We start from the raw sequence: 72,089 nt of genomic DNA on the forward strand, positions 1-72,089 counted from the left end.
TATTGATGACCCACTCTTTAGTTTTCCTCATCTGTTTATAGGGGTTAGAGACAAGATATGCATGGGGGCGTGAAGGTGTAGGGAATATGTGCAACCGGTCAACCCATGTTGACTCTGCTAATAGATTCTAAAGATATAATGTTATGAGTAAGTTTATTCTTTTATAATATTTGTTATTGACACAAAACATGGATGAGAATCCTCTCCGGATTCTTTTTGTAGGGATCATAGGAATCCTTACATCTTAACTGTTCATTATACATCGTGCAGTCAGTTTTCGTCAGGTATTATTTGTGTTTAATTTTAAATAAAAAAAAATCAAATAATTTCTAACCACGCGATATACAATGAATGACTAAGATATGAGGATTTTTAAGATTCCCACAATTTGGATTCAGATGAGATCCAAATCCACAAAACACCACTAAGACGGTGTGCATGTGTCATTGATAGAGTTGCTTTCCACGATTAGCTAGTAGTATTCGCCATAAAACCAACATGACGCGACTTAATTAATTGCTATCTCTAATTATATGACATGTCCATGGTTGAACCAATACCAATTATAGTTCAGTTCATTTCAATTGACTATAAGAACCACTTGCTAAACACGAGATTGCATGCAAGTTGATCAGTGGCTGCTACACTATATATCCACATTTGATAAGTAAGTGCATGACAAATAAGGCCACTGAAAAGAGTGGTTGATATAAAACATGGGGTAATGCTAGAGAGACCAAATTTGAAGACTAAATTTGCAAACTAAATGATGCGTCACCAATAGGAATGAGCACGTTTATCAACACTTAAGTAATAAACCAATCATCAACTTCCATGTCCTTTAATTTCCAAAATTTAATCTGCAAATTTAGTCTTCCTAGCATTACCTTAAAACATGACTAATTAGACAACTATCTAACAAGACATGTCAAACGTGGTTTTTAAAGCAGACCATGAAGTCACACACGTTAAAATTTAAAAAAAGAAGATCACAATTTTGACAATTAGAAATTCATTGGTAATAGAACACAATATTCTTCAGTCAAGGAAGACACAAATCTATAGCGAACATGAAGGATAATATTGAAGAGTACTAAACCTTGCAAATTGAAAAACTACCGTAAAGGTACTACGAGGAAAATACCACACCAAGCTCTAATGATTTTGCAATCGTTGATAAAGAAGCCTTGATATGAGTCACTTCTAACGAACATCAAACTTCTTTCTCATAGTCCTTAGTGGTAGGTTTTTTCTTCATTGTAGAAAATAAATTAAATTTGTTGAAATCATTGTGTTTTTTCACAGATGTTATTGTAGTTGGTCAGTAGTGGACCCTACCTCCGCTTCGAATCAGAGTGACCCAGCGAGGAATACCTAGCCCACCCAAGCGGCCACTGCTGAGTTGACAGCCGGCCTAAATACTTCTGATGTATTAGAGCTGGTGACCCGATATGCCAGCGTCTTCACAGCCGGAGACGACATGACCATGTGACAGCCCCAGCCCACCCTGCTTATGTTGTGGAGGCTGATTCGGCAGCCATGCACCCAGTGGGAGACGAACAACTCCCAACCAGAAAGAGAAACAAGAAAGTCTGGAGGATTTGTACTAGCTTGGCCTACAACCGGATCACCCCGATTATCACATGCTCGGATTCTCATCGATTACAGTCCACTTTATCGGCGAGCGAACCCAAATTGTTGACTCACGACATGGCTGCCATCATTTGCACCAAGTGCCCCATGATTGCCGACTCGTGGAGGAAACTTCCTCCCGAGATGCACGTCGGGATGGTGATGTTGGTAAGTATAGACTTTTCTTAATTTATTATTATTTTTACTTGTACTTATTTAATGTTTTTTTTTATAACTAATACATTTGTTTTTGTCTATTTCGGGCCAACTTCGAGATAACATGAACCCAGGGGAATGCCGAGTGCTGAGTACATACATCGGGTGTGGAAGGACTAGGGGTGGGCAAACAGGTACAAGAACCGCGGGTCAGGGCTGGTACGGGCCAGTTCCTAATTTTTAAAAAGAGAAACGAGGCAGGGCGAGGCAAGGCTTTAGAATTTTAGGGGCGGGCCGGGTCCAGAAGTATAAAAAAAGGGGTACCCGATTGACCCGTTTGTGTAACATCCCAATTTAAATATATTACTGTCTCGGTCTCCCAGGCTCCCCGTGAACCTTGTCTCCTTCTCTTATCTAGATGCTTTTGCTTTTCCGAGAACTCACACACAACCCCAATCTCTTGATCCTTCTTCCTCATTCTTCCCCTTGTTTGTTCTTCCCCCATCTCAGCAACTCTCCTTCCCAGAGCAGATAGACCACACCCACACCCATACCTACACCCCACCGCGACCTCCACCGCAGTGTCTCACACCTTCTCGAAGACTCTCATATCCTCAGTCTCCTCTTTCTCTCTCTCTCTCCTCTACAATTTCTCTCTCTCCCGACGCCTCTGTCTCCGATTTCTCATACCTTGGATCTGTCGATTCTCAACCTCCTCCCACTCAATCTCTCTCTCCCCAGTTTCTCGATTTCTCTCTCCCCCAGCCTTCTTATTTTTCTTATTTTTTTTTGTTTGTTTGGTTTGAGAATTGAGGTTTTAAAACAATTGGGTTTTGGTTTTGGGTTTTTGGTTAGGATTTGTAGGTGTTGGAAAAACTTGCTTGCTGTTGCAATTCATGGATAAAAGGTTCAAGCCTGTGCATCATTTTACCATCAGTGTCGAGTTCAAACCTCAAATGGTCAACATCGATGGTCGTCCCTTCTTGTTTTCTGTTTAGCTACTGAGAAAATAGAATTTTCGTGGTGAATTGGGTTTATGGTTTTGTACCATATATGGAAACGGCACAGCAAGCCGATGTGGGTCTTGATGTTGGAGACTGAGTTAAAGATCTGGAGGATGGCGAGTCCAGGAAGCCATCGAAATCAGAATAAAAATTTTTTAAAAAAAAAAAGACTCGTGGACCCGTCTCGAACTGGCCTGTTTCAAACGAGCTGGGTTAAGTCTAGTTCCAGTAATCAAATTTGCAATACCCGGCTCAGCCCGTGCCCACCCCTAGGAAGGACTGGTACAAGGAATGAAATTATGAGTTTCACCGCTACTACAAGACTTGTGAGTTGCTTGATGCAGCTCCTATCAATCCACCCCAAAAGTTTCGGGAGAGAATTGGCTAGTAGCAATGGATGTGCACTCATTTTCAGACTCGACATTTTTTGTAAGTTTTTTAATTTATTTTTAATTAAAATTTTCTTTTTTTATTTAATTTTTTTGTTTAATTATTTTTAATTTACAAAGTAAGTCGGCGGAAAATAAGGGCAACCGGGAAGCAAAGCCGTACCTTCACCACTCTGATTCTCAGCCTTATCTTACTGGGTCAAAGAATGATGAGCGAATGGTTCGCATTTCTTGGAAGTGGAGGCTTGGTAGGATACACATGCCAATTATGGCAACCAAGTCACTGACGACATTTATGTAAGTAGTCCCTTCTACATTTTAAATTCAAATGACGAGTACCTCGCCAACCTTTCCTAGTAGCAACCAAACACGCCAACAGGGGAGTTGACACTTGATCGAGAGGTGTCTCTACTATTGCTAATGGGTGGGGTTAGCCGACATAATAGCAAAGAATTCCGCAACCTAGGAGCTTGTTGAGTTCGTGACCTTAAGGACCGGGGGGCTTCTTCTTCATCTAGCTCTCATCTTCCAACTAGGATGTCTTCCAGACTGCAGTACTTAGAGATGGAGCTAGCACGCTAAAGAGAAGAAGATGAGCACCAAAGAGAAGAAGTTGTTCGCCAAAGAGAAGAAGTTGTGCACGCTAGTACATTGCTGAGATAGCCCAAGCAATGGCAACTTCAACATTCGCATTCCTAAGCCTCTAAGTGACCTTCAGCCACCTTGCCAGGCAATTAAGTAGTTGTATTTCACTAGTTTAGTTTTTGTTAGATAAAATTGTAAGAATATTTTATTGTTAATATAACTATTTTTTTTTAAGTTGTGATTTATTTAGCTTAGACTTTAGAACGGTGGCCAACTGCCTAAAGCTTAGACTTTAGCAGTTTCTTTTTGGGCACCCTTTGTACTCATAGGTTAAACAAATAAGAAACTTGTTAAATTCTGTAAAATTATATTTCATCATTGAGGTAATTAGCAAAACATAGAAAACAAATAAAATAACCCTATGTTTGGATGAAAAAATTTAAGATTACTAAGGAGTTTTAAAATGACAGAAATTGAACGAGAATTTATTTTCTAGAATTTGTGAATTTTCTTGTTTGGCTAACTTAAAAGAACAATGTAATTGAATACGGAATTTGTTATTTTTAAACTCTCAACCATATAAATTAGGAAATGACACCTATTTGCATAGAATTTAAACTTGGGAATTGGAGGTCCCAAATTCCAAATTTTTTTTCCACGTGGAAATTCTAAATTTCTATGTTTATGAATCCAAATAATGAAATTGATGCATGTCAATTTATAAATTCTAAATTTTATCCAAATTCCAAGTTTATTTTTCTTATCAAAACATAGTGTAAAATAAAATTTGATACATGAATCAGGCAAATTACAGTGTACGGTCTGTACATCTTTTGATTATTTCTACTTTAGCAATTTCAAATATTGTTTCTCCAGTGGGTTGGTTTTGTTTACTTTACCAGAATTAATTTTTTTTTCTGACAAAAACAAATAAACAAATAAATGTGCACTGCTCTAGGAAATTGAATTACGACTAAATCTTAATTATCTGTGCTTCCCTGTTTCCCGTATTTCTCAATAATTGTGCTATCATTTTAAAATAAAATCATTGATTTGCATTTAATTAAGATGTAATTTTTGGTTGAAAAATCCATACTTTAATTAGCAAATAATGTCAGCATTTAGATATCATAAAGTGCCAATGGAATCATAGTTTATAACTGCTTTCCCTGCCATTATACCAAATATTGAATGGAATCGGGTACCCTTCTTTGCAGTCTGCACTTTCCTGGAAAAATAAAAAATAACAATCTCCAAACGCTATTAATGCGGCTCCCCAATAAACAAAAAAATATGGAAGATCCTAGATTCGATACTCTGAGTTGGTGAGTCTACTTGATTGTGGTCACGGGCAGGATAAAATTCTCCATATCCTCTCCGGACCCGAACGGGGTGGATAATTGTAATTTACCACCATTTGTCCCCTTTAAAATAATAAAAAAAAGTTATTAATATTGAGTTGAATCGGGTAGCTATCTTTGCAGTTTGCACTTTATTGGAAAAATCTTCAAAAATAACAGTCTCCAAATGTTATTAATATTGAGTTGAGTCGGGTAGCTCTATTTGCAGTTTGCACTTTCCTGGAAAAATCTTCAAAAATAACAAATCTCCAAAAGTTTTTCTTTAAATGTTATTCTAAGGTAATTTTACACTACTCGTTGGACTCATGGTTGATTGACACTTGTTTCTCATGATACAAAGACCACATTCTTGCACTAATAGCACTCCAAATCATAAGTGATGTTAAATTTGAGGAGAGAGAAAGTGACTCATATCATTTAGTATTACGGTATAGTGCTAATCTTGCTTAATTCTAAACTAACGAATTCGATACAAATTATTTACCTTATTCCCTTAGTCTAATATATCGTTGTGTATTTAATAAAAAAATTACACCTTAAGATAACACTTAATGACTCCTATACATTAGAACTTTCCGTTTTAATGATGATTAAGTGATTGCTTCTCTACTTGTAAGTGAGATAACACAAGACATCGATTCTATCTTGTCACCGGATGTGCTTCTACATACGACACTCACTTAAACAACAATTCTGGTTCAATACCGAGTACTAATCCACTTTGTATTCTTTCATCAAAAGTAGATGTCAAGACTTTGAGTTATTTGGGCAAACACTTCATGTGGAATGACAGATTGTACGGTTCTCCTGCTGAAATATGGATGCTCAACTAGAATAAAAAGTTCCATTCCTATTTGTAGGAGTGGATTCGGTTTCATTCGGTTTTTTTTTTTGCCAAAACCAAAATTTCGGTTCTGTTCAATTTTCTTCAGTTTGATTTTTTTTGGTTTGGTTTCGGTTCAGTTTCAATTTTTTTATTTTATAAAACTTGATCTTTTTTTAATATGGACTTTAGAAAAGAGGCTTACATTGGTAGACTAATAATAACAAAATGGGGAAAGTGGGAAGGTAGTTGTACATATACAAGATCATATAAACCAATTCTATTTCATCAACAACCTCAATTGCAAAGAAAAATGATCACTGTATCCATACCAAAAGCAAACAAATAGAGAAGCTCTCACAAGTTCCAAAGCATTTCAAAACTTTCTTCTATAACCAATAGATTATCCTCCCTAATTGAACCAAGTATGCTCCTTGAAAAAGCCGTAGGCTTAATTTCAAACTTGGAAACAAAGTTTCACAAAAGAAACATCATGGACATTCATTCATAAAGTGTAAAGGGATTCGATTTAGTTTGGTTCAGTTTGGTTTCCAAACCTCCAAAATCGAAATTGAACCAATAAAATTTTGTTCAGTTTTGTTTTTTTTTTTTCTCGGTGCGGTTATTTTGCTGTATCGGTTCGGTGTTCGGTTCTCTTTGTTTTCAGTTTTCAAATTTTTGAACCCACCCCTACCTATTTGTTTTGGTTCGGTTTTTGGTTTTTGTATTTTTTAGGTTTATGGTTTTCCAAATAATGGAGATTCACAAAGAAGTGATCAACATCATTTATCAAGTAGAATAGTAGATTTTACAACATATACGCCCTACAAAAATTGTTATTATTATTATTATTTTTTACTTTCTTACATGACTTTCCAACAATGGAGCAACAATCCTTGAATTTTAACTTAATTGTTGAGCTTTGGTCCCTTACTCCATATTTTTATCAATGGCTTAATTACTCTGTTGCACCTTAAGGGTGCGTTTGTTGCACCGGGTTATCTCGGATTGGATTAGCTTTAGTGACTAAGCTGGACTGACTTAGTGAAACGTTTGGTGCAATTTCGGACTAAAAAGTAGGACTCATATATTATATTATTAAATTTATATTTACAATATTTATCATTAATTTAATCTATATATACTAATATTTTATTATTAAATTATCATTTTCCTTTCTAGAATCATCTAGTTCTCTCATTTTTTTTGTCTGCCCACTTCATCCCTCCCCTCTCCTATTTCTCTGCCATTTCATCTTCCTTTCTAGAATCATGTTCCTCTCTCATTTTTTTTGTCTGCCCATTACATCCCTCCCCTCTCCTCTTTCTCTGCCATTTCATCTTCCTCTCTCATTTTTTTGTCCGCCCACTGCATCCCTCCCCTCTCCTCTTTCTCTGCCATTTTATTTGTGCCACTGTCTCTTTCCCCTTTCCCTTTTCTGAGTTCAATTTTTATGGGTTTTCTAGTTGTGGAGCAGGGAAGAAGGAGATGTGAGGGGCAAAGCGAAGCAAAGGTAGTAGTGGAAGAGGTTAAGGAGGACGGAGTGTTACATCCCGGCCCGGGCCCCTACTACATCCCGGCCCGGGCCCCTACTACATCCCGGACTCGACTTTGCTGTATCATGATATTGTTCACTTTGGGCCCCGACCACACCCTCACGGTTTTATTTCTGGGAAGAAAACTTCCCAGTGGGTCACCCTGTTAGAAGTATGCCCACAAAGCCGATCATTTGATGTAATAGCTTTTGGAATACTTATTGTATTAAACTTTTATATGTTTAATGAAGGGCAAAGCTTATTGTTAATCACTATTTATTGTATCATGTGTTTAAGCAATAAGGGAATCCAAGGAATGTATTTGTTCTAAGAGATAAGTGATCTAATGAGTTAGATTATCGAGACCTTTCTCTTATGTTCATTCCTAAAACGTTAAAACGTTCCTAGCCATAGGATTGCCAATTGGGCATTGACAATCCGCTAAGGTTAGTATGTGTTATGTTGACTCAAACGTGAGTATGAACTAGTCTCAAGTCATTTGGTGTTGGACACTGAGACAAACACATAGGTGCTCGAAAAGGTAATCGAGTACACTGAACGTCGATCAAAAGAGAGTTCGAACATACATGTCATGTATGAACTCTAAAGTTGCAATATGCAAAGTAGTCCTTTGACCTGAGGCATCATAGATGTCTAATGATTAGGTCCTTGATCTTTGATCATGTCAACGGCATTCCTTCGGATTGTCCACGGCATTGTTGGGGTCAAGCTATCTAGTCATGTAGGCATATGAATGCACAACAAGGGATCTCTAACCTTCCATGGTGGAAGTAGAATACTCTAAGATATGATTCTAAAGTCTTTGGCCAAAGCATATGAATATGACTTAGGAAGTTTGTTCCAAATCATATTCAAAGGAATCATATAGGAAAGTATCACATTGGATAGTAGACATGAAACAAACTATCACTTAAACAATGTGATTAAGAGTATTGTATTAGAGAAGGACCGTATTGCATTGTAGTTGTAACTGGATAGGTTCTCCAACCAATTCTACTTAGCTTGGGTAACCATGATATGCTGCTAGGTGTCACTCATGGTTTGTGGAAGCCCTGAAGATTAGCAAACACTAATCTTAAGGGAGAATTGAAATGTGGTTTCAATTCACAATCGATCGTTAAGAGTAACATCGCCCACTGCCTCGCTAATTGGAACCTAATGGATCGCACACCACATAAGGATGTTAGTGAAGAAATTATATGAAATGGATAAGCAATTAAATGGTTTAATTGAAGAATGGTCAAGATTAATTAATTAGTTAATTAATTATACGAAAGGTTCGTATTGGGCTTATATGTTGGTTTTGGGTTTCGGGGCCCAAAAGTGTTTTGGTCCACAAGGCCCATTATGTTTAAGTTGTATGACAACTAAAACAAAATGGGAAAATTAGCCCAATAACAAGGAGAGGCCGGCCATTAGGGTGAATGGGCAAGCTTGCTTAATTACAAGTTTGCCACTCACCAATGAAAATGTTATAAAAGCAACTTTATAGCAATTTTCTCATAAGGGTTTTCTAATAGAAATTGGGTGAAACATTTTTCTCTCATTTTCTACATAGAGGCCGGCCACTTAGAGGATTTTTACTAGCATCTAAAATCTCTCTAAGTCATCCATATCATCTTCACAATATACAACCTTGGTGAAGAGACTTAGAGACATCAAGCTTTTGATGTTTTTTGGAGAACAAATCCTTTTTCCTCAAATCATCAAAGGAGCACTAAAGGGAGGAAAACACAAGGAGGATTCAAGGAGCTTGGAGGTGACTTGAAGGCCCTCCACTTGGGTGAATCCCTTGTGTAATCAAGGATGAGCTTCAAGGGTAAAGAATCACTAAATCTTTACTTCTCTTTAATGTTGTTAAAGAGTTTATTTTGGTTCACAATATACTAGGCTTTGAAAGTCATGGGTTTTATGAATTGTTTTTGGATGCATGCCTACTTTAAAGTGTTAATAGCTTGCATGTGTATTCAAATGTTCATACTTGTTCTTAGCTAGGACAAAATTTTTCCTTCACACCCATCATGGGATTGCTTTCGTGGAACTCGCTTAACTTCGGAGTTCCAATGGAACTCGAACTCAGTAAGCTCCCAAAAGGCCTCATGCTAGGTAGAGATAGGAATATACATATAAGGATTATAGGATCCACTCCCTTGGGCGATGTGGGATGTTACAATCACAGCCCGTCCTGAATGTTTTATTATTTCATCCTCGATAGGGTGAAGTGACGGTTATGCCCTTGAGCGTTTAGTGGTTGTGTGTGTGTAAACGGGCTAAGGATTTGGACCATGACATGTTTTTCCCAACTTTTTGGACCCAATTGGAAGTAAGCTTTTGTTTGTTGGTTGGTAGCCTAAAGCTGGACCACATACACACACCCATACCACTCTCCCGTTGACTCTCTCTCTCTCATTCTCTCTCGGCTTTCATCCATTTTCCGTACAATTGTATGGATCATCCCTCAACCAACTTTTTCATGCACGGATAGACATCGAGGAGGTGGTTTTCGTGTTCCTTGTGAGCCCAGGAGTTCATTTATATCCTTGGTTCGACGTGAGCACTCGTAGAACTCAAGTTATACAAAACCCCGATGAGGTGCACAGTGACCCCATCGTGATCGCGGAGGTTTCATCGAGTTTTAAGGTGCTAGGGAGCCTTAGAACATCTTTGCGAAGCTTAGGGAAGAAATTTGAAGTGTTTTGGACGTCAAGAAGCTCGAGTTAATGAGTTACAGAAATGGCCGGACTATCGTGGGTTTTTCTGGCGAGTTTCCGGTGGATTTAAGACCTATAAGTGGTAAGGATGTGTTCCTTTCGTCCTAAGCTTCGTTGGTATAAAATTCGTGAATTTTGGTTAAGAATTGAAGAAGATATGACGATTAGAAGTTTTTCTAGAAATCGGCGAACCAAGGAAGAAGGAGGCGAATATTCTGTCAAAGTTGATGGAATATTCTAACGGCATTAGGTATATTTAATGGTATATTCTAATATTTTAACGGAATATTCCCTAATGCCGTTAGGGAATCCGTCAGCATGCCAGGCACGTGCCTGCGCATGGGCCGCGCCTCTGGCTGTGCCTTGGTCAGCGCGTGACGACGCGTGAGTGGTCGTAAAATTTTTCTAAAAATATAGGGATGTTCCTGAGGTTGAGTAGGTCACTGTGGTATATTCAAATACCCCAGTTGAGCAATGTATGAGAAGTTATTACGTAGTTTTGTTTATGTGCTTAAAAATAACATTTAAATAGTTGTTTCGCATATAGGTGAGACCTATCCGGAGGACGAGCGCAATCAAGCAAGGCTCGGGGGTTACGACCCTTCCACATATCAGTGAGTGGGCTTTTGGTTTTCAGTATATATTTATCTATGTACTTGGTATTTTTCCCAGAAAACTTAATTAAATGGTTTGATACTTTGAAATGCCATGTCAAATGCTCTCTATGTTTAATTGTGCATTAATATGGTTATATATATTGTTGCTCGACATTGTGGACGCTCAAGTCAGCTTTAGGTGAGTACATTGCTGGTAGTGATGGTAATGAGTATATTAGTGTTGAGATGTATTGTGAGCTATTTATCATGCACCCCGGTGTTAGTGCTCCGCCTGAGGACAGGGCCTAGCCTTCATGTGATCGTTCACCTCCCACACCACACGCTCACCTTGGATCCAAGGTAGATGTCAGCCTATCGTACATACCACTTTAGGTGGTTCCAACTCGTAGGTGACTTGTGATACTTCGCACAACCTTCACGTGACCGTAGCACTTGAGCGTATTTATTTACACCTAGCCTGTCGTACAGACCACATTAGGTGGTTCCAACTCGTGTGCAAAATTTGATTGATGAGTTATGGAACCAGCCGTATAGGTCACTGTAGGTGACTCCGGCTGGCATACTATTTCATATTGATGTATTGCACCTGGCTTACTTATTTCTTTATGAGATTTGACATGGTATATTCGGTGGATTGCTATTTTTATTATGATTTTGAGATATAATCGTATATGCTATTTTTTGGGAATTATACAGGTTTTACGGCGATGGGTTACTACTTTTGATAAATGAAATGGTTTTGAAAAGCTTTGTTTTTACTCATTCACACTTTCTGTTTTGCGCCCCTCCAGGTTTTAGGTAGGAGTGCTCGTTGGTGGCTCACTAGGAAGTCACGGCAGCTCTGACAGATTATCATTATTGTATGACCATCTTTGGTATTGTATAATTAGTATTTGTCTTACTGGACTGCACTTAGGCTACTTACACTCTGGTTATGTGTAGTCCCTTTTAGGATCGCACTTTCACCTTATCTCATCTAGTGTTTTAGTCAGTTGGTTTTTATTTATTCGCATTTCTTATATCATTATTGCTTCCGCATTGTGTACATGGCTACGTCACCCTCACGTGACGGCCAACATACTTCGATATTAGGTCGGGGTGTGTCAGTTTGGTATCAGAGCCTAGGTTTGGCAGTCTTGCATATCTTGTGAATGTTCTAATTATCTTGGTGTCTTCTGTCAAAACTATGTCGCCTCGTAGAGGGCCACGTCCTTCAGCTGAGCCTAGTTTCCCTAATATTGCTCAGTTAGGGGAAGCTATAGCTAATGTTATTCAGTCTTCACTTCGTCCTCCCCAAATGACACCTCTGAAGATTGTGTATAATCTAAAGTTGAATCATTTCATGGGTAATGAAGGACATGAAAGAGCAAAGTGATGGCTTAATCATATTGAGAAGACTTTTCGTGTGATGTAGAGTCAAGGGAGTCTTCCTCCTGATAGGTGGGTCGAGACGACTACCTGGTTTTTAGGTCCATAACTTGCATCTTGGTGGAAACATGAGTCTTATCAGTTATCACCAGAGGAAGCTATTAATTGGGAAATTTTTAAGCTGTTATTTCAGAAGAGATTCATTCCTCCAGAGTATATAGATCGCAAGAAGTAAGAATTCAAGCACCTAAAGCAGGGAAAGATGACAGCTAATGAGTACTATATGAGGTTTACTGATTTGTCTCACTATGATCCGGAGGTTCCTGCTAATTCGGTTGAAATGCTTCGTCGTTTCAGGTTGGGTACTCAGAAGAAATGGCATTCTATGGCGACCACGACTCCTTGTGCTATTTACCAGGAATTTTATGAGATTCTGCTGCGGATTGAAGATTAAGAGAATATGCCTAGTGAGAGTGAAGAGGAAGAAAATGATGGAAATCAGAAGAAATATGATAAAGGTAAGGGTCAATCATCTCAGGAACCTTATAAGACCTAAAGTTTTAAGAGGAGTAACGCTAGTTCTAGTTCTTCTAGCAAAGGTATGAGTTCCACTGGTCAGATGAGAGGTGGTAGATTTTCGGGAGGTCCTCGTTTTCAGAAGCAGAGAGATTTTGGTGGTTCTGGTAGTTCTGGTAGTCCGTTTTGTTGTAGATGTAATAGCCGACATTTTGGGGAGTGGAGGCAGGGTAGTAGAGGATGTTTTATCTGTGGTCAATTAGGGCATAGGGTTATGCATTGTCCTCAAAATCAGCAGAGGCCCTAGCAGCCTTCCTTACCACCCCCAAGGCCAACCCAACAAGTTTTAGGACCTAGTGGTTATGCCCAGATAGGTCATGGAGGTGCTTATCATTATGAGGGTGATGTAGCTCCTTATTCTGCATGGCAGTATCAGTATCCATATGACCCATATCAGCAGAGTGGTTACCCTCAATATTCTGGAGGTTATATGCCATATCAATCATATTCAGCTAGTGCATCACAATGGTACCCTGGAGAACAGTCCCAATACGTGAAGGTTACTTCTAGCAGTGCAGGATCATCGAGGCAGCCCAGCCAGCTGGTTCAGGGGCGTAATGTGCAAGGTCGTAGTGGTCAAACTAGCAGAGGTCGTGGAGGCCGACAGCAGGCTCAGGGACGTATTCACCACATGACACTGCAAGATGCTCAGAATAATCCTGATTTGATCATGGGTACGTTGAATATTCTTGGTCATTTTGCTAGAGTATTAATTGATTGTGGTGCTACGCATTCTGTTATTTCTCATACGTTCGCTCAGTTGACTCAACCTCACCCTACACCTCTAGGGTATGATTTAGAGTTTGCTATGCGTAGAGGAGAAAGATGTTATATTAGTTATGTTTATCCAGGATGTCCTATGTTAGTGGGGGATGTAGTTATGGCAGCTAATCTCATTCTGTTAGATATTGTTGATTTTGATGTGATTTTGGGCACAGATTGGTTGCATAATAATCGTGCCAATATAGATTGCTACGGGAAATCAGTTACTTTTCATCGTCCTGGATTGCCTGAGGTTACATTCGTGGGCGAGCATAGTAGGGTGAGGCATGATGTTATTTCTGCAATAAGAGCTAAAAGATTGTTAGAAAAAAGTTGTCAGGGATATTTGGCTCATGTGGTGTTGAATGATAATACTCCTACTTGTGTGGAGAATATTCGAGTGGTCAAGCATTTTCCTAACGTATTCCATGATGATTTGCCTGGATTACCGTCAAACCGAGATGTGGAGTTCACCATTGATTTACTTCCAGGTACAAATCCTATATCTTTGACTCCTTATCGAATAACTCCTGCTGAATTAAAGGAATTGAAGATTCAGTTGCAGGAATTAGTTGATAAAGGTTTTATTCAGCCTAGTACTTCAGCCTGGGGAGCTCCAGTTTGATTTGTGAGGAAGAAAGACGGGACTTTGAGGCTATGTATTGATTATAGGTAATTAAATCAGGTAACGATTAAAAACTGTTATCCATTGCCGCGTATAGATGATTTATTTGATCAGCTTCGAGGCGCTTGTGTGTTTTCTAAGATTGATTTGAGGTTTGGTTATTATCAATTGAAAATCAGAAGTGAGGATGTCCCTAAGACAGCTTTTAGGACTCAATATGGTCATTATGAGTTTCTTGTGATGCCATTTGGGTTGACTAACGCACATGCAGCTTTTATGGATTTGATGAATCGAGTATTCCAACAATATCTAGACAGGTTTGTCATTGTCTTTATTGATGATATTCTGGTGTCGAAATTAGAGCATGTTCGACATCTTACTTTGGTGTTGAAGAAATTGAGGGAACACCAGTTGTATGCTAAGTATAGCAAGTGCCAATTTTGGCTAGATCAAGTGGCATTTTTGGGACATGTTAAATCAGCTCAAGGTATTCAAGTGGATCCTCAAAAGGTAGCAACTGTTGAGAATTGGGAGCAACCACGAACTGTCACTGAGGTACAAAGTTTTCTTGGCCTAGCTGGTTATTATAGATGGTTTGTTAAAGATTTTTCAGTTATTTCTTTACCACTGTCAAGGTTGACCAGGAAAGATGTTAAGTTTGAGTGGGATGATAACTGTGAGCATAATGTTCAGCAGTTGAAATATTGTCTCACTCATGCACCTGTCTTGACGTTTCCTGATGATAGTGGTAATTTCGAGATCTACAATGATGCTTCCTTGAATGGTCTGGGATATGTGTTGATTGAGCATAGTAGGGTGATTGCTTATGCTTCGCGTCAGTTGAAGCCTCATGAGATGAATTATCCTACTCATGATCTTGAGTTAGCAGCTATCGTCTTTGCTTTGAAGATTTGGAGGCATTATCTTTATGGTGAAAAATGTAAGATTTTTACAAATAATAAGAGTCTTAAGTATCTTTTCACTTAGAAGGATCTTAATCTTCGACAATGAAGATGGATATAGTTGCTCAGTGATTATGATTGCACGATTGATTATCACCTGGTCGTGCAAATGTGGTGGCAGATGCACTTAGTAGGAAGCCTCAAGCAAGAATTAATGCTTTGTACGCTTGTCATGTTCATCTTCTTGAAGATTTGAGGTCCACTGGAGTGAAGTTAGAGGTGGAAAATTGAGGGAAAGCTTTACTTGCTAATTTCCAGGTTAGACCAATTTTAATTGATCGAGTGCTCGAGGCTCAGATGGATGATGAGGAAACCCCAAGAATTAATACAAGCAAGAAATGATGGGAAAAAGAAAGATCTAAGGATTAGAGAATCGGATGGTATGCTTATGCAGGAATGAAGAATGTATGTGTCGAATAATGCGGATTTAAAGAAAGAAATTCTTGATGAAGCGCATGTATCGGCATGTGCAATGCATCTTGGAGGTACTAAAATGTATCATACTATTAGACCATTTTATTATTGGCCGGGTATGAAAAGGGAAATTACGGAGTATGTGAGTAGGTGTGCCATTTGTTAACAAGTTAAAGCTGAGAGGAAAAAGACATCTGGATTGATGCAGCCAGTTCCCATGCCACAATTGAAGTGGGAAGATATTACTATGGATTTTGTGTACAAGCTTCCTCGTACACAAAATGGTTATGACGGCATTTGGGTGATAGTTGATCGGTTTACTAAGTCAGCACATTTTATTCCTGTGAGGGAGAAATATTCTTTACGATGATTAGCTAAATTGTTCTTATAAAAAATTGTTAAGTATCATGGAGTTCCGGTTAGTATTATCTCGGATCGGGATCCTAGATTTACTTCTAAGTTCTGGGTAGCATTTCAGGAGACTCTTGGTTCGAGGTTACTTTATAGTACAACATATCATCCTTAGACAGACGGGCAATCTGAGAGGACTATTCAGATATTGGAGGATATGTTGAGGTCTTCGGTATTGCAGTTTGGTGACACTTAACATCAGCGGTTAGATTTGATGGAGTTTACATATAACAATAGTTACCATTTGAGTATTGGTATGTCACCATTTGAGGCACTTTATGGCAAGTGTTGTTGTACTCCTTTGTGCTGGTCAGAGGTTGGTGAAAGAGTTTTAATGGGCCCTAAGATTGTAGAGGAAACTACTCAGAATATTCAGGTAATTAAATCTAACCTGAAAGTGGCCCAGGATCGATAAAAGAATCTAGCAGACAAGCATGCCACTGAACAGGTGTATAAAGTTGGTGATTGGGTGTTTTTAAAGCTATCACCGTGGAGAAGTGTAGTACGGTTTGGGAAAAAGGATAAGCTAAGTCCTAGGTACATCGGACCGTATCAAATCACCGAGCGAGTTGGTGAGGTTGCTTACAGGCTTGAGTTACCTCCAGAGTTATCTAAAGTGCACGATGTTTTTCATGTTTCTATGCTTCGTCATTATATCTCTGATCCATCACATGTGATACCTGCTCAGCCATTGGAAATTAATCCAGATTTAACTTATGATGAGGAGCCAGTGACAATTTTGGATTGGAAAGATAAGGTTCTGAGGAATAAAACCGTGTGCTTGGTGAAAGTTTTGTGCAAGAATCACTCAGTCAAGGAAGCTACTTGGGAGGCAGATGATCGTATGAAAGAAATGTATCCACACTTATTTTATGGTTATTAATGGTTATACATTATTGTATGAAATTTCGAGGACAAAATTTTCTTAAGGGGGTTAGTTTGTCACAGTCCGTCCCAAATGTTCTTATTATTTTATCCTCGATAGCGTGAAGTGATGGTTATGCCCTTGAGCGTTTAGTGGTTGTCGATGTGTAAACGGGCTAAGGATTTGGACCATGACATGTTTTTCCTAACTTTTTGGACCCAATTGGAAGTAAGCTTTTGGTTTTTGGTTGGTAGCCCAAAGCTGGACCACACACACACACACCCATACCACTCTCCTGTCAACTCTCTCCCTCACATTCTTTCTCGGCTTCTATCCATTTTCCATACAATTGTACGGATCATCCCTCAACCAACCTTTTCATGCACGGATCGACATCGACGATGTGGTTTTCGTGTTCCTTATGAGCCCAGAAGTTCATTTATATCCTTGGTTTGACGTGAGAATTCGTAGAACTCGAGTTATACAAAACCCCGATGAGATGCACAGTAACCCTGTCGTGATCACGGAGGTTTCATCGAGTTTTAGGGTGCTAGGGAGCCTTAGAATATCTTTTCAAAGCTTAGGGAAGAAATTTGAAGTGTTTTGGACGTCAGGAAGCTCGAGTTAGTGAGTTGTAGAGGTGGCCGGACTATTGTGGGTTTTTCCGGCAAGTTTCCAGTGGATTTAGGACCTATAAGTGGTAAGGATTGTTCCTTTTGTCCTAAGCTTCATTTTGGTATAAAATTTATGAATTTTGGTTAAGAATTGAAGAAGATATGACGATTAGAAGTTTTTCCAGAAACCGAAGATCGCAGCGACGCCGGCGCCGGACTCCAGCGAACCAAGGAAGAAGGAGGCGAATATTCCGTCAAAGTTGATAGAATATTCTAACGGCGTCAGGTATATTTAACGGTATATTCTAATATTTTAACGGAATATTCTCTAACGCCGTTAGGGAATCCGTCAGCGTGCCAAGCACGTGACGGCACATGAGTAGTCGAGGCAAGTCCAACTTAGTCCCACTAAAGCTAGTCCAGTGAAGTAACAAACATGAGACTGGACTAACTATTAGTCTTGTCTAGTCCAGTGAGGGCTAGTGAAGGGAAACAAACACACCCTAAAAGTTTTCACAAGTCCCCCTGAACGTTGCATTGACCTAAAATGCCCCTAAATCATGTTTTCGTATCCCACTTTACCATATACTGTTTTTTTATTAAGTACTCCATTCAATTATGTTGACGTGTACAAAATAGGTCCCACTTAACAAAATTTCTATTTAATTTTTAGTTTAAGAATATAAACTGTGACAGCCCGTCCCGAAATAAATTTTTTCGAGGGTTTGAATTGTCTAAAATACCTTTAGATGTTGAGATGTGTTGTGTGATATGTATTGGTTGTGGTCCAATTCCTATTTTCCTAGACTTTTGGAACTATTTAGGATCTAGGTTTTATTTTATTTTGTTTTTTGTTGGCTGCAAACTGGACCACACACACACACACACACACACACACACCCATACCCAATCCCGTTGCCCCTCTCTCTCCTCCCTCTTGGTTTTTCTCCATTTTCCGTACAATACGTATGGAAAAACCTCAAACCAAGTAATATCTTCACGAATCAAGGTTTTTGAAGTCACCTTCGTGTTCCTTGTGAGCTCAAGAACACATCTATACCGTTTGTAGAACATGAAAACCTCATGTTCCTGAGAATTCGAGAACCCAGTTTTGGGTTACTATTCATGCACTCGTGATTGTGAAGTTTTTAGGAGATTTTAAGTTGTTAGGAAGCTTTAGGACGTCTTCGTGGAGCTCAGAGAAGGAAAACGAAATGTTTTGAACGTCGGGAAGTTGAGTTTGACAAGTTTCAAGTTTGGCCGGAATATCGAGGTTTCTTCGGCGAAATCCTGTGGATTTCAAGGTGTGAAATTGGTAAGGTTGTGTTCTAATCCCTCTAAGCTTCATTTTGAGATAAATTTCATGAGTTTTGGTTGGGAATCGAAGGGGTGACCGGCGAGTGCAGGGGTGACCGGCGCCGGACTCCGGCGAACCAAGGAAGGAAGAGAAGAATATTCCGTCAACTTTGACGGAATATTCTGGCGCCGTCAGGTAAACATAACGGCAAATTCTGATTTTTGACGGAATATTCCCTAACGCTGTTAGGGAATCCGTTTGGTGTGCCAAGCAATTGCCTGCGCATGAGTCGCGCGACTGGCCGACGCGTGGGGTCATGAAATTTTTTTCTGAAAATATGGGGATGTTCCTAAGGTTGAGTAGGTCATGGTGGTATATTCAAATACCCTATTTGAGCAATGTATGAAAAGTTATTTCCTAGTTTTGTGTATGTGCCTTAAATAACGTTTATTCAGTTATTTCGCATATAGGTGAGTGGGCTTTTGGTTTTCCGTATATACCTATATACTTGATATTTTTTCCAGAAAATGAATTTAAATTATTATACATTTTGAAATGCCATACAAAGTATCTACCTAGTTTATTTATGCATTAGTAGTTGCATATATTTATGATTGGTGCTGCGGACGCACAGGTAAGTGCCAGGTAAATTTATAAATTAAAGATAGGAGATTACTTCAGTTATGTGAGATATGATGTGATGTATTGAGAGCTCATAAACTTGCACCCCGGTGCTAGTGCTCACGCCCAGAGTCAGGGCACAGTCCTTCACGTGATGTTCACCTCCCGCACCATATGCTCACGTTGGATCCAAGCTAGGTGCACAAGCTTGTCGTATAAACCATTATAGGTAGTTCTAACTCGTAGGTGACCCGCGTTCATTCACACAGTCTTCACGTAATCGTAGCACTAGAGCATATTTATTTTACACCTAGTCTTGTCATACAGACCACTTTAGGTGGTTCCGACTCGTGTGCAGGATTTGATATGATTATGATTGATTATGAGCTATATACTCAGCTGTGCAGATTGAGTTAGAGGGATTTGGCTGATGCGATATTTGGCATTGATATATTTTGCCTGGATTACTTATAGCATTGCATTGAGATACTTTGGCATGGTATACTTCTATGGATTTTCATCATGAGTATGATTTCTGATACAACGTATTATTATTATTATTATTTTTTGGGAAATTATACGGGTTTTTCGGCGAGGGGTTAGAACTTTTGAGAAATGAAATGATTTTGAAAAGCTTTGTTTTTGCTCACTCACACTTTCTGTTTTGCACCCCTCCAGGTTTTAGGTAGAAGTGCTTTGGTGGATCATGAGGATTTCAACGGGGGTTCTGACAGAACATCATAAATGTAGGATCCCCCTTGAGTGTTATATAATTAGCACTTGTCCTGCTTGACTGCATCTAGAATATTTATGCTCTGGTTGTGTATTTCACCCTTAATCTCGCACTAGCACTTTATCTTAGATAGTTCTGCTAGTAGTTTGGTTTTTATTCCTTCGAAATTCCCTTATATCTTTATTGATTCCGCACTGTGCACATGGTTACGTCACTCCCAAGTGACGACCAGCATGCCTCGATCTAGGTTGGGATGTGTCATAAATAATTTGAAAGTAATAAGATATAGGATTAAGTACCTAAAACCGCCCAACCTTTTAATATCATTTCAAATTGGTCTCAACTTTTTTCAACATTTCAAACAAGTACCCAATCTATTGAAAATGTCACATCTGTTAAGCCCAATAGTTTTTTGTTAAATTAACTAAGGCTTACTTTATCTTCAATATCAATAGAAGGTCATGGAAGCTCACCAAGTAACGACCACTACCCCTTTCAGACCATCACTTCAAAACAAACTCACAACCACAAACTCCACCCCAAAACCTAAGCCACCAACATCAAGAAGGTCTTGGAAGTTGCTGAAATGGTATGGACTGCTATGATGTTGTCACCACCATCTAAATTGCCCACAAAGAAGAACTAGAAGCTTTACTAACCATAAATCGGCAAATGAGGAAATCACGAGCATAAACAAGCTCCTTGAAATGCTATATGAATTCCTAAACCTATTCTTTGTTAAGAGATTTTCTGATCTTAATTTTTGTTTTCTATTTTATTCATGAATTTGTTTATTTATTATTATTTTTCATCTTCATGTCTTTTTTGAAGTTATTTTTATTATTATTTTAGTGTCCAAGTAAGCAAATAAGTGGAATCTATTGTTGCCACATGTACGTATAACGGAAAAATTAATTGGGACTTAACGAATGTGACATATTCAATAGATTGTGTACTTATTTGGAATGTTTAAAAATAGGAAACTTTAACGAAAAACTTCTGATATTGTTCACTTTAACAAAAAACCACATTTTTATACTAAAAAATCAATACTGATATTATTCATTTTACCCTTTATTTTGTTCTTATTGGGACCAATTTAAAATGACACTAAAAGGTTGAGAGTTTTAGATACTTAGGCATAAGATATATGGTAGAACTCTCGCTCAATCATTATCCATAGCCACCTTCACGGCTTCACCACCCTTCCCATTGAAAATGCCAACCTCCCCCACCCTAGCTGCTATACTACACAAGTCGTTCGATCACCTCTAAAACACCGCATTTGCACTTCGAAAATTTCAAATAATCAAGAATAGTGATTATCAAGAACCTCACCGACAAATAACCGGATTCTACTCACCCAGCGGCAAGGAGGTCAGAAACTTGAACTGTTTTGCAGATCCTGGTTCGGATTGTGGATCTGGGTGAGGGAGTGGAAAATGGAGGTCGGGGGATAGGGGAGCTCGGAGATGATGGGGTTCAGGCTGAGTTGTGTAACTTCGACAAGGAGTGGGGACTGGGTTTTGGGCATCGAGGGGGCAGGCCCGGCCCAGGTGAAGTGTGGGTTGGGCGACCGTCTGGGGTCCAAAAAATTTATTAGGACCATCCTAGGCATCCAAATTATTAGGACGGTATATTCATATATATTTTCATAAAAGTATAAATTTTTAAAAGTTGGTTAAGTAACAAAGAAATTTAAGTAGAGCTAGTGGTTTTTGTTGTTTGAAATTAATGAGGAGGTCTTGGCTTCAAAACACTATGTATGTTTATTTACTTTTCAATTTTTACTAATTTCTTTTAATAAGAATATAAATATATAGAATTTAAACAAATGATAAAAAAGTTGACCATAAGTGGTGGTTTATGTTGTTTAAAATTATCAAGGAGGTCCTGGGTTTGAAACAATATGTGTCTTTTTTTAACTTTCCAACTTTTACAAATTTATTTTCATAAGAGTTTAAATTTATAAAATTTGTCTAAACGATTAAGAAGTTTAATCAGAAGCAATATTTTTGTTATTTAAAATTAACGAGAGATCTTGAGTTTGAAATTCTATGTGCATGTTTATTATTTTCATTTTTACGAATTTCTGTTTGGTTGTTAATTTCTTTTTAATTACTAGCTATTAGTTATGTGCGTTGCAATGTTTAAACATTCATTCCAATATAAGTCTAACCTTCACGAAAAGAAATGTGTAGACAAAATTTGTAAATCATATAACATGTCACCAACAGGTTTAATTTAGTGCTCATTCATTGCTTATACATATCAATTAAAGACTAGAAAACATCATTATTTTTTTAGTCCCATATTGACAAGGTTAATATATAAGAAAAAACACATCATGATTTATATAAAAACACTTTATAAAAGTTCAGATAGATGGAAAACAAAACTCATCGTCTATCTACTTGTAAGCCTGAGTTTTTTTTGTTCATTTTCTCGATACAAAATGAATTAGTCTCTCCGTGTGTTCTAAATTATTGAGTTTGAAGTACTTTTCTAAGTATAATTTTATGAAGTCTTACATGTAAAACAAATAATTTTTTTATATGAAGTTATGGCACATATTTTGGTGTCGCCTCGAGCCTCAAAAATCTCAAGACTAGCCCTGCACGGGGGTGTGGGCTTGGTGGAACCGTGGAAGAGTTGGGGAAATATTTTGAGAAGAATTAACCTTTAGTTATTTTAATCTCAAATATGCTATTTTTACTATCTATTTATACTATCATTTGTATCATCTCTCTAATAGAGATGAGATCCACATGCATTGGCAGACTTCTATTAAAAAGATGGTACAAGTGATGGTATAACTAGATGGTAAATGTAGTAGTTTGTTTAAAGGGAACTTTAATGAAAAGCACCCGGTACTGTTCACTTTAACGAAAAACCACATTTTTACACTAAAAAGTCAATCCTGGTACTATTCACTTTACCCTTTATTTTGTCCTTATCATTAAAATTCAAAGTTTTCAAGCCCTTTTCATTAGTTTTCCTTTGTTTAAAATGTTTCAAAGACAATATCTTTTGCACATGTGGCACCCACCTGGCGTACGAACAAGCAAATAATGGACCCATTTGTGCTACACCTACATAGAAAACTTAGATGAGGATCCTCTCTGGATTTTCACATCTTATTCGTTCATCGTGCGACTAGTTTTTGTTAGGTATTGTTTATGTTTAATTTTAAATAAGAAATTAAAAATGATTTCTAACCGCATAATATATAATGAACGGATAAGATGTGAAAATCCATAAGATCCTCACAAAGATGTTCGAATGGGATCCAAATCCAGAAAACTTAACAACAAAACAGCATATGGCAAAGTGGGACACAAAATATGATATAGGAGGTCGGTCAGGATAGAGAAATTAAATTTATAGATAAAATTTTCAAACTATATGATGTGTCACTAATAAAAATAAATACGTTTAATAATCTAATCATCAACTCCTATGTCATTTAGTTTGCAAAATGAGACTCACAAACATTTTTAGGGGACAATAGGGTAAGCCTTTTATAAAATTCGTGTACCCTTAATTCAATTGAGTTTTAACTCAACTATAGCAATAATCTCTGAACTTTATCTAACGGAGGTAACATGAAATGACCAATACTCTATATTTTATCAAATTCAAGATCACATCTAATAAAGTTCTAGTTCAAGAACAAAAACTATAATTGAGTTACAATTCAAAAACTATTACTCCAATTTCCTCGTAAAAATAGTAGCTATTCATATGTTAATGTCGAGTAGTTTATTTTGATCGATGCCAACATTGGTCCCCCTGTTTATTTGACAAGTAAATGGACTATCCAAATCATTTCTGGGCAACTGAAATCTAATAAGGACAGTATATTTCAACATCTAAGCAAAGTATAATGGACTCTTATCACTTTTCTTTTTCTTGCTTTTGCCAATGGCAATGGCAATTCCCATTTTTTGCGATTTTCATTGTCCTTGCGTCATGTTTAAGAATCGACGAAAAATAATGCTACATTTATTATTTATTTGTACTATCTTTGTAATAGAGGTAGGTTAGACAACTTATGTAGATCTTATCTTTATTAGAGAGACGATATAAATAAGTGATAAAAGTAACATTTTAATGGATGAAAGACCACCCTAGTGCCAAAATACCCAATCTCAAGTTTCCCCAACCCCTAATTTCTAATTTCACCGAGAAACGATAAACATACCATTTTTAACCTCTCAAACATCATTGTTTAATGGAGTAGGATTATCTCCCTTCTTTTTTTCCCTCCCCTTCTATTTGAACAGTCAATGTTAAGTCACGTCAATATCTTATATTAATTTTTTATAACAAGAAAAAGAAAAAATAAGAAAATGTGAACGGAGAAGATGAAAAGAAAAGGGGAGGAAATCCTAATCTTTGTTTAATTTTGTTTGTTATTTTTGTTTGAACGTATTTAATTCGATGGTCAAAATTCCAAATTATCATGTGCTTGCCACGTGCCCAGTGGAGATCACACAAGACTACAATCTACAGCTCACTTCCACACTTTCATCTCCCTCAGTCATCATCCCCTGGTCCTCGTCCCCAACAAATCCCCATTTTTTCTCTCTCTCTACACATTTACACCTTTTCCTGCCTTTTATTATTAACTCCAACAGCACCACCATCCTCTGCTCTCTCTCTCTCTCTCTCTCTCTCTCTCTATACAACACAAGAAAAGTGGAGCAACAGCAGCGCCTACAAGCATTCTCAAACAAAAATCCTATAGCCAGAGCTAGAGCTAGAACTACACTCCCACTCAGTTCACAATGCCACAACCATAACCATTGAATTAAGCAGCTTTTCTGCTTTTGCTGCCCAATTAAGCAACCTTAAATCTTCAATCTTTCACCCATTTTCTCTCACTCCTCTTCTCAAACCACAGAAACCGCCATGGGAGTCTGCACTTCGAAACCTCCAAAGCAGAACCCATATTCCCCAAGGGACGTAAATGACCCAAATCACCCTTCCCAAACCCCCAAATCCCTCCCATCCCACACTCCTCACCACCAGAGAGACGACGTCGCTTCACGCCAGTCCCAGTCCCAGTCCCCCTTCTACTCCTTCTACAGTCCCAGCCCTGCCCATTACCTCAAGAAGTCGTCCCCGTCGCGGAGCAAGAGCGCCACTTCCACCCCCAGCCGGTTTTTCCGCCGACCCTTTCCGCCTCCGTCGCCGGCGAAGCACATTAAGGCCGTGCTCGCCCGGCGGCTGGGCAAAAAGGCATCGGCTTCAGTGGCGATACCGGAGGACGGAGAGGAGGAGGATGGGGTTGAGCTGGACAAGAGGTTTGGGTTCTCCAAGGAGGTAACGAGTCGATTGGAGGTTGGGGACGAACTGGGTCGAGGGCATTTTGGATATACTTGCTCTGCTAGGTACAAAAAGGGGGAGTTTAAGGGTCAGCAGGTCGCTGTGAAGGTCATCCCTAAAACAAAGGTTTGGCGTAATGCTCTTATTTGCATGTATGATTTTTGGTTAATCTATAATTTGTTTGTAAAGATTGGATTTTCTTGCTCTCATTTGCATAATCTTGGTTGAAAAAATCTGGGTTTTATTTCTATTTTTTATGTCTTAGTCATTCTTCAAGGTAAAACCTGAGATTTTAGGGCAATGTTGAATAGTTGTTTTTGGTGTTGTGGGCTTGGGTCTACGCCTAGAGCTGATCGACGGACCGCTTGTGATCCGCTTCCCTCCCGACAATTTCAAGCACTCTTTGACTCTCTTTTCAAAGTCCTTTTCATCTTTACCTCGCGGAAGCAGGGAGTGGTGGTTTACAGTGTGATTGTTCTTTCGTAGCTAAGTAAGGTCGAAGATCCTTCGAGGTTGCATGTGGCACAGGGAAGATCTTGCAAGATCTCGTCATGTGTTCATATCAATTGACCGTTGTTTAGTTCTTCTAGATAGGGAATATTAGGCATTTAACAAAAAAAAAAAAAAAAGATTTAATAAAAATACAACTCTACATCTTGGAACCTTGAGTGAAAGGGGTGTAAAGTGACCAAGTTGTTTGTTTATTGCTTTTCTTTGGTCAATAATAGGTATTGATCTCTTGGCTTACTTGATCCACCTTAATGAAAGTACATTGTTTTCTTTAAAAAAATGTGTTATCTTTGGTGACTGATTGAATTCCATGTAGTGGGTATAGGAATAATACAACTTTTTTTTTTTTTTTTGGTTTAATGGCTTCTCAGCCATATAACACTTCGTCGGTTCCTAAGATGTGACAGTTCATTCTACATGATGAACAAAGAATACAGTCCAATGGTTGTGAGTGGACTGTGGACCTACTTATTGACGAAAGTAATGGTCCAAATTGTGGTCTTGACCTTCCCACAGATATATAATTGAACTAAATCATATAGCACCGCTCGGATAATAGCCAGTAACAACCCAATGCTTACAGACATCCGGAACTGCCGAAAACTTTTGGTGGGTCACATTTCATAATCTTGGCCAGATTGTATGACGCTTATTGTGAGAGGGAAGGAACGTTGTACTTAATCTTGTATTGTTTTGTTTTTGATGATCATGTAGCATGAGGTGGTTCACCAGTAATTGGAGGTATATGATTGACAGTATATTCTTTTGGACAAAGTTACAAAGATGTCTGTCCAACCAATACTAAAGGTTTAAGGGACTCAACCAATATCCATGGAGGTTGACTCAATCTATCCACTCCCTCATCAAAAAATAAAAAGATGATGACTTCTAGCCCTGGACTTTGCCTTCCTTCCCTAGAAGTCCCCTGTAAAAGAAAGAGGGGTAAAAAGTGAAGAAAAAAAAAATTAGGGATAGGAGTTGACAACTTTGTAGTTTTTAATAAACTGCAAGTATGACTCATATGCTGGGAATTATCTTTGTAAAGAATAGTGTGTAGTTTTTAATAAACTGCAAGTATGACTCATATGCTGGGAATTATCTTTGTAAAGAATAGTGTGTGAATTTATTCATGTAAAGTAGATTGGGTTTATGAGCATTGAACAATGTAAATTGGATGAGGTAAATATTCCAGTTGCCTTGAAAATAAGTCCAAGATCATGAGTAGTGATGGAATACTGGTATACAATTGACTTTCCTGTTTCCCGAGTAAGTTTGGAGGGGAAACATAAGATATGATTGCTGTGAGATTTTGTTTTACGAGAGGTGCCTTTGGTAGTTGGTTTTACTTTTAATACATGCATTTTCTGTATTTTATTTTGTTATGGTTTCTTCTAATGGGGGTAAGGCTAGCCGACATTCACCTCTTCCAGACCCTGCGTAAAGCGGGAGCCTTGTGCACTAGGTACGACCAAAAAAATGGTTTCTTCTAATGACAATGTATTGTTTGTTGCTAGATGACAACCGCTATTGCAATCGAGGATGTGAGAAGGGAGGTCAAGATATTGCGAGCCTTGAGTGGACATAGCAATCTAGTTAAGTTCTATGATGCATTTGAAGACAGTGATAATGTCTACCTAGTAATGGAGTAAGTTAAAAATTTAAATTCCTGTTTAAGACTACATCTGGTTATGTTTTTTCACAAGTAATAGTGATTGACTGGGTAAAAATTTATAACACTAAGCTTGTGCCTCTTTCGAGCACAAGCTTATCGTTATAAATTAAACATCTTCAGTTGTTTTTTCTCTTATGTAATTTACAGGAAGATTGTTTACTTCCCTCTTAAAGATGTTTGACGTCTCTATGGCATTCATTTTTTTTTTCCTGACATTTCAGGTTGTGTGAAGGTGGAGAGCTTTTAGATAGAATACTTTCAAGGTATATAAATTAAACATCTTCCATAGGGAATTTCAGATGATGATTTTTTTTCTTTCTACTAACTGGATATTCTGTTTCTTCTGAAGGGGCGGGAAATACTCAGAAGATGATGCGAAGACTGTCATGGTGCAAATACTGAATGTTGTCGCATTTTGTCATCTCCAGGGTGTGGTACACAGGGATCTTAAGCCAGAGGTGGAATAAATCTCTCTAATTTTCTTTTATTTAATTAGCAGATGAGATGTGTGCTTGTAATGAAGATCCAGGTGTAGGCAATGTGGACAAAGGTACCCCTATGAGAGATAGTTGAAGTGACTAAATGAAGGGGTTGTTCAGAATTTCTAGCAGTGAGTGAGGCTGGTTAAACTTGCCTGCAGCATCCCCTGTTTTTTTTGTTTTGTTGTTTTTGGGGGGGGGGGGGGGGGGGATGAATTCTCGGACAAACTTGATTTAGATTTAAGTGTCCCTCCACCTCGCCAACCCCCAAGACTGTATACAAGGAATTGAACAACACAACAAATGGTTACTTTTATACAACTGAGAGATTGCAATAGAAACCCCTTCTGTTTCAATTGACCGTATCTGTAGTTTCCCAATCTGGCCCTGAATTATCCGACTGTTTAAAATGATTGGTACTTATACATGGTTGATGTCTTCTGGACTAAGATTAAACATCGTCCTGTAGCAGGACAAAAACCTATTTGTCTTCTGGAAAAAATCTTTTTACTTTAGTAGTTAGTACTATTAGGCAGCTCCAGTCTCGTACAATCTGTCAATAGATTGTTGCTGGGTGTCATAATTACTCAGTTCACACCTTAGGTTCCCAGATTCCCATATTTTGTGTTTATTTTTTACAGGGGAAAGAAAGCTTGACACAAATAATGGTTATATAAATCTGATAAATTTTAGTTTAATCATATAGGTGGCATTATGTTCTGTCTGGTTTGGAGGGGAAATATTTAAGTGACAGTTGAATTAGTAAATCCACAGCGGCTGTTCCTACAGCATCTGGTTTTGAACAATTGGAGAAATAACCTGAGACCTGACCTACATTTTCTTGTTCAATATTTTAACTTATGTGCTTGTTGAAAAGACATTTATGTGGGAAGTGTAGGGTTTCCAAATATTCAAACTAGTTAATCGGCTTATATTCCACTCATATTGCTCTGTCAGATACCTTGATATATGTATCATCATGAAAGCTAGAAGTTCTTGGCAGTTTTTTATTATCTTATACTTGATATATTTGTTATTGTCGGTTGTGCTTTCTAAATCTAATTCTCTTTATGTTAAGCTAATGCTTTTTTTTTTTCATTTTTGTTATCAGAACTTTTTGTATACCGCCAAAGATGAGAATTCCCAGTTGAAAGCCATTGACTTTGGCTTGTCAGATTTTGCCAGACCAGGTTTGTCCTTTCTTCAATATTTTAGCTTGTTCTGTTATCGATCTCTCGTATTTTGATTTTGGATAGGGTTTTAATATTATTTCCGTCTTACAGACCAGAGGCTTAATGATATTGTTGGAAGTGCATACTATGTCGCACCCGAAGTTCTGCATAGATCTTATAGTACAGAGGCTGATGTATGGAGTATTGGTGTAATAGCATATATTCTCTTATGTGGTAGCCGTCCATTTTGGTCCCGGACTGAGTCTGGAATTTTTCGGTCGGTCTTGAAAGCTGATCCAAGTTTTGATGAAGCACCTTGGCCCACTTTATCTCTTGAAGCAAAGGACTTTGTCAAACGCTTACTGAACAAGGACCCTCGGAAACGAATGACAGCAGCTCAGGCTTTAAGTGAGTTTTCCATGTCTGTATGATCAGATAAGTTTCTGCTACCATTTTCCTGAGTCACTGGCTATAACTTTTTTTTTTTTTTTGGCAGGTCATCCTTGGATCCGGAATTATAGTGACATAAAAGTGCCACTTGATATTTTAGTATTTAGACTCATGAAGGCTTATATGCGATCATCATCCCTTCGGAAGGCTGCTTTAAGGGTGTGTATATGTTTTCACTGACGAAAAGTGAGAACATTTTCTCGAATTTTGCATGCTGAATCAGATTCTTGGTCTTAAGAACTTTGTATATCAAGTCAAATGATTGGGTTAGTTTTCTTGATGGATGGGATTTTTGTTTGTGCCTCTTAAAAAATATAGAATTGGAAAGTAATTATTAGTATTCCATTAACTAATAATGACGACTCGGTAAAACTGATAATTATCTGTTCTCATTTTTTGTCTGTAAGGTCATGTGTATAATTACTGGAAATAAGAGAGGTTTCTGAGATGTTATCGGTTAATGCTTGATGATTGCTTCATCCAAATTACTCTTCTATGTGTTTGTGTAGTTGTGTTTTTAATTATTTATTTTTGTTTATTTAGTATATCTTTTTATTCTTTATATTTTGAGATGTATTTAATCACTCTCTTAACGTTTCATTTCTGTAAATTGATGTGACAGGCCTTGTCTAAGACATTGACTATTGATGAACTATTTTATCTGAAGGAGCAGTTTGCTCTATTGGAGCCAAACAAAAATGGAACTATAACTCTTGACAATATTAGAATGGTTGGTATCTCTCTCTCTCTCTCTCTCTCTCTAAAACACACATACACACACACACATATAAGTTGATAGTTAAAGTATTCTTTTTTATTTTTCCTGGATAGGTCCTCACGAAAAATGCTACAGACGCAATGAAGGAGTCCCGCATTCCTGATCTCATTTCATCGGTAATAACTTGGTTGCTTCTGTGAATATTTCTATGGTATTAGGCTCAATAGGTTATAAAAGTAGTAAAGTACTGACTGGTTAGTACTTCTCCCATGACAGCTAAATGCACTTCAATACAGAAGAATGGATTTTGATGAGTTCTGTGCAGCTGCATTAAGTGTTCATCAGCTCGAGGCACTTGATCGTTGGGAACAACATGCTCGATGTGCATATGAACTTTTCGAGAAGGATGGAAACAGGGCAATTGTCATTGAAGAACTTGCTTCGGTAAGTTGAAATTTTAATGCTACATTTGCAGTCTGCTATATGTTAAGTTGAAAGTTTAGCAATCATAAGGTCGATTTCTGAGTATAATAGTATGTTACTTATAAATTGGACTTGCTGACATATCTAGAAGTTTCTGTTTTACTCGCTACATTTCTTAAGTAACATACTTTTGGTTAAAAGAACGGTGTAGGGAGGGAGAAATAGAGTTCTGGATAAACTATACTTTTTGGTGCTTAGATTTTGATTAAAATTTCAGTTTGGTCTTTTCATTATTTCGAATTTAAGTAATCTGGTCAGCTCAACTGCATATGTTCTATGACCGACTTTTGTCATCAATGCAGCAGTTAGTGCATTATGTCAGTAAACCATGGACCACAATAACTAGTGAAAACAAAAGCATGATTTTGGTGCACAAAAGACTGCATTGCTTCACTTAAAAATTTGAAAGATCGAACTGAAACAATAGAAAAAGGACCAAACTGAAGATGAGCTGAAATTGAATGCTCATACTCCCATAGCATATTTTCACCTAGAGTTTTTAATTTCTAAGATATTAGCACATCCCATGCATCTGCATTCTGGTAGCATCCGCCCTTCGTGTCAAAATTTTGATGTTGATTTGGTTTTTAATTTGGGCCCTCTGGAACGAAAGATTTATAAGGCTCTGTTCAATCTGTAATGCACTGGACTGAGACTACTGTAATTCATACTCTCTCCAAATTGTGATTCAGGAACTTGGGCTTGGTCCTTCCATCCCACTTCATGTGGTTCTCCATGACTGGATTAGGCACACTGATGGGAAGCTAAGCTTCCTTGGGTTTGTGAAATTGTTGCATGGTGTGTCCAGCCGGGCGTTTGTAAAAGCATAGTGAAGATACAAAGCATTATTTATGTACGCTTTTTATCCAGCAGAGATTTGGATGTTCAAAAAGGGGCGTTTTTCAATCCGCTTTGGCATACATGTTAAATGACCCTTCCGGCCAATTCGTGAAGATGGGTTCAAACTTGCCGGACACTGCAGGTGCAAAAGCTTGGTTACCAGTTCGAATGCTGTGTTGATATTCGAGTGTAAAGCTGTAGTTTGTTTGCCGAAATGGGCGATTACAATATTCTTCAACTCCTTGGATGCATTGTACACATTAAATTATCTTGTCTCCAACATCTGTTTAGTTGCCTTGAAACATGCTTGATTTGCCTCAGTGTTGTAAAACTTCTCCATGGCTTCAATTGAAAACCAAGCTTTACCATTTGGCGTATTGCGATTTCTCATGATACGTGCACTCGTAAGTTTTTATTTAAACAGAGTGCACATAAGCAGGAGATTGCGGAAATCATTTCCCAATTTTTATTTAAAGAGTTCAGCATGACCCATCAAAAACTGAAAAGACAGGAAAAGAAGTTGTTCTATGCATATGCAATAGCATAAAGAGCCCATTGTCAATTGATTTTATATTTTTTGTTTCTTATCCACTTAATCGGTCTTTATATTTCATGCAATTGAAAGTTGACTATAATTTTTTAGGATCCAATGCGCAGCGTCGGAAACAGGGCTAATCAAGTATATAATATCACCACTATGATCAATTTTCACAACTGGATTAGTAAACAGATGTGATGCTAATCAAGTTGCCTTAACATAAGTACATCTTTTAGCATAAATCCGCTTCTTAAGGATCTCACTCAACTATGCTGGGGCATCATCATATCGATAACATATCAACAACTGTATAATCAAATACTATTGAAAATATATATTGAACGACATATCAATTGTTATTGTATGTTGTTATGTTGTCAATATGGATTTCTCCTCCGGCTACAGTTGAGCGAGATTCCCACTTATGGAGTGTTTTCCTCTACGCTAGATTGCTTTTTTTTTTTTTTTTTTTTTTTTTTCTCAGTTAAAGACGGAGAAAAACACTAGTAGCTGCTTTGAGGAGGAGCGGAAGGTTTGATTGCATAGGGCCTAATTTTGAATGGGTCTCCAAAAATAAATTTGCTATTTAAATAAAAAAAAACTGTTTTTTTTCTTCAATTTTACATTAGTGGGGTTACTATTACTTTCTTTCCAACTTTCCCACTATTATGATTTCTTAAGCAAACTAATAATAATTTAGTGGCTACTTAATACTACAGTCTAATAATATTTATTTTTTCTTTGTAAGAGAGATACTATTTAGTTCCCTTCTTAAATAATATCATTGTACAAAAAATAATAATTTATTAGGGCGTGCAAACACAATCACAATTCAAACTTTAATGTCAATTCTCACTGCCACTTCGCCCTTTTATTTCCCACACTTTTCTTTTTTCCATGGACTCGCCCTTTAAATCATAATTTTATGCCAATTGAAGAGAAATTCTCAAACCACTAAAATAATTCAAGTGTTTAGTGTGACGCAGTGGAGACTTCTATTAAGGTTAGGTATTTATTAGTTAAAATATATTAAGTTGGAATTGGTAGGTTTAGGTATTTCTTCATCTCATTGAAAATTTATAATCAAGTGTTTCAAACTTAAGTTTTTGCTTTCTAGCATTAATACATTTTTTTTTTGGAAGACTATCTTAAGGCGGACTTCTTTATAAATTTCACACAGGGCTTCGAAATATCAGAGACGTCCTTGAAAAAAAAAAATATATATATATATAAACAGGAAAGTCTTTGGCATAAGTAGCATTAATGTCATCTCTTCCAATGAGCACTCAGTTAGGAGCCTCTTCTTCATATGATGTCTTCCTTAGTTATAGAGTTGCGGATACACACAACAATTTCACATACAATTTGCACAGGAGTTTGCTTCATAAGGGAATCAAAACCTACCTCTATAGAAGAGGAGAAGAACTTCCATTACCGATGCTTCTCAAAGTTATCGAAGAGTCGAGGATTTCGATCATTGTATTCACCAATAATTATGCATCCTCGGATTGGTGCCTGATGGAACTGGTTAAGATCCTCCAATGTAGAGAATCAAAGCAACAAATCGTTTGGCCAGTATACTACGAGGTGGATCCTTTGGACATACGTAACCAGAAGGGTAGTTTTGGTGAGGCACTCGCTAATCATGAATGCAAGTTCAAGGATGACATGGGGAAGGTGTGGAGATGGAGGGCAGGTCTCACAGAAGCATCAAATTTGTCTGGCTGGTACTTCTTGAATGGGTATATATTTCTAAACCCTCCAACGCAGTACTGGTTAGAAATAACTTATTTGTTTGGGGTGTCTTTACTAATAACCTATTTAAAGTAAAAAGGAAGTGATTTCCGCACTCATTTTTCACGTTATGCATTTTCCTCTTAATTTTGTTCGTTGATTTTTCTTTTATAGTTATTCAATTTAATGGCTAGAAACTAGATAGGAGAGCACAAAAGTGAAAAGGGAATGTATAATAAAATCCCGTAATAGAAAGTTTTTTTTTTGGTGTGTTATTATTTTTGCCATTTTAGGATAATACTTGCATCTTGGAAAATGCATATATCCCACCCCCTTAGAATAACGTATTTTTACCGTATAAATTTCATAATCGGAGCATTTCAATTTCTTAATCTTAATCTTCAATTCAAAAGATTTTTAGTAGGATAATCTTCAAATGAAAATTAAAAAATTGAATGATTAAAATTGTAAAACTTATGCGATGAAGATACGCTATTCACAAGAAGTGAGATATGTGCATTTCTTTATAGAGATCCAAGTATATTACCGAAATAGATATTTCAAAAATGTCAACTCATTAACTGTTTCACATGATTTTAATTGGCAGGCACCAATCTGATTTTATACATAACATCGTCAATGAGATTTCAACACAATTATGTTGTACAAAAGTTTCTAACTTAGACATTCAAAAAACTCTCAGTAAGTTATAATGCATTAGAAGATCCGGGTGAAAGAAGCTTTCCTTGACATGGCATGTTTCTTAAATGGTAATAGTAAGAAGTATGTGATAAAGATGCTACAAAGTTGTCACCTTAATGGGTAAAGAAATTGTTCGACGAGATTCTTTAACTGAGCCCAGCAAACATAGCAAATTGTGGTTTTTACAGGGATGTCGAGCTATCTTCCAATGGAAAACATGGTAAGTACTTATTTTATAGTGTTTTCTCTTGTCAAGAAACATCTAACGTGCACCTGTGGACTAGAACTTATTACAATCGCGAACAACAGATTTATTTGAAACACACTTTTATTCGTTTAGTAAATTGGTTTGTTAATGCAAGTGCTTTTTCATACTTGGAAATAGGGCTGGTCGTTGGTGTCAGAATAGGGCACATAGTATATCGTTTCTAAGAGAATGACACAAAGATCAAGACTAATAAGCTTTTGCTCGTAGAATAAGGGCAATTTTGGCCAAAATATTTTGTTTACTTTTCCAAAACATAGTTTTAAGTTTAGGGATACTTTTGAAACTTTGTTAAATATTATTTGTTTTATTTTCTATTTGAACGTACAAAAATACTCTTTCTTGGTGTAAGGATTGTTATCTTTTGCTTATTATCAATCAAACGTGAGTTTACTCTCCCCTTCTTCCTAATGAATTCTAGGGTTGGCTAATTATTTCTTACTGAAGAATTATCGTTCGACTCTCCTTATTATACGCCGCTGCGTCAGTTCCATGCAAGTAGGAGATGCATGCGATTAACAGTATGATATGTGGTTTATTGTTATATTCAACTGTGTCTTGGTACTTTATGGAAATGAACATCCAGTACATCAGAATTGGTACATGTCATTTGGCCTATGTGGTACTCCTCAAGCTTCTCTCATTCTCTATCCACCATCAACTTATAAAAAACTATAATGTCCGAAGCTGAACTAGCTAGTCCACACGTGCATGCACCAAGTAATTAGTTGGAAACTGCTTGGCAAATGTGATGCGAAGCAAATTGCCTAGTGTTTACGCGCTGACTATTATTTTCTGACTACAAATTTCTCCAACTTTTAACAACATACAAGTTGGAGGAAGACTTTAAGGAAAGGGATTCTCATTTTTTTTTTATAAAAGTGGGGAATAGTTGTTAGGCCTACACCACATGGAACTTTAATGATTCGAAACGTCTATTTTTCAAGTTGCACTTCATAGACCATCTTTGCAAAATATTAGTCAAATAAAAAATATTTGAGGCATCTAATTGAGTTCAAAGAAATTGACAAACACTTTATTCTCTAAAAAACAATGAAATTTCAACGTGATAATTAAATAGGCAAATGGTTTCGGATTAAAATAAATTTTTGCAAAAATGATTTATGAATTGAAACTTACAAAATAGACAGTTTGATCGTTGAAATTCCACATAGAGTGAGTCTTACAACTAATCTCCAGTTTTACCCCAAAATGTAGATCCCTTTGGATAAAGGGAGTGTGTGTGGCTAGTCGAATAAATGAAAAACTTTTTTCTTTTCTTTCAACTGTACATAAGGGGGGCTATTTTGATTTCTTTAGCAAATAAATAATAGTTTAGCGGCCACTTAGTAATACAGTTTAACAATATTCATTATTATTTTTAAGTAAGAGATTTTAGGTTTTAATATCATGAATGACGAGTTCGGTACTAAATGTTGTGGCAGATCCATTGTGTAGCCCATCTCCTTAGTGTAAAAATATCTTTGTATAAAAAATAATAATTTAGTAGGGTCTGTAAATACAAATACAAATCAAACTTGTATGTCAATTGTCGCTTCCTCCCTTTATCTCTCCTTTTTCCATAAACTCACTATTTAACCCTAATTCATAATTTCGTGCCAACTTCATGCCAATTGAAGAGAAATTCTCAAATCACTGTAACAATTCAAAGTTTTAGAATAGTTCAAACTCCAATTAAAGTAAGTGTCCCGAAATTTCAAAGACAATCCTGAAAATAAAAAATAGAGTCTTTGACATAAGTAGCATTGTCATCTCTACTTCATATGATGGTCTTCCTTAGTTATAGAGTTGCGGATACACAAAAAAATTTCCCATACAATTTGCGCAAAGTTTGCTTCAAAAGGGAATCACAACTATTTCCATGTGTCTTCCTTAGTTATTCTAATATGTTTGACTCAGCCCACCTCCAACTTCCAACTGCATTCCTTTGAGGTCATTGACATAAGAAATTAAAAAAAAAAAACTTCAACTTCGTTGCACCATAACATTATTATCTGGTGTTAGTGTTTTATTTAGGGTTCTTTAGATATAAGTTCATACAACTCGTGATTTTTGTATAAGAACCGACCTATCTTTAAACAATCAATATAAACTCAAATTTTACATATGTTGCCACGTTAGAAATTAAGTGACCTATTACTCTATACAATTACAACATATACCACTACCCCTCTAACGTTTCCTTATACACAACCCTCCAATTTTGGCTTCAATCATGCCCACATAATATGGGCATTAAATTCTAATTACTTACATATGAGCTACTTATAATATATATGTATTGAAATAAAGTTATATTTTTATATTTTTTAGGTAAATCATTACATATATTCGTTGTCACAGCCCGTCCCTGATTTTACGAAAATGCACTAGAGGTGAAGGGTTTTTGACTTTCGTTGACCAACGTATAGTGAGAAGTACGAAATTATTTCAGCGTATTCCTGAAGTACTTGTCAATACGAGCAGAAGAGGATTTAGAGTTGCGGTTAAAGTTTTACAAAACTCTAACCTGAGAAGTACTTTTACTTTGGTTAATATATATATATATATATATATATATATATATATATATATTATAACTATTATTATTTTATTAGTTGTTATTAGAATTAGAAATGGGAAAAGAAAGAGGAAGGCATCGGGAAGAAAGGAAACAGAGGAAAAAGAGAAAAAGAGAGATTGGGCAAAGCTGCCCAATCGGAGAAGAAGAAGAAGAAGAGGCCGAATGGGGAGAGGAGAGAGAGGGGCTAGACCTTTCAGAAAGCAAGAAAGGAGAGAAAGGAGAAGGGAGAGAAGCGGGGGAAAAAAAGAAAGAAACGGGTTTTCCCCACCCCGTGTACCCGCGCACCCATATCTATTTTTCCGACGATTTTCACCGGATTTCTCACAAATTGGATCAAGGTACCACCCCCAATCAACACCTAGACCTTCCCTCTTCATGTTTCACCCCAAAAATCTTGAAATTTGGTGGTGGTTTGGTGAAAAACGCACCCGTGGGTGCCGCGAGTTTGTGTTCGAAATCCTCCAGTTTTTGAAGCAATTTCTTCCAATCACTACCACCCCTAGCTTCCTCCTAAGGCCTAGAACAAATCCCAAGCATTGGTTGGGACAGCGGAGTTGATTTGAGGATGAATTGGAACTCACCCAATTCTAGGGTTTCGCACGGGTTTGAGAAAATTGGAGCATTTTTAGGCCAAATTGGCCTTGGCCTCAGGTATAAAGTTTACTCTACTCATTGAGATCTTCATTTTTGTATTTTTTAAGAATTTTTTGAAATAGTTGGATTTTTCGGCGAGCCGGGGCGGCCGACCGCCACCCACGGCGGCGCGTGCGGCGGCACGTGGCCAGTGGGCCGCCAATGTTATTTTTAAGCTATATTTGATGTCTTGAGTTCAGTTTTGATAGTGGCTTAACATTGGTTGATCATTTGGACTTAATTTCGATACGATTCATGGTTAGGCCAAAAGATGAATCGACAATCCAACCGTCGGATCGTCACCAAACTTTGATACGTAGTAGTACGTAATATTTGAAGAATTTAGGAACTTACGGATCGGGAATTCAATGGACGGATCTTTCCGAATTGGATTTTCAAGTTCATAAAATAAAATGTTAACCGCCACTTAGTTTTGGAAATTGGCGGAGATCCAACCGTCGGATCGTAACAAAATTTTAGTATATTGTTCTAAAAGCTTAATGTGTATCTTGGGAAGTGACGGATTAGAAATTTGAGTTGTGAATCTTCCAGATTGAGTTATTTGGGGTTATGACCCTACCGTCGAACTTAGTCGACGGTTGACCTTTGATCAACGGGTCTCGCATTATTCTTGAATGCCCTTGAGGATATGTGTTATGTGAATTACATATTCTATGAATAAGAGTTCTGAGATGTGGTTTGATAACTGTTTTAGGCACCGAGCATTCGGGAGGTCTTGGTTCTGATGTTAGGGAGTCGTGCGCGGACCCCAGGTGAGTGGGCAGTTATTTTCTGTATATACCTATATACTGCTGATTTTTCCCAGAAATTGAATTTAAATGAAAGTATGTTTTAAAATGCCATGCATGCATAATATATGAAATATATGAATTAGTATTTGATGCATATATATGAAATGGTGATGTGGACGCACAGGTGAGTATCAGGTGAGTTTTATGTTGTTCATGTGATTTTTTGATGATGTAAATTGTGTTGAGAGCTCTTAACCTGCACCCCTGGTGTTAGTACTTATATTATTCACCCCGCACCACACGCTCACCTTTGATCCAAGTAGGTGCATGTCGTACAGACCATTAGAAGTGGTTTCAACATTACAGACCATTAGAGGTAGTTCCAACTTGTAGGTGACTTTAGATTATTATACAGCTGTTGATGAGAGAAGCACTAGAGCGTATTCTTACACCATTCTTGTCGTATAGACTACTTCAGGTAGTTCCGATTTATGTGCAGAGTAGTGCCGTACAGGTCACAGTTGGTGACTCCGGTTGGATTAGATATTGAGCTATAGAATTAACCGTACAGGACAGCTGCAGGGTCTCCGGTTGATTCCTTATTTCATATGTTATATTGATGCATCATTATTATGTTTTGAAGCATAGCATGTCATATTTTCCTGAAAAGTGTTAAAGACTTGTGATTTGAGTTATTTGCTGTTATATATGGATATATATACATACTATTTTCTGGGAAAGTATACAGGTTTTACAGTGAAGGGTTAGAAGTGTTATTAATCGAAACATTTTCGAAAAGCTTTGTTTTACTGACCCACTCAATCTTTTTTGCACCCCTCCAGGTTCTAGTTACCAGTGTTGGTGGCTCACGAGGATTCCTACAGTGTTCTGACAGACCACTTAAATGTAGGACTCACCTTCGGGTGTTGTAATTTAGTAATGGTTCTACTTGACTGCACTTAGTACTTATGCTCTGAATATGTGTGTTTCACACTTAAATTCACTCTAACATGTTAGTTGGATATTATTGCTAGTAGTTGGTTTTTTATTCCTTTGTATTTCTTTTATCTTTTGCTTCCGCATTGCACTTTTGGTTACGTCACGCCCACGTGACAGCCAGCAGGCCTTGATTCTAGGATCGGGGTGTGTCAGTTTAGTATCAGAGCCTAGGTTGCAGTCCTGTATATCTTGAGAATTTCTTAGTGTTTTCTGTCAGAACTATACCGCCTCGTAGAGAGCCATGTCATTCAAATGAACCTAGTTTCCCTGATATAGTTAGGGAAAGCTATTGCTAATGTGATTTAGTTTGTTATCCGTCCTTCCCAAATGACTCCCCTTAAAAATGGTTATAAGTTGAAACTGAATCATTTTAGGGAAAATGAAGGACCTGAGGGAGCAGAGTGATGACTCGATCATTTAGGAAAGACGTTAAGCGTTATGCAAAGTCAAGAGAATCTTCCTTTTGAAATGAGGATCAAGACAACTACTTGGTTTCTGAGTATTGAATCTGCATCTTGGTGGAGACAAGAAGCTTATCAATTGACGCTAGAGGAAATTGTTGATTGATAGTTGTTTAAGGAATGGTTTAAGAAAAGATTTATTCCTAGGGCATACATGGATGGTAAGAAGCAAGAGTTTACAAATTTGAGACAAGGAAAGATGTCGACGAATGAGCGCTATAGAAGGTTTATTGACTTGTCTCGTCGCCATTCGAATGTTGTTGCTAATCCGGTTGAGACGCTACGTCATTTTAAGATGAGTAATAAGAAGATGTAGTGTTCTTTGGCGACCATTACCCAAAGTGTTTCTTACCCGGAGTTTTACGAGATTTTGTTGAAGAATCTGAGAATATGTTCAGAAATAGCGATGAAGAAGAGGAAAAGAATATGAATCAAAGGAAGGATGACCAAGGTAAAGGTCAGTCATCTCAATGACCTCGAAAAACTCAGAGCTTCAAAAAAAGTGGAAATAATTCTAATTCTTCTAGCAGGTTTTCGTACTATTGGTCTGAGAATAGGTGATAGTTTCACTGGAGGTCCCAGATTCCAGAGGCAGGAAAATATTGGTAAAGGAAATGTACCTTTGTGCCGTAGGTACAATAATATACACTTTAGACAGTGTAGGCGAGAAAGCTGTGGATGCTTTACATGTGGACAAATGGGACGTAGAGCTGCAAATTGTTCCCAGAATCGGTTGATGCCCAGTAGTCTTCTTTGCCACCACCAATGCCGATCCAGTAAGTTCCTGGATCCATTAGTTATGCTCAGATAGGCCATGGTGTGCAGGGGCGAAGTAATTAGGCTAATAGAGGTCGTGGAAGATGACAACAAGCCCAAGGACATGTTAACCACATATCACTGCACGTTGCTCAGAATCATTTGGGTTTCATCATGGGCACGTTAAACATTTGGGTCACTTTGCCAGAGTTCATTGGTTGTGATGCAGAACTTTTATGTTTTGGAAGATGCTGTCAAAGAAAGCGGTGATTAAACACGATCGAAGCGTGCATATGTATTTCCCCATGAAGGACAAGATGATAATATTACACCATCGAGAATTATTACTTACTTATCAAGACAACAATGGGTTATTAGTATTGCAGGCTGCAAACCGTAATATTAATAACTTATTCGTTGGATTTGTTAAGTAAGCAAGCAGGTAAGTCATTCTATGATAGTATTGTGTTTTCAGGATGTCCGGTAATGGTGAAAGATATAGTTATGTCAGTGAATCTTATCCCTTTAGATATGGTGGATTTCGATGCTATTCTAGGCACATATTGGTTGCATTATGATCATGCCAATATAGAGTGCTACGGGAAATCAGTTACTTTCCATCATTTTGGATCACCAGAGATTACTTTTATGGGTGAGCAAAGCGGAATGAGGTATGCCATTATGCTGTTGTAAGAGCAAAGAGATTGTTATCAAAAAGCTGCCAACGATACTTAGCTCATATGATGCTAATTGATGCTACACTGAGTAGTGTGGAAAATGTAAAGGTGGTTAGACATTTTTCCTGTTGTAATTACGGATGAGTTACCTTGGTTACCGCCAGGCAAAGATATGGAGTTCACCATTGGTTTATTTCCAAGTGTAGATCTTGTATTAAGGAATGGCTCCTGCAGAGTTAAGGGAATTGAAAAGGCAATTGCAGGAATTGATCGATAAAGGTTCTATTTAATCGAGTACGTTACCTTTCGGAGCCTCAGTTTTTGTTGTGAAAAAGAATGACGGGACATTAAGGCTATGCATTGATTATGAGCTATTGAATCGGGTAACGATTGAGAACCGTTATCCATTGCCGCGCATTGATGATCGTTTGATCAGCTTAGAGGTGCCTATGTGCTTTCAAGAAAAGAGTTGAGGTCTGGTATACTCTTAAGTCGAAAGTAAAGCATGCTAGTCATTTTGAGTTGGTGTTGCAATGTTTGAGGGAACATTGGTAGTATGCAAAGTTTGACAAATGTCAATTTTGGACGAATCAAGTGATATTTCTGGGACATGTTATATCCGCTTAAGGTATTCAAGTGGATCCTTAAAAGGTAGCAGCGGTGGAGAATTTGGAACAAGCGCGAACCGTGAATGAGGTATGGAGCTTTCTTGGCTTAGTAGGCTACTATAGACGGTTGTTAAGAATTTTTTAGTCATTGCCTTGCCATTGACGAGATTGACTAGAAAAGAGGTTAAGTTTGAATGGATTGAGAATAGAAAAACGAGAAGAAGCTTTATTGGCTAATTTTCAAGTTAGGCCAATTTTGGTTGATCGTATACTCGATGCCCAAATGAATGAGGAAGAAATTTAAGAATTAATTGAGGCAAGGAACGACGAAAAAAAAAGAAAAAAGAAATACCTTAGAATTAGAGAATCAGATGGCATACTTATGCAAGAAAACATGATGTATGTGCCTAATGATGTGGAATTAAAGAAAGCAATTTGTGATGAAGCACATATTTCAGCTTATGCGATGCATCCATGAGGTACTAAGATGTATCATACCCTTCAACTATTTTATTATTGACCGGGTATGAAAAAGGAAATTGCTGAGTATGTAATTAGGTGGATCATCTGTCAGCAGGTTAAAGTGGAAAGAAAGAAGCCTTTTGATGCAATCACTTCCTGTTCCACGGTGGAAATGAGAAAATATGTACAAGCTTCTTCGTACACAAAATGATTACGATGAAAATTGGGTGATAGTTAATTGGCTTACTAAGTCAGCGCATTATTCTTCAATGAGGGAACAGTAACATTTCCAGAAGTGCAACAGTTATTTACTTGTCTTATGGAAAAAGAGAGATTTGGGCTTACGGATCCATTGAACTTTTTGGGCATGTTAGTCTCGTCAGATTCCCGGAAGTAACACTATAAGGCCAAAGAGAGTTGTGTCATGTGTTTCAGAATTTTTGAACTTGTGGATGGATGGTAATTGGGGAGCAAAGGTTCAATCACGAATGGTTTGAAAATGTAAGGCCCTGAGTTAGTGGAGGAGACTACTTAGAATATTCAAGTGATTATGTCTAACTTGAAAGCGGCCCAGGATCGACAAAAGAGCTTAGTAGACAAACATATCACTGACCGGGTGTATAATATAGGTGATTGGATGTTTTTGAAATTATTGCCTTGGAAAAGTATGATTCAGTTTGGAAAGAAAAACAAGTAAGTCCTTGATACATCAGACCATATGTGATCATCGAAAGAGTCGGTGAAGTTACTTACAGGCTTGAGTTGCATCCAGAGTTGTCGAAAGGGCACAATGTGTTTCATGTTTCGATACTTCGACATTACATCTCAGATCCTTCACATGTGATACCTCCTCAACCTTTGGAAATCAATCTGGATTTGACATATGATGAGAAGCCAGTGACTATCTTGTATTGAAAAGACAATGTGCTGCGATATAAGACAATGAGTTGGTGAAAGTTTATGGAGGAATCTTTCAGCAGAAGAAGCTACTTAGAAAACAGAGGATCGGCTGAGAGAGATCTATCCCAGATTATTGTATGGTTATTGATGAATTGTAATTATTGTGTGAATTTCGAGGATGAAATTTTATAAGGTGGGTAGATTGTCACAGCCCGTTCCTGATTTTACGAAAATGCACTAGAGGTGAAGGGTTTTTGACTTTCGTTGACCAACGTAGAGTAAGAAGTACGAAATTATTTCAGCGTATTCCTGAAGTACTCGTGAATACAAGCAGAAAAGGATTTGGAGTTACGGTTAAAGTTTTACGTAACTCTAACCTGAAAAGTACTTTTACTTTGGTTAATATATATATATATATATATATATATATATATATATATATATATATATATATATAAAAGTATTATTATTTTATTAGTTGTTATTAGAATTAGAAATGGGAAAAGAAAGAGGAAGGCATCGAAAGGAAAGGAAACAGAGGAAAAAGAGAAAAAGAGAGATTAGGCAAAGCTGCCCAATCGGAGAAGAAGAAGAAGAGGCCAAATGGGGAGAGGAGAGAGAGGGGCTAGACCAATCAGAAAGCAAGAAAGGAGGGAAAGGAGAAGGGAGAGAAGCGGCGGAAAAAAAGAAGAAACGGGTTTTCCCCAACCCGTGCACCCGCGCACCCATATCTATTTTTCCGACGATTTTCACCGGATTTCTCACAAATTGGATCAAGGTACCACCCCCAATCAACACCTAGACCTTCCCTCTTCATATTTCACCCCAAAAATCTTGAAATTTGGTGGTGGTTTGGTGAAAAACGCACCCGTGGGTGCCGCGAGTTTGTGTTCAAAATCCTCCAGTTTTTGAAGCAACTTCTTCCAATCACTACCACCCCTAGCTTCCTCCTAAGGCCTAGAACAAAGCCCAAGCATTGGTTGGGACGGCGGAGTTGATTTGAAGACGAATTGGAACTCACCCAATTCTAGGGTTTCGCACGGGTTTGAGAAAATTGGAGCCTTTCCAGGCCAAATTGGCCTTGGCCTCAGGTATAAAGTTTACTCTACTCATTGAGATCTTCATTTTTGTATTTTTTTAGAATTTTTGGAAATAATTGGATTTTCCGGCGAGCCGGGGCGACCGACCGCCACCCACAGCGGCGCGTGCAACGGCACGTGGCCTGTGGGCCACCAATGTTATTTTTAAGCTATATTTATTGTCCTGAGTTCAGTTTTGATAGTGGCTTAACGTTGGTTGATCATTTGGACTTAATTTCGATACGATTCATGGTTAGACCAAAAGGTGAATCGACGATCCAACCGTCGAATCGTCACCAAACTTTGATATGTAGTAGTACGTAATATTTGAAGAATTTAGGAACTTACGGATCGGGAATTCGATGGACGGATCTTCTCGAATTGGATTTGTAAGTTCATAAAATAAAATGTTAACCGCCACTTAGTTTTGGAAATTGGCGGAGATCCAACCGTCGGATCGTAACGAAATTTTAGTATATTGTTCTAGAAACTTAATGTGTATCTTGGGAAGTGATGGATCAGAAATCTAAGTTGTGAATCTTCCAGATTGAGTTTTTTGGGGTTATAACCCTACCGTCGAACTTAGTCAACGGTTGACCTTTGATCAACGAGTCTCGCATTATTCTTGAATGCCCTTGAGGATATTTGTTATGTGAATTACATATTCTATGAATAAGAGTTCTGAGATGTGGTTTGATAACTGTTTTAGGCACCGAGCGTTCGGGACGTCTTGGTTCTAATGTTAGGGAGTCGTAGCGCGGACCCCAGGTGAGTGGGCAGTTATTTTCTGTATATACCTATATACTACTGATTTTTCCCAGAAATTGAATTTAAATGAAAGTATGTTTTAAAATGCCATGCATGCATAATATATGAAATATATGAATTTGTATTTGATGCATATATATGAAATGGTGTTGTGGACGCACAGGTGAGTATCAGGTGAGTTTTATGTTGTTCATGTGATTTGTTGATGATGTAAACTGTGTTGAGAGCTCATAACCTGCACCCCTGATGTAAATTATTCACCCCACACCACACGCTCACCTTGGATCCAAGTAGGTGCATGTCGTACAGACCATTAAAAGTGGTTCCAACATGTCGTACAGACCATTAGAGGTGGTTCCGACTTGTAGGTGACTTTAGATTATTATACAGTTGTTGATGAGAGAAGCACTAGAGCGTATTCTTACACCATTCTTGTCGTATAGACTACTTCAGGTCGTTCCGATTTATGTGCAGAGTAGCACCGTACAGGTCACAGTTGGTGACTCCAGTTGGATTGGATATTGAGCTATAGAATTAACTGTACAGGACAGCTGTAGGGTCTCCGGTTGATTCCTTATTTCATCTGTTATATTGATGCATCGTTATTATGTTTTGAAGCATAGCATGTCATATTTTCCTGAAAAGTGTTAAAGACTTGTGATTTGAGTTATTTGCTGTTATATATGGATATATATATATACTATTTTCTGGGAAAGTATACAGGTTTTACAGCGAAGGGTTAGAAGTGTTATTAATTGAAACATTTTCAAAAAGCTTTGTTTTACTGAGCCACTCAATCTTGTTTTGTGCCCCTCTAGGTTCGAGTTAGCAGTGTTGGTGGCTCACGAGGATTCCCACGGCGTTCTGACAGACCACTTAAATGTAGGACTCACCTTCGAGTGTTGTAATTTAGTAATGGTCCTACTTGACTGCACTTAGTACTTATGCTCTGAATATGTGTGTTTCACACTTAAATTCACTCTAGCATGTTAGTTGGATATTATTGCTAGTAGTTGGTTTTTTATTCCTTCGTATTTCTTTTATCTTTTCCTTCTGCATCGTACTTTTGGTTACGTCACACCCACGTGACGGCCAGCACGCCTTGATTCTAGGATCGGGGTGTGTCATTCGTCACATTATTATTATGGTGTGTAAAATAATTTACCTATATTTATATGTAATTTATAGGTAAATAATGTTGCAAGTAAATTGTTGTTGCATGTCTTAGTACATATATTAGGCACATTTTATTGTTTAACATATGCATGCCTGTGTAAATTAATTTACCTCTATCTATATTTAAAATATATGTAAATTAACATTTCTGTATGTTGTAGATAAATTATTTTACATGTACTAATCACACACCCCCGACCCGGAATGTCCACATGGACTCCGAATCGAGTTGTGTTGGCTGACACCAAGAGAGTGACGAAGCCATAAAGTGCAGTGATATGGAAAATGTGAGTAAATTTAAACCTAAAAGTGCCTAAATGGAAGAGTGCGCATGTGAGCGAGAATGAACCCATTTCACATGTGATGCTAGAGCATAAGTAAAGTACAGTGAAAGTATAATGAGAATTATACCATTGAAGGTAACCTGCAATACCAAGATTTGCCAAGAATCATCGTCGATACAAAAGCTCTGCCACTAAAACCTGGAGGGGCGAAAAACAAGGGTGAATGAGCCTAAAAATAAAGCTTTGTAAAAACCTTTTCAAAACCATAATAATCCATCGCTGTAAAACAAGTATAATTTCCAAAATAGCATACTACAAATAGTAAGAAAATACTTACCGTAAACTGTAATATCTCGAGCATGCAATCTTTCACAATATCTTATAAATAAGCACATAACATCCGATAATCATAACATCTCGCATAAACGAATATATCATATCAAGTGCTCATCAACATATGCTAACACACGAGTTCATGCAAAGATATTCTGACATGAACATGACTGAGTGTAATAATGATTTACGCTTTAGTACTACAATCACGTGAAGACTAATGCTATGCTCATCACATACGAGTTCTAATTGCATGTAGCAATCTAGGACAGGACTGACACCTACAATGGATCCAAAGTGAGCGTAAGGTGCTATGTGAACATACACATGAAGACTGACCCTAGCGTAAGCGAGTACAAACACCAGTGTAGCACACGATGAGCAAACAACATAAATATGATCATGCAATGGTAAATCGATAATTCCGTAATTCCATAATTCTAATCAATGAAATATTATTCCTGACCGTAAATACAATTAAATCATCCATACTAATCCGAATTCCGTCAAAACGCTAATTTTATATATACGTTAACCCAATCTCAGTATAATGAAGAACATTCTTTATCAAATATATAAATGGAAACTAAATAAATATATAATTTTAAAAGCAAAGACCCACTCACAATTTCTTGCGAGATCACATCCATATGAACTGGGAAAGCCGGAGTTTCCAATAGTAATAGCACCTAAGCATTATATTGGGACTCATTAGTAAAACTCAACTTAAATGATCAAATTTGAGAAAACAGAGTGCGGATTTGGAACCAGAGCGTTGAAATACGCTAAGAAGGGTCCCGGGTAATTTTCATAAAAAGTCAATGAAAAGTCAAAGTTCAACCCTAAAAAGTCAACCGAGCCGTTCCGGCGATCAACTACATTACAATTTTAAAATTTCACTAAATGGATGCCAAAAATAGACTCGAGGCGTCGAAATTAGGCTAAGAGGGTTTTCGAGAAAATTTGAAAAAGTCAATTAATGGTTAACAGTTAACTTTAATGGAATATTCTATTAAATTTAACTGGGAGTCAACAAAATATTCCAAGGGAATATTCCCTCTAAATTCAGAAATGGACCCGGGTCGGTCTCGCGGATCCGGGTTTGGATCTTTTTTGTTTTTTTTGTTTTTTTTCCTTTTTCCGATTGCCAATGCAACTCCTGGATTTTGGAAATTTCGCCGGAGAACAAAACGAGGTCCAATTAGCTTGAGTTCTCAACTATTTTTCACATTCTACCTACCAAATTGAAGCCTAAGAGGAGAGGAAGGGAAATATACCATCACTAGGTACTACCGTGGCTGAAAAATGGCCGGAGAAGCCTACAAAGTCGCATAAGTTCGCCAGAATCTGGGAAAAAGTCCCCTCGTCGTCTCTGTGTAGTTCCATCATCCAAAATACACAAACACACTTAGAATTGAATCATAAGGACAAAAGGATAAGGTTTAAAGTATTCAGGAGGCTTACCTAGGTCGGCATTGGTAAGAGTTCGCAAGGAAAATTTTAGCCAGTGGTGGTCTTGGTGTTTCAATGCCGTAAACATAAAGAAAGTGATAGGGATAGATGTTTGAGATAAAGAAAGAAAGAGAGTGATAAGAGAGAGACACGGTGAGTGTAGCTCGCTGTAGTTGTTAGTCTAAGGTGGTGGTTTCATTTTGTAAAGAATGAAAGAGTGTTTGGGAAAGATAGAGAGCAAAGAGAGTGACAAGAGAGAGACACGGTGGTTAAGAGTGTAGCTCGCCGTAGTTGTTAGTCTAAGGTGGTGGTTTCATTTTGTAAAGAAGGAGAGAGTGTTTGGGAAAGAGAGCAGAGAGTTAGAGGGAGAAAAGTGAAATGGCAGCAAGAGAGGGATCGAGAGCATTTGGAAGGGGACACATGAGTGAGGGAAAAGAGTGGGGTGTGGGTCCCCCCAGCTCACACTCCAATCCCATAAAAGACAAAACCAAAAAATATCTCCCGCCACGTGAAATTATCAAAATGCCCATCATGTTCATAGTTCCGTAGAATTTTCGTCGTAACTCCGAATTCGATTCCGCTTGCTCCTACTCGTTCATATTGTCGAGTACTTCGAGAATATGGTAAAATAATAGGTCATACACATCACAAAATGACATCAACGAAAGTCAACAATTTCACCTCTAGGGACATTTTTGTAAAATCACACCTTTAAAGTTTATAAAACTATAAAATCAGGGATAGGTTATTACACTAATATATATATATATATATATATATATTATATGTGTAAAATAATTTACCTATATGTATATGTAAAATAACTTTGAGGCAAATAACATTTCTTTATGTTGTAGGTAAATTATTTTTCATATATTAGCACATATATTAGGCACATTTATTAATTTCCCTACATATTTGTTAAATTACATCATTATATATATGTATGTATGTATGTATGTATGTATGTATGTATGTATGTATGTATGTATGTATGTTGCAGTCATATTTAGAATAGGAATGTGATTGTGTAAATCCTAATAGATATGGGAATGTATCTTATATTTCTATTAGGAGTAGATTACCTATTAAATGTTGTAATCTTAAAGGGAAAGGTTTTTACATATCCTACTACTATAAATAAAGGCACAATGGGGTGAATCAAACACACCTCATAATTAAATCACTCTCTTCTCCCTCAATATTGCCCGCCCTTTTTCTCTCTCTAAACCCTAGATCATTCAATCAAAAAGCTTACAACACGTTATCAGCATGCTATTACGAGAAGTTGAGGAATTGATGCATCGTAGGAGGAGGCTATAATCCACCAAATTCAAAGGCTTATTCGTTTTTTGCTAATCAGGTACGCTTAAAATAAAAAAAGATATTTGAAACGTCCACGAAGTATGAAAACATTCCCCATGATGCATGAACTCCTCTATGTTTATATTTTCCTTTCGATATATATATTGTATATGTTCATATATTTGTCAATTTATATATTTGTTTCATACATCGCACAATTAAATTATTATGTGGAATTTGTGAGTCAAAGTATCAAATTAAATTATAAGCATATTTAGGGTTTCCTAAACCCTAGAGGATTTTGAAAAAAAAAAATGGGGGATTGGACATGGTGCGGCACACCCACCGCACCATCATTATGCACACAAAAACCAAGCCTCGGCCTTATCTCAACAAGACCTGAAGCCCCGAGCCTATTTACTGCCTCGGCCCGCGTCACGGCCGTGTCTTCGATGCCAGCCCACAAGGCCGGGCTTGGTCCCTGCAGCCCGCACACATGCAACCAACCCTTTTTGTGGCTGGGCTCCGCATTCCTGCCCCTAAAACCCTTAGGCCAGCATTGCGTTGGACCTGCCCGTGCCCTCTCCTTCGGCCCACAATGAAACCCAGCTGCGGCTGGGTTTTCTCCTATCCTCCCGTGGCCTGCAGCCCACTCCTAAGGCCTCATTTTGGGCCTTACCTTTTTCTCAAGGCACCCAACCCATTCTTTGGGCTATGCTATATTTTCGACCCAATAATATTATTTTAATATTATTAGGCTTCTACAATCGATCTCATATGGCCCGATTTATTGAATTAATTAAAAGTAATCTGTAGTCCATTAATCTGATAATGAATCCAAAATTATTAACCTGAAGATCACTTTTGGACATTAACGATTTAATAATTTATTTTTATACTTTAAATCGTGACATACTTTCGTAGTAACGAAGCTCTCACACTTAAGTTCCCGAAGAACCTCAAATGCACTATATTTAATATAGTATATTGCATTCTATGTTTCTTGTAGGAACCTCTCATTATGAACTAATTGTTCATAAAACTAAATTGAACCTATAGTTTCAAATTTAGTGTCTTTGAAACCCGAAGTTTTCATTCAAAATATACCACATGAAACCTGTAGCTTTCATGCATAAATTAAACCAATACATGTCTATAGAACCTGTATATTCTACAATATATGTCTATGGCTTACCATATGACTAATCACGTTTTCCCTCTGTTTTAGGGACATGTCAAACTTGAACAAGCTCGATTTCTCCACTCTAGAAGTCTCTGGAAGAAACTATCTGAAGTGGGTTCAAGACGTGAAGCTCCATCTGACTACAAAGGGCATTAGAGCCATCAATCGAGACCCATTAGCTCGAATGCTGCTCCTGAAGCGCATACGACCTATTTTAGTAGCCATAAACGACGAAAGAATCGTAGTGGCCATGGCAATGGGTGGCAAGCCCAACCATAAGCCCAAGGTCAACAGAGTGCCTCACCTAAGGGAAGAAATGTGACCCAGCAGCGTCCACCACTCGCCCCTAAGGCCCCAAACTTCAAGAATAAGGGCAAAGCTCCTGTTCAGCCTGCTTCTACTAAACTGGACATGTGTTATCGCTGTGGATCAAAGGATCATTGGTCACGCGTATGCCGAGCTTCCCCTGAGGCTATTGCCAAGTATCATTCGTGTCATGAGTCTAACTTTGCACATGTGGATCATCCAGAAAATGCAACTACATCAATGGAGATATCGGATTTTCAGGAGGCGTCAGCGCCTATGGATGATTGAATTAGACATGTTTTAGGATGTTTACCCCTAGTGGCTGAACCCACTAGGAGTGGCCAACCCTACCCCCTATTTTTCTAGGTTTATGGTTTAATTTGGAATAATTTGTTTGGTTTTGGTTTGTTTTGAATTATGGATTGTTATTTGAATGGATATTATTTTCTCAAATCACTTAATTGAATGAATGGAGTTATATTTATGCATGTGACCAATTCAATCAATTTATTTCTAGGTATATCTAGTGGGGAAGTTAGTTATCTGGCAGATAGTGCAACCACGCACACCATCTTGCGTGAACGACACTATTTTACTAACTTAATACCCAAGAAAGCTCATTTGACAAATCTCTTAGGCTCATCCAACCTGATTGAAGGATATGGAAGGGCACATATCATGTTGTCTAATGGTACAATCTTGACCATTAAGGAGGCACTCTATTCTCCACGTTCCAGAAGAATGTTGCGAAGTTTTAGAGATATTCGAGATAATCATTATCATATTGAAACCACTGAAGATAATGGTTCTGAATTTCTTTGTATCACTTCATACGAATATGGCCAAAAGCTTATTCACGAAAATTTCGAACGTTTGCCTAGTGGGTTGTACATCACAACCATTCGCGGCATAGAAGCCCACAGTGTGGCCAACCCTATGCCTGAGTTCCAGGACACTTTGTTACTTTAGTATGACCGTTTGGGATATCTTGGATGTGACATGATGTGCCATATCCTCAAATCTTCACATGGGCATAAGTTACATCCCTATGTTGGACTCCCGCCATGCAAAGCATATTCTTTAGGGAAGTTGAATACTTAACCCTCATATACAAAGATTATTCATGACCACCCTAAGTTTCTTCAGAGAATTCAAGGGGATATTTGTGGACCTATCCAACCAACGTGCGGACCATTTAGATACTTTATGGTGTTGGTTGATGCATCGACAAGATGGTCACATGTTTGCTTATTGTCCACACGCAACGCTGCGTTTGCTAAACTCCTACCTCAAATCATTAAGCTAAGGGCTCACCACCCTGATTATCCGATTAAGTCGATTCGACTGGATAACGTTGAAGAGTTTACGTCACAAACTTTTGACGATTACTGCATGTCAATAAAGATTGATGTGGAACATCATGTGCCCCATGTTCACACCCAAAACAGCCTGGCAGAAGCTTCCGTAAAGCACCTTCAAGTGATAACTCAGACTTTGGTTATGAGAACCAAACTGCCGGTATCTGCCTGGGGCTATGCAATATTGCACGCAGCTATGTTGGTCTGCCTGAAGCCCACCGCTACTCAACCACATTCATCATTATAGTTGGTCATTGGATATGAGCATGACGTCTCGCATTTACGGGTGTTTAAGTGCACCATTTATGTGCCAATAGCGCCGCCGCTACGTACCAAAATGGGTCCTCAGAGAAAAATAGGAATCTATGTCGGTTATGATTTGCCATCAACTGTTCGCTACTTAGAAATCTTGACAGAAGATCTTTTTACCTTAGGTTTTACGGATTGTCACTTTGATGAGACAGTTTTCCCATCGTTAGGGGGAGATAAGCATGCTAACATTCCCATAAAACGCCTCGAATTGTCGTGGTATGCTCCCACTATGTCTCATTTAGATCCCTACACTGCCCAGTCTGAAACTAAGGTACGACGAATTATAGATCTTCAGAGTATTGCTCAAAGCATGTCGGATGCTTTTATTGATCTAGCGAAGGTGACAAGATCACATATACCCACTGCAAACACACTTGCATGGATAGATGTACCCCGTGTACTTCAATAACCCGCATGGGCCCTCCATGCGGCAAGGTACATTGGCAGCTAACCAATCATCTACTTCGGTCCTGAAGAGTGGCAGACCCCTTGGTTTAAAGGATTCACAACGCCGGAAGAGGAAAATGGCACCAATTAGTGACCCTAGTTTAAATCTGACCATCGTTCATTCATCCATTCCAACGCATGAGGTTATTCCAGATTACGATGATGCTTCAAATGAAACATGCCGGCCTCCCGAGAATCGTGAAATTTTGGTCCATTATGCAGTATTGGATGAGGTTTGGAATAGGAATGAGATAATCGCCGACGATACATTCGCATACTCAGTAGCTACTGACATCATGCTTAGCGATGACATTGAACCACGTTCCGTCGATAAATGCCGATGTAGAACCGATTAGTCAAACTGGAAACAAGTAATCTAAGTCAAACTCGATTCACTTGCAAAACGTAAGGTGTTTGTACCTATCGTTCTTACACCACCACCCGTGAAGCCTGTTAGTTACAAGTAGGTTTTCATGAGGAATCGTAATGAGAAGAATGAAATAGTGCGATACAAAGCACGCATCGTAGCGCAAGGCTTCTCTCAGTGCCCTGGGATTGATTACGAGAAGACGTATTCCCCCGTAATGAACGTCATAACGTTCCGCTACCTAATCAGTTTGGTAGTTTCCGAAAAAACTGAATATGTAGCTTATGGACATAGTAACCGTGTATCTCTATGGGGATCTAGATACAAAAATTTATATGAAAGTTCCAGAAGGACTTCCATTAACTGGTTCAAATATATCTAGACCACGGAACACTCTCTCAATTAGGTTGAGGAGGTCACTCTACGGATTGAAACAATCCGGGCGGATGTGATATAACCGTCTGAGTGAATATTTTACAAGTCAAAGTTATGTGAACAACGAATTATGCTCATGCATCTTCATAAAGAAGTTAATTTCTGGATTTGCAATCGTTGCAGTTTATGTCGATGACATGAACCTTATTTGGACTTCAGCAGAGCTTGAGGAAATTGTTGCACACTTGAAATCAAAATTTGAGATGAATGATCTTGGGAAAACTCGATATTATCTCAGCCTGGAGATCGAGCATTGTTCAGATGGAATCCTAGTACATCAATCGAACTATACCCAAAAGGTGTTGCGTCATTTTAATAAGGATAAAATGAAGCCTTCGAGTACAACCATGGTCGTTCAAACTCTAGATGCTAAACAAGATCTCTTCCGTCCAAAGGAGGATGAGGAAGAGATTTTGGAACCCGAAGTTCCTTACCTAAGTGCAATTGGGGCTTTATTGTACTTGGCTCAATGCATTAGACCTGACATCTCCTTCACAGTGAATCTTTTGGCAAGATACAGCAATACGCCCACACGCTGGCACTAGAATGGTGTTAAAGACATTTTTCGCTACCTCAAAGGGACAACGGATTTGGTCTTGTTCTATACCCATAAATCACCGAGTGTTGCTGCCCCCTATGGTCCTTGGATTGATTCTCACCTTGTTGGTTACACAGATGCTAGATATTTGTCTAGCCCACATAGAGCACATTCTCAAACGAGCTATGTCTTTACCTTTGGAGACATTGCTATACCTTGGAGGTCTACCAAGCAAACGCTAGTTGTGACTTCATCTAACCATGTTAAGATTCTCGCCCTGCATGAAGCATCGCATGAGTGTTTTTGGCTGAGAGAAGTTATGAGACATATTCGAAGCACTAGTGGTCTTACATCAGTCGTTGACCTTCCTACGACGATCTTTGTAGACAATGCGGCATATATCGAGCAGTTGAAGAAGGGATACATCAGGGGAGACAACACCAAACACATAGCGCCAAAGTTCTTTTACTCACACCAGCAGCAGCAGCATCAGAACATTGAATCAAGCAAATCCGTTCCCAGGACAACCTGGCCGATCTTTGCACCAAGTCATTACCAAAGTCTACTTTTCAGAAGCTCGTCCAAGGAATTGGTATGCGTAAATTATATGAGTTGAATCGCTTGTAGTTCTCTTATTTAGAAGTTATGTCTAACTCAGGGGGAGTATCTAGAAGCATACTCACATGATCTTAACGTACTCTTTTACCTACGATTAAGAGCATTTTTTCCACTGGATTTTTGCTACCTAACGAGGTTTGAATGAGGCACCTATCCTAAGATGATCATACTCTATTGAGTTCACTACCTTCGTCCTATTTAACATTTGTTTAAAGACATTATGCATACTTCTCACTTTTCTCCTTAGTCTATGGGTTTTCCCCATGCCTTGAGTTTTACCATAGTGAGATTTTGTGAGTTTTACTACAAATTCATACTTCACTGAAATTTGAGACTCGTGATCACCCGTTGTGCCGATGACTTCATCAACTATTCTACCTTATGTGCTGATGATCTGAAGTGATGGTTTGTTGAGTATTTACACACTCAAGGGGGAGTATTGCAATCATATTTAGAATTGGAATGTGATTGTGTAAATCCTAGTAGATATGGGAATGTATCTTATATTCCTATTAGGAGTAGATTACCTATTAACTGTTGTAATCCTAAAGGGAAAGGTTTTTACCTATCCTACTACTATAAATGAAGGCACAATGGGATGAATTAAACACACATCATAATTAAATCACTCTCTCTTCTCCCTTAATATTGTCAGCCCCCTCTCTTTCTCTAAACCCTAGATCGTTCAATCAAATAGGCCTACAACAATATATATATATATATATATATATATATATATATATATATAAGACACATTAATGCTTATTTGTCTTTTCAATAATCATTAATCCACCTTTTAATCCGTATCCAATTAATTGCATAGGTAAAAAATGTTAGTAAGGGTATTTTAGGCATTTAAAAAGTGTACAATTGGTGAAGTCAAACATAATTAATGGATTTTCTTGTGTGGAGCCTAGTCAATGAGTTTTATTCAAGTAAAAAAATTATGTCGAGTTTTATATAACAAAAATTGAGTTTCAAGGAGTGAAGTCATATTTTCAGTATTTTTTTATTTGAACGTAAATGCACTTTCTTGGTTATCAATCAAACGTGACTTTGCTCTCCTTTTCTTCCTAATAAATTCTAGGATTATCGTTCAATTCTCCTTGGTATATTTTGCTGTGTCAGTTCCATGCAAGTAAGAGATGCATGCGATTAACAATATAATAACTAAATGTGGTTTATTGTTATATTCAACTGTGTCTAGGTACTTTATGGAAATGAACATCCAGTACATCACAATTGGTCCATGTCATTTGGCCTATGTGGTACAAATTAATTTATCCACCAAATATTTCATTTACCGTCATTTTTCCTCTTCTTCTCCGATTCGTTCTCTATCCACCCGCTCATCTCATCAACTTAGAAAAAAATATTATGTCCGACACTGAACTAGCTAGTCCACACCTGCATGCACCAAGTAATTAGTTGGAAACTGCTTGGCAAATGTGATGCTAAGCAAATTGTTTAGTGTTTAAGCGCTTCTTACAAGAGAATATTATTTTCTCATTATAAATTTCTACGACATTTAACAACAAACAAATTGGTAGCCAACTACATATATATATATATATATATATATATATATATATATATATATATATATATATATATATATCGCTAGGGTCGGACAAGTCTTTCGCATATAGATTATAGCCCGCTCTTTCAATGATCAGTAGACAAGGAGCCTCTTCCTCCTCCTCTTCTTCTTCGGTCACCCATTTATGGACATATGATATCTTCCTATGTTACAGAGCCGTGGATACACTCAACAATTTTACAAACAATTTGCACAACAATTTTCTTCAAAAGGGAATCAAAACCTACCTTTTTAGAAGAGGAGAAGAACTTTCATTCCCCGTGCTTCTCAAAGTTATTGAAGAGTCAAGGGTTTCTGTCATTGTATTCTCAGAAAACTTTGCATCCTCGGAGTGGTGCTTGGATGAACTGGTTAAGATCCTCCAATGTAAGGAATCTAAGCAGCAAATAGTTTGGCCAATTTATTACAAGGTTAATCCCTTGGATGTACGTGACCAAAAAGGAAGTTTTGGCAAGGCACTAGCTGATTTTGAATCCAAGTACAACAAGAACATGGAGAAGGTGTTGATGTGGAGAACAGCTCTTACAGAAGCAACAAAACTGCCTGGCTGGTATTTCTTGGAGGGGTATGATTCTAACCCTACCTTTTACTAAACTAGCTAGTTTCGATATGCATATTTGACATTCGATTTATCACATTTTCTGTAAGCTTCCCTTTCTTGAACGAACGACAAACAATCACACTCAGTTTGATGGAAAAATTTGATAGATTAGAACGGTACTAGAGGGAAAAATGACATTTAAAAAAAAAAACAAAAAAAAAGATAAGGCTGTCCAAAACCAAATTAAAAGTTCATGGAGCAAATCGGAGTTAACATAGGCACTGCTAAATTTTCTATTTAACTAAATGTTTCATATGTTTTTAACTTGCAGGCACGAATCTAAATTTATTCATAACTTTGTTGAAGAGATATCAGTACAAGTGTTAAACCTTAAATATCTGAACGTGGCAAAATATCCAGTTGGAATAGACTCTCATTTACGGGATATGAGTGAGCTTTTAGGTATTGGGGTAAATGATATTCGCATGGTAGGTATATGGGGGACTGAGGGAATAGGAAAAACAACAGTTGTTAAAGCTGTTTATAATTCAATTGCCCATAATTTTGAGGGTAGCTGTTTTTTGGAAAATGTTAGAGAAAAGTCGATGACAAGTCGAGGCCTCGTCCAACTACAAAATATTGTTCTTTCTGATGTACTAGTGGGGGAAGAATTGGAGGTGACCAATGTTGATAAGGGAATCCATGTGATAAAGAAAAGGCTGAGCAGCAAAAGGGTCCTCTTACTTCTTGATGGTGTCGATCAGCTAGACCAGTTAAATAAACTAGCCGGAAGGTCTGATTGGTTTGGTTTGGGTAGTAGAATTGTCATAACAACGAGAGACAAGTGTCTGCTAACCGCTCATCAAGTTGATCTAATATACAATCATGAGATTAGATTTTGATGAAGCTTTTGAGCTCTTCAGTTGGAATGTCTTTCGAACAAATAAAATTCCAGACGATTATGCCAAACTAGCAAGCACAATTATGGAATATGCTCAAGGGCTTCCATTGGCTCTCGTAGTTTTGGGTTCACTCTTATGTGGTAGAAGCGTCGATGAGTGGAAAACTGCATTAGATGGTTATAGAAAAGTTCCAAACTGAGATATCCAAGAAATTCTCAAAATAAATTATAATGTGTTAGAAGATCAGAACTCCGCCTATGTAAGTTTATCTTACATTGCCGGTCCCAAGCCCGGGTAAAGGAGGAGGGGGAGGGCGTCAGGTAGTCGACAGCCGGCACTCCACAGTTACGTCAAATCCTTATGAAAATGAATTCAGAACGAAATCGCGCTAAAGCTAGGGCGTCACCCGTAAGTGGCGCGCTGTGTGGCCCGAGCACAGTGATAAGTGAGCAAGGGTCGCTGTATCTCCATAGGCACCCGGATGCAGTGTTAAATGAGCAAGGGGGCCATAGAAACTTCTTTTCGAACGACTCCACTCAAAGTTGTTTGAGAGCATATGCACCTATCAACTTTACACGGGACACACAAAAGAAGTACTTTGATTCCATTGGACGGGGGAGGGTGAAGAAGCTAGGACCGAAGGGTAGAGTTCAGGAGAGTAGAATGTGTTTAGGAACGTGGAATATAGGAACCTTAACGGGAAAATCTATGGAAATAGTGGAAGTTATGGTGAGGAGAAGGATAAAATATTATGTGCCTACAAGAAACTAAGTGGGTTGGTCTTAAGGCAAAGGATCTAGAAAACTCAGGGTTTAAACTTTGGTACTCGGGCACAAATAGAACGAGAAACGGTGTTGGCATCATCGTGGACAAGACCTTGACACAAGATGTTGTAGATGTCAAGAGGGTAGGAGATAGAATCATGGCAATCAAGATTGTAATAGGACAAGAACTTATCAATGTGATTAGTGCGTACGCACCTCAAGTAGGGTTGGATATGAGTTCGAAGGAGAAATTTTGGGAAGACCTTGGAGACTTGGTGCAAGGAATTGCTCAGACGGAGAAGTTATTTATAGGAGGAGATTTAAATGGACACGTTGCAGGGAGACAGGCAACTATGGAGGTTTTCATGGTGGCCATGGTTTTGGGGAGAGAAACGAGGATGGGGAAGCTATCTTGGATTTTGCAATGACATATGATCTCTTCTTAGCCAACACCTTCTTTAAGAAAAGAAAAGAACATGTGATCACCTACAAGAGTGAGTCGTCAAAAACACAAATAGATTTTCTTCTAATGAGGAAAGGGGATCGTATAACTTGTAAGGATTGCAAAGTTATACCAGGAGAGAGCGTGGCTAATCAACATCGCTTGTTGGTGATGGATGTACATATCAAAAGAGTGAGAAAAAAGAACAAGACTTGGAAGTGCCCAAGGACTAGATGGTGGAATCTAAAAGAAGAAAAACAAGTCATTTTCAAAGAGAAAGTAATCACCCAGTGTGTGTGGGATAGAGAGGGGGAAGCTAGCCAAATGTGGGATTCCATGGCTAGTTGTATCCGAAAAGTAGCAAAAGAGGTATTAGAAGAGTCCAAGGGCTTTGCCACACACCAAAAGGAATCTTGGTGGTGGAATGAGGAGGTACAAACAAAGGTGAAGGCTAAGAAGGAATGTTGTAAAGCCTTATACAAGGATAGGACCGATGAAAATGGTGAAAGGTATAGAAAAGTGAAGCAAGAGGCGAAGAAAGCTGTGAGAGAAGCTAAGTTAGCGGCTTATGACGATATGTATAAGCGACTAGATACCAAAGAAGGAGAGTTGGATATCTATAAACTAGCTAGAGCAAGGGAAAAGAAGACAATGGACCTAAACCAAGTGAGGTGCATCAAGGATGAGGATGGAAAGGTTCTTGCTACAGAGAATGCGGTTAAAGATAGATGGAGAGGTTATTTTCATAATATTTTCAATGAAGGACATGAAAGGAGTGCTTCTTTAGGGGAGTTGAGTAACTCGGAGAGACAGGTATAACATGGCTCACTGACCTTTTCAATAGGATTTTGAAAACGAAGAAGATGCCAAATGAGTGGCGAACGAGCACTTTGGTGCCTATCTACAAGAATAAGGGCGACGTACAAAATTGCATAAACTATAGGGGTATTAAGCTAATGAGTCATACAATGAAGCTCTGGGAGAGAATCATTGAGCATAGATTGAGGCAAGAGACACGGGTTTCGGACAACCAATTCGGGTTCATGCCAGGGCGCTCAACCATGGAGGCAATCTATCTCTTACGAAGATTGATGGAAAGATATAGAGATGGGAAAAAGGATTTACACATGGTCTTTATAGATTTGGAAAAAGCGTATGATAGGGTCCCAATAGACATTCTTTGGAGGATTTTAGAGAAGAAAGGAGTACGAGTAGCATATATCCAAGCTATAAAGGATATGTATGAAGGAGCAAAGACTGCCGTAAGAACTCATGAAGGACAAACCGAAAGCTTTCCCATAACTGTAGGATTACATCAAGGCTCATCCTTAAGTCCTTACCTTTTTACGTTGGTAATGGATGAGTTAACAGGACATATTCAAGATGATATTCCTTGGTGTATGCTTTTCGCAGACGATATAGTGTTGATAGATGAAACTCAGGAAGGGGTAAATGCAAAGCTTAACCTTTGGAGAGAAGTGTTAGAATCTAAAGGTCTTCGCCTAAGCCGATCAAAGAAAGAATATATGGAGTGCAAGTTCAGTGCAAATGGAAGCCAAAACGAGTTAGGGGTGAGGATCGGAGATCAAGAAATACCAAAGAGCGATCGTTTTCGTTACCTAGGATCTATCTTGCAAAAGAACGGAGAATTAGATGGAGATCTCAACCATAGAATACAAGCTGGATGGATGAAGTGGAAGAGTGCATCCGGCGTGTTGTGTGACCGCCGTATGCCACTGAAGCTCGAGGGAAAATTTTATAGGACGGCAATAAGGCCGGCGATGCTGTATGGCACAGAATGTTGGGCGGTGAAGCATCAACACGTACACAAAATGGGTGTAGCGGAGATGAGGATGCTTCGTTGGATGTGTGGGCACACAAGAAAGGATAAGATTAGGAATGAGGATATCCGGGGTAAAGTAGGAGTAGCCGAAATTGAAGGAAAGATGAGAGAAAATCGGTTACGGTGGTTTGGACATGTGCAAAGAAGGCCTACTGAGGCTCCGATTAGAAGATGCAACTATGGGACAGAGGTTCAGGGCCGAAGGGGTAGAGGAAGACCTAGGAAAACTTTGGAAGAGACTCTAAGAAAAGACTTAGAGTACTTGGATCTAACGGAGGACATGACACAGGACCGAGCACAATGGCATTCAAAGATTCATATAGCCGATCCCACTCAGTGACTTGGATTTTCCAAGTCTCCAACCGAGAAGTTTTCCTCACTCGGGAAATTAAGGGAATACTACCTCAACCTACATGCTCCACTCACAAAGCTTCAACATACAAGCTTCAACAAAAGAAAATTCAGAGAACTTAGCGAAGAAGGCTTTGGTGTATTTAACACAATACGTTGAAATGAAGGAAAGCTATTTATTGATATCCCCAATAAGTCACAAATATGTACATATACATGAGTCAAAATAAACAAACAAGAGGGAGCCTTCACAAAGGTTGCTTAGGAGAAGTCTCAGCAGTCGGTAGAGCCCCAGAAAGAGCAGGCACTGGAGGGGGATCATTTGGAGCCTCAGTACTGGACAGAACCCTAGAAGGAGGAGGCAGCAGAGGTTGATCATTTGGAGCTTCATTACGCGGTACAGCCCCAGAAGACGAAGACAATAAATGCCTTTGGAACAAACCCACAAATCTCTGATGATCAAGTAAAACCTGACCATCAGATTCCTTCATCTGGTCAAGCTTCCTCTTCATGTTTGTAGCATAGTCATGTGCGAGCCGGTGCAACTGTTTATTCTCATGCTTGAGCCCTCTAATCTCCTGTTTGAGACTCATCACTTCAGCCGCCAATGATTCAACTTGGCGGGTTCGAGCAAATAGGCATTGGGCCATGTTAGACACAGAACCTGCACACTGAACACTGAGAGCCAGAGAATCCTTAACATCCAATTTGGAAAGTAGTCTGTTATCTTTGGGAGTGAGAAGGTTCCTGGCCACTACCGCAACGGTCATATCATTCTTCATCATGGAATTCCCAACGGTAAGAGGACCAATATGGGAGACGAATGATGGGCGCCATATGTTGTCTGGAGAAGGCGTGGCTGCCTCTTCAACAAGGTTCAAGTTAAAACGACGGTCGGAGGGGCCAGACATTTTCAAAGGTGTTGAAGAGAGAAGAGGTCGGACAAATCAAGATCTTAGAAGTGCAAGAATGGAGCTTCTACTGGTGAAGATTCAAGTGTGCTTTGGAACTTAATGCCAGCCTCTATAAAAATCTGCACTCGACGGAGCTTCAGAAATCGAAGAGGCGTTTGCTTTCTCAAAAGCTGGGCTGCTCAGAGACCATGAGACGTTTGCTTTCTCAAAAGTTGGGCTGCTCAAAGACCACGAAGGCCGATATCAGAAATCGAAGAGGCGCTTGCTTTCTCAAAAGCTGGGCTGCTCAGAGACCACGAGGGCCGATCTCAGAAATCGAAAAGGCACCTACTTTTCCAGCCTTGTCAGCACCTGTCAGCTTTGCGGAAATTATGGGCATTATGTCGAAGATTTCTGGTGAAGTAGAAAGCACATGAATCTTACTGTTCAATCACCCACTTCCCACACGCAACATTAGCTCATGGGTACCACAGATAACTTTGCCAAAGTTCTCTGACAAAGTTGAGACACGTGAAGCTTGCAGCTTCCACTACACCGCTCTGACCAAGAAGGGTAAAAGAATAGCAAAGAAACAGCACTAACAAAGTTTAGACACATAAATTTTGAAGGTCTAGCTACCATATTATTACCCACAAGGGTAAAGGAACATTACCACTGCTGGATAATTGGAAAGTCCCTATGTGTCAACCTCTGTGCTTCGTGGCAAGATAGACTAGCAAACATGCCCAACCTTTTCTCACATTCGAGAAAACACTCCCAACAAGATTGCTTGCTCCAAAATCGAAGAGGCACCGCCCTCCGAATCTCGAGAGCCAAACTCCCAACATGATTACTTTCTCAAAATTAAAGAGACACCGCTCTCCGAATCTCGAGAGCCAGACCCATAGCAGGATTGCTTTCTCAAAAATCGAAAAGGCATCATTCTCCGAATCTCGAGAGCCAGATCTCCGACAGGATTGCTTGTTCGAAAACCGAAGAGGCACCACTTTCCCAACTTCAAGAGCCGGATCTCCTTGGATAAAGCTTGTCTGTAATCTTTACACGCAACATCAGCTTTCCAGATACCACAGACCACTTTTTCAAAGTGCTCTGACAGAGTTAAAACATGTGAAGCTGGCAGCTCCCACTACCGTGTTATGACCAAGCAGGGTAAAAGAATAGCATTACTACTTGTTGTTAGGGAGACTCCTATATATGTTAACCTTCATCCCCAACAGACAGGCAGACCTGCAAAAATGCTCAACCCTTCTTCATATCTGAGAAGGCACTCCCAAAGAAGCCTTTCGAAATATTCAGCTTTCTTTCCCCCCTCCCCCGATAATACCTCTACAAACAAGCTATACTAGAGCAAGAATATCTCATATCATCATGGTTAAAAGCAAGAGTATCCCATATCATGTTTTTTCCCTGTCTTTTCCTTTGGCCTTGTTCTTACCTGCAAGACAAGGAGAAAGAGAGCAATCAGTCAACACTTGGAATCAAGCTTCCAGTCAGGAACTGACTGCCTAGAACCCCTTACCTGATTACTTACCTGGCATTGCTCTCGAGTACTCATCTTCAACATCTTATGCTTCCAGGGAAGATACCACATCTGCCTGAGGAACCGATAGGGAAAGTGAGAAGGATACAAGGAAGCATGTGGAGACAAGCGTAACAGAACGCGTGCCGATACATCCACTACTTTGTCAACAGTAAAAGTATCCCATATCAGTAGGGTCGAACGTACTCTAGATTTGATGGACTTGTTTTGACCCTCAAATTCTTCAGTCGGCCTTATACTCTGGAGGAAACCAGAAAACCCTCCAGCCCAGTTCAAGAATAAGCCTGTGGAAAGTTACTTCTTCAAAAGCAAAAGTATCCCATATCATCTATTCTCATTTTTCTTCTCTTTATCCTTCATGCTGCCTGCAAGATAGGGAGAATGTGAACAATCAGCCGGAACTCGAAATCAAAGTTCTGATCTGGGACTGATTGCTTGGAGCTCTGATTGCTTACCTTGTCTGTCACCTCTTTCAACAGATCCCCTAGCTCGGCGACTTGGAGGACTCCTACTACATGGTTTGTATCGCGCTTGACCAAGCCTGAAACTACAAGTAAGCTTCAAGTGAAATTGATACATTACCTTGTGCATCTCCACCAGTTAAAGATACCACCCCTGGATGGAGGAAGAGTACCTTGTGCATCTCCACCAGTGAAAGATACCACCCCTGGATGGAGGAAGAGTACTTCCAGAGAAGATGCCACATCTACCTACGAGACAGATAAGGCAAGTCAAGACGATACCACACTCCGGAACTTAGAAGTTTCGTGATTACGAGATCATTCTCCCACAATATTTCCTAATGTCATTTGTATTAAATCATTCACTTGTACTCACTAAAAGAGAGCTTGAACCTATGTACTTGTGTAACCCCTTCACAATTAATGAGAACTCCTCTATTTCGTGGACGTAGCCAATATGGGTGAACCACGTACATCTGGTGTTTGCTTTCTTATCTCTATCCATTTATATACTTATCCACACTAATGACCGGAGCAATCTAGCGAAAATCACAAAAAGCGACCGTTTTCGCTACCTAGGATCTATCTTGCAAGAGAACGGAGAATTAGATGGAGATCTCAACCATAGAATACAAGCTGGATGGATGAAGTGTAAGAGTGCATCTGGCGTGTTGTGTGACCGTCGTAGGTCACTGAAGCTCAAGGGAAAATTTTATAGGACGGCAATAAGGTCAGCGATGTTGTATGGCACAGAATGTTGGGCGGTGAAGCATCAACACGTACACAAAATGGGTGTAGCGGAGATAAGGATGCTTCGTGGGATGTGTGGGCACACGAGAAAGGATAAGATTGTGAATGAGGATATCCGAGGTAAAGTAGGAGTAGCCGAAGTTGAAGGAAAGATGAGAGAAAATCAGTTACGGTGGTTTGGACATGTGCAAAGAAGGCCTACTGACGCTCCGGTTCGAATATGTGACTACGGAACAGAGGTTCGGGGCCGAAGGGGTAGAGGAAGACCTAGGAAAACTTTGGAAGATACCCTAAGAAAAGACTTAGAGTACTTGGATCTAACGGAGGACATGACACAAAACCGAGCGCAATGGCGTTCTAGGATTCATATAGCCAACCCCACTTAGTGGGAAAAGGCTTTGTTGTTGTTGTTGTTGTTGTAGAAGATCAGGCGAAAGAAGTTTTTCTTGACATTGCATGTTTCTTAAATGGAAAATATAAGAACTATGTGATAAAAATGCTAGAAAGTTGTCACCTCAATCCCGAGTATGCTGTTGAAGTACTTGTCCAAAAGGTCCTCATAAATATCAAAGACGATCACATTTGGGTGAATGAATCTCTAGAAGAAATAGGTAAAGGCATAGTTCGCCAAGATTCTTTAGTTGACCCCGGAAAGCATAGCAGATTGTGGTTTTAACATGCTAGGGAACACTTGCACTTGTATTTGATAAATAACTTGCTTTGTTCATGCAACTGTTTCTTTTATCATGCTAGGGAACATGAGAGGTTAAAGGCATGATCGGGATGTTTCCCAAATCAGATGAAATATTCTTGAGTGGTAAAAGCTTCTCAAAGGCGAAACATCTTCAACATTCATAACCATAATCAACCAGCATGTTCTTTTGCATAAATATTTTTTAAGCTTTAAGAATGAACGTACTTGTTTGCTCCCTAAATTCGCCATGGACCTCGCAGGCAAGTCGGGGATTTACTTCACATACGAGATTGGTGGGTGCAGGCGTGCCACTACTAGATGCCGCAAGTAGACGGGATTTGAATGATTGAGGTTGCGCCTTTTGACTTCAAATCAAGAGATTATGTCATTTGAGTGGGAGTTGCTCAAATCAAGGTTTTTTCTTTGCCTTAAAAATAAGGACTTTACTTATATGGAGAGATAAAACAATATGTAAATGACAAAGGAAAGTGAATGACTAATATTGTAGATTGCTTGTAATTTAAATGACTAAAGATGAGTTGTACATGAAAACTACAAAGGGGATTGATACTGCAAGTGAGCAACAGAGCTAATAAACTAGATAAAAGAAGGTTTTTGTGAGGGCTGATCCTGAAAATGATGAAGGCTTGGTGCTGACTACAGCTTCGTATGCAAATCTAACTTGAGCAGAGTTTGTGTATTTGTTTGTTTGTTTGAGTGTCCATAATCCTTGTGCATCTGCCCCTTTAAATAGAGATCTAAAAAGAGCCACATGTTGAGAACCTTGTACTTGCCCAAAAGAAACTTAGGCAGCTTGCATTGCTTTTGCCAACTTGCATGGAGAAATAATATTAAAAGAGGAACTTGCATTTCCACCACATGCTTTCATCACATGTTTTCCCACTTGTAATAAACTAACATTTAAAAGAAGCTAGTTGGCTTCTTTCACATGTTCTCTGCATCCACATCTGTATGTTGCCTTCCAACCCATTTGCAAGGATGCATGTATCTTGATTAAACAAAGGCTTGACAAACCTCCACCACCCAAACAAATGGGAAAAACAATATTATAGTGTCAAACTCATCCACTTGCAGCCAAATATCGTTCCAAGTTAGCTTTCTTGCATATTAATCCTTCAAATACCATATTTTACCCCAATGGCCCAAATAAGTAAAAATGGGCACATTTTGGGTGCAAACAGTACTTGCAGACTTGGGCTTAGCCAAGTTGATTAGAACAGTGTATTTCCCCCACTGCACCAAAGTTTGAATCTTCATCTACGCAATCCAGATGAATTTAGCATAAAATATCACTTGCAACAGAAAAAAAAATGTATGAATGTTTTTAATGATTATTTTTTGTATAGGTTGTTTCAACAAAGTGGAGCTTCTTACTGATGACCAGCCTTTGCCTATAGATTTTGTCACCTGCATTTGATCAGGCTTCATCACCTAGAAAACCTCAGTATGCTTTGATTGGCATGCTGTTGGCTTTCGCATCACTGCTCACTTGCATTTGGGAGCTTGTTCACATGGGTAAGAAGGAAAAAGCTGAGATAAGGAGGTTCGAAATGTTGCGGTGGCTTTTTGGTAGTCTTCCTCAATTTTATGCTCTAGTTGGCGGCATCGCTCACGGTTCAGTACATTTGCTTCATTCGGCATGAACAGAATCCGATCAAAGTATCTCTTTGGCCTGCCATCTTTCTTGTATGTTTGGCCGCTGCAAGATTGAGTTGGAATCAAATGCAGCAGAAGTCGGACTACTGAACAAAACGAGTTGTTGGATTAATCAAACGGCGTGGGCGTTTCAACTTATGTGCTTAGTTTCAGTGTCCAATTTTAGTTGTAAATTGTAGCTTATTTTGTGGCTCAATCTAGCTGAACTAGTCGTACGGGGAGCATTGAGATTGTATAGAAGCATGGTTGGTGTTGCAGTTTTTAGCCTTGGGATTGAAGTGACTTGAATTATGGCATCATTGTCCCTAATGAGGTTTTATCACAAATGATCCTTAAAATGAACCAAAGTCCTCATGTTGGACTTCCAATTTCAAAATTAAGCAATGTCATCCCTAAAATCGACTACCGCACATCAATTTAGTCATTCAATTTGGATATCGCCGAGTGTTCTGTTAGCTCAAACTAGACTAGCTTCAGGAACTAAGCTGGATTGACTTAGAATAGACTAGCCTAGACTAATTTAATGAAGCATTTAATGCAGTATTGAACTAAAAAGCAATAATTAACAAAGTTTAAATCAACATAATTAACAAACTGAGGGTAAATGAAAAATCAATTACTTTGCTTTTGCATAAATTTGCAAGTTTAACCAATTTTTTAATCCAAAATCTCTAAACACAAAATACCCAATTAATTGAGCAAACACCATGAATAACAAAAAAACACAAAGACTACTCCCACTGAAAGATTCTTGCATCATTTTTTTCTTCAGACTAATCCCACCAGACCTCAAATACCAAATTGATAATTCCAAAGGTAAAACTCCATTTTTTTTTTTCTCTGCTACTTCGAGAAGCTGCAGACAAGAAGGAACAATAATTCAATTTAATATCCAATAGATTTAGTATCCAATAATTAGGAGAGAAATCTCCACTAAATCTGCAGCAAATTGAAACTTTGAAATATTAAAACTGTTAGAGTATAAATAATGATTGAAGAGGATTATGCCATGATGCGTAAAATAACTAAACACACAAATTAAACCCTCTTGTTGACAATTGTAGTATATGTATAAGTAGAGATCATTCTTAAACCGGGGATTAGGAGGGATTGCTAAACACTCTAAACTGACTCAAATAGATAAAACTAAGCTTTAAAACACTTAATTAGAATCAAAAGACTCAAAACAAGCTAAAAACACTCAAAACTGCCTAAAAACACAAACTGGGCAGTTTTGAGCTCTAAACACAATTTGGACGAAATTTGGGTTTCTAAAGGCTCAAAACACTTAAAAACACAATCTAAGACAAGTTCTAACTATTATGACTTAACAAAGTAAAGGGGGTTTGGTTTTGGACGAAAATAAGTAAATTAAAACAAGAACAATTTAAACAGATTCTTAAGCAAATTTAGGTGAATTGATGAGATATGGGGTAACTAGAGGGTTCTTCTCCACACATGACACACTTGCATTCAAATTGATTTCCAATTGCTTCTCTCAATAAGTCATGAAACTCAATACTCCAGGTTAACTGTGACAACACTTTTTTAACCTTCAAGTTCTCCTTAAGTTAATGAATTGGATGGGAAAGCACATACAACAATTCAAAGCATTCTCTAAAAGTCCCCTACGTGAAATGCACAATAAAGGTACAATCAAAGATCATTAAGTTTCATGAAAACTATAAGCATTGACAAGGCAATTGTAACTATGAAAAGCATGAAACATTTGCCAAGAATTCACTTAACATGATCGTTTATAAGCGACCTTCACTACTTGCAAATATAAGTTTGTAACTGTTAGGTGAAACTCCCTTATATTTTAGCTTCAAATCCTTGCATGAAAACTAAGTGTGCACTCTTAATAAACATACAAGAATAAGTTATCAATCAAACGGTTCAGCAAATTGAATTCACAACTTATGAAATAACAACTGAAGGTAATCAATTCATAATGCAAGTATAATCATGGTATTGAATAGCCCCCTAGCCAAGAAGGGCTTAGTTCCTCATAAACGCAAAACAAAGATACATAAATTTAGACATTGAAAACAAAGAATGAAAACACCTAGAAACGCTCCAACAATCCAACGTCTTGAATAGCAAGCACGTCCAAGGGTCTCCTTCCTTCTTCTTTTCTACGGCACAAGGGATGGTTGAAGGTTTTTGTGGTGATTTATGGTGGTGGATGGATATAGGTTGGTTATGGTGAAGGGTGGAGTGCTTAGAATGGTCAGCAAGGGCCTTTATTTATAGGGGAAGGAAGGGCTACGAATTTGAAGTGGTTTTAAGGAAGGATTTATGTAGGAAAAGGAATGTGATTTTGGGTCAGAAAATAGGCAAGAAAGGTGCAGGAATTAAAGAGAAAAGGAAAGGGAAATTCGGCAGAAATTGTAGGACAGATTTAGGAATGTGTTTTGAAGCACAAAATAGGTAAAAAAAGATGTAGGGTGCGGCATAGGGTTTTAGGGAAAAGGAAATATGTTTTAGGACATAAAATAGGAAGGAGAATCTCTCCCTTGTGCGGCAAGGGATGGAATAAAATAGGAATGTGGTTTAGGTGTAGAAAATAGGAAAGAAAGGTTGTGTCTTGTGCAGCAAAGAACTAGAAATTAAAGGGATGGTGCGGCAATATCTAGGGCAAGTTCTAGGACTTCTAGAAACATGTAATTAGGCAACCTAACATGTTTTGAAACCCTTTTGTGGCTGGAATATAGGTGAGGAAGGATTAGGAAACTTCCAAGCCAAGAATAGAAACTTTCAAGAATGGAAACCTCCAAGAATAGAAACTTTGGTTTCCAATTATGAACTCTTTGTTCTTCATTTTCATTTCTTCATTTCATTATTCATTCCTAGCCTCCTTTGATCTTCAATTTCGTCCATCCACCTTGCTCCAAGCATAAGCTATCCATTCCATGCCCAAAACTGCTCCAAAAGGCTCCAAAATGCACATGTTTGCATACTTTGTCCTTAAAACCTGAAATTGCACGAAAATAGCTTAAAATACTAAAATTACTACGTACTAGCAACGTAAATGCAAGGAAACAAGCTAATTAAGTTGCATAAATATGCTCCTATCATGCCACTTGTCATTCATCAAGGAGATTAGTTACACAATACTGTTATAGTCGGTATAATGAACTGTATAAGATAAGATTGTAATAAAGTAGATAAGGTAGTCATGCTAAGATCTTACAATATATAATGTAAGATTGTGTACTGTTGTAATTACAGAAAATCTAATACAAGATTCAGTAGTTTCTTTTCCAACCTTTATCTCTCTCTCTCTTTCTCTCTCTCTTCTCTCTCAACTTTTCTCTGTATCTCTCAATTCTTCTCTGCATATCTCTCCATTAAAGCTCTGCAATATGGTTAACATGGTATCACTTGCCTGAACCACTTACGTCTATTAAGCGTCTTCGATCTTTGGTTCTTTTTGCTTTCGCTCATCAATCTTCTTTCTTCTCTGATTCATTCTTGTCTTTCAAGAATTTCTGGGTGATTCTTCTTCATTTCTTGGTTCTCCACATTCAATATTTTTCTTGCACACCAGGTGTTTGGTGTTTGTTCTCAAAGAATGATTCAACATGGTTACTGCAAATCAATTGCAAATTTTGCAATCACCGATTACTAGGTTGATTTCCTCTGTGTCAATGTTGGTAACGGTCGAGCTAGATGATACAAATTATCTTCAACGACATTTTCAGATGAAGTTGATGCTTGAAGGTTATGGCATTATGGATTTTGTGGATGGCATAAATCCTTAGCCATCGCAATTTCTTGACAATTCGGGAGTTACTTCTACTGGCTCTAAATCTAGAATTGAGTCTGATGCTTACAA

The 72,089-nt window shown here is 38.3% G+C and overlaps 3 protein-coding genes and 1 long non-coding RNA gene across 4 annotated transcripts; all 4 read left to right on the forward strand.

The window, feature by feature from the left end:
- Positions 1–15,530: 15,530 nt before the first annotated feature.
- On the forward strand, positions 15,531–16,835 carry LOC139188559 (uncharacterized). Its single transcript, XM_070806168.1, has 5 exons — positions 15,531–15,612; positions 15,712–15,842; positions 15,945–16,029; positions 16,267–16,328; positions 16,434–16,835. The coding sequence occupies exons 1-5, from the start codon at positions 15,531–15,533 to the stop codon at positions 16,833–16,835; spliced, it is 762 nt and encodes a 253-aa protein (XP_070662269.1).
- A 7,773-nt stretch (positions 16,836–24,608) lies between these two features.
- Positions 24,609–32,105, forward strand: LOC103454489 (CDPK-related kinase 5-like). Its single transcript, XM_008394075.4, has 11 exons — positions 24,609–25,539; positions 27,438–27,568; positions 27,817–27,858; positions 27,945–28,053; positions 29,186–29,264; positions 29,358–29,654; positions 29,743–29,855; positions 30,319–30,426; positions 30,528–30,590; positions 30,691–30,858; positions 31,590–32,105. The coding sequence occupies exons 1-11, from the start codon at positions 24,997–24,999 to the stop codon at positions 31,725–31,727; spliced, it is 1,791 nt and encodes a 596-aa protein (XP_008392297.1). The 5' UTR covers positions 24,609–24,996; the 3' UTR covers positions 31,728–32,105.
- A 1,433-nt stretch (positions 32,106–33,538) lies between these two features.
- On the forward strand, positions 33,539–34,196 carry LOC139188560 (TMV resistance protein N-like). The gene is made up of 2 exons (XM_070806169.1): positions 33,539–34,002; positions 34,184–34,196. Exons 1-2 carry the CDS (start codon positions 33,539–33,541, stop codon positions 34,194–34,196), a joined length of 477 nt encoding a protein of 158 aa, XP_070662270.1.
- A 3,421-nt stretch (positions 34,197–37,617) lies between these two features.
- Positions 37,618–40,102, forward strand: LOC139188890 (uncharacterized). Its single transcript, XR_011572279.1, has 3 exons — positions 37,618–38,211; positions 38,909–38,966; positions 39,788–40,102. It is a non-coding gene; the product is annotated as an uncharacterized lncRNA (long non-coding RNA).
- Positions 40,103–72,089: the final 31,987 nt, after the last annotated feature.

The sequence above is a fragment of the Malus domestica genome, chromosome 10 (genome assembly GCF_042453785.1).
Source record: "Malus domestica chromosome 10, GDT2T_hap1".
Lineage (NCBI taxonomy): Eukaryota > Viridiplantae > Streptophyta > Magnoliopsida > Rosales > Rosaceae > Malus > Malus domestica.

Bases quoted from the DNA above. Each gene is read 5' to 3' on its own strand.
- LOC103454489 (XM_008394075.4), top strand. From the start codon at position 24,997: ATGGGAGTCTGCACTTCGAAACCTCCAAAGCAGAACCCATATTCCCCA. The intron at 30,427-30,527 runs GTTGGTATCTCT...TTTCCTGGATAG, and splicing joins CTCTTGACAATATTAGAATG to GTCCTCACGAAAAATGCTAC. The intron at 30,591-30,690 runs GTAATAACTTGG...CTCCCATGACAG, and splicing joins TTCCTGATCTCATTTCATCG to CTAAATGCACTTCAATACAG.
- LOC139188559 (XM_070806168.1), top strand. From the start codon at position 15,531: ATGTATGTGTCGAATAATGCGGATTTAAAGAAAGAAATTCTTGATGAA. The intron at 15,613-15,711 runs GTACTAAAATGT...TTTGTTAACAAG, and splicing joins ATGTGCAATGCATCTTGGAG to TTAAAGCTGAGAGGAAAAAG. The intron at 16,030-16,266 runs GTTCGAGGTTAC...TGTGCTGGTCAG, and splicing joins AGCATTTCAGGAGACTCTTG to AGGTTGGTGAAAGAGTTTTA.
- LOC139188560 (XM_070806169.1), top strand. From the start codon at position 33,539: ATGTCATCTCTTCCAATGAGCACTCAGTTAGGAGCCTCTTCTTCATAT.